The sequence below is a fragment of the Xylaria bambusicola genome (genome assembly GCF_022495145.1).
Source record: "Xylaria bambusicola strain CBS 139988 unplaced genomic scaffold F5B22scaffold_1, whole genome shotgun sequence".
Taxonomy (NCBI): Eukaryota; Fungi; Ascomycota; class Sordariomycetes; order Xylariales; family Xylariaceae; genus Xylaria; species Xylaria bambusicola.
This window is the reverse complement of record NW_025953554.1, coordinates 106,382-171,791: the sequence shown is the minus strand read 5'-3', so window position 1 is coordinate 171,791 and position 65,410 is coordinate 106,382. Positions and strand designations below refer to the sequence as shown.

General features: G+C 48.5%; 17 protein-coding genes across 17 annotated transcripts in view; 9 read left to right on the top strand and 8 right to left on the bottom strand.

Moving 5' to 3' along the window:
- The window catches only part of F5B22DRAFT_640737 (RNA polymerase Rpb6), a gene marked incomplete at both ends in the record, with an annotated part of 703 nt that extends 611 nt beyond the window's left edge, over positions 1-92 (top strand). Inside the window, one exon of the mRNA XM_047977886.1 lies at positions 56-92. Coding sequence (XP_047836149.1) covers positions 56-92 — 37 coding nt within the window. The remainder of the gene's footprint in view (positions 1-55) is intronic.
- A 2,246-nt stretch (positions 93-2,338) lies between these two features.
- F5B22DRAFT_2990 (uncharacterized protein) lies at positions 2,339-3,661 on the top strand. Its single transcript, XM_047970501.1, has 3 exons — positions 2,339-2,563; positions 2,655-2,803; positions 2,928-3,661. Exons 1-3 carry the CDS (start codon positions 2,468-2,470, stop codon positions 3,088-3,090), a joined length of 408 nt encoding a protein of 135 aa, XP_047836148.1. The 5' UTR covers positions 2,339-2,467; the 3' UTR covers positions 3,091-3,661.
- Positions 3,662-4,601: 940 nt separating this feature from the next.
- Positions 4,602-5,690, top strand: F5B22DRAFT_632359 (carbohydrate esterase family 1 protein; the record flags this gene model as incomplete). Its single annotated transcript, XM_047976685.1, has 2 exons — positions 4,602-5,411; positions 5,613-5,690. The coding sequence occupies 2 exons, from the start codon at positions 4,602-4,604 to the stop codon at positions 5,688-5,690; spliced, it is 888 nt and encodes a 295-aa protein (XP_047836147.1).
- A 266-nt stretch (positions 5,691-5,956) lies between these two features.
- Positions 5,957-9,634, bottom strand: F5B22DRAFT_2898 (docking domain of Afi1 for Arf3 in vesicle trafficking-domain-containing protein). Its single transcript, XM_047970394.1, has 3 exons — positions 8,153-9,634; positions 6,860-8,083; positions 5,957-6,801 (listed from the first exon to the last, which is right to left on the bottom strand). Exons 1-3 carry the CDS (start codon positions 9,047-9,049, stop codon positions 6,379-6,381), a joined length of 2,544 nt encoding a protein of 847 aa, XP_047836146.1. The 5' UTR covers positions 9,050-9,634; the 3' UTR covers positions 5,957-6,378.
- Positions 9,635-11,635: 2,001 nt separating this feature from the next.
- On the bottom strand, positions 11,636-12,926 carry F5B22DRAFT_582188 (uncharacterized protein). Its single transcript, XM_047973281.1, has 3 exons — positions 12,426-12,926; positions 12,208-12,328; positions 11,636-12,117 (listed from the first exon to the last, which is right to left on the bottom strand). Exons 1-3 carry the CDS (start codon positions 12,540-12,542, stop codon positions 11,849-11,851), a joined length of 507 nt encoding a protein of 168 aa, XP_047836145.1. The 5' UTR covers positions 12,543-12,926; the 3' UTR covers positions 11,636-11,848.
- Positions 12,927-13,800: 874 nt separating this feature from the next.
- On the bottom strand, positions 13,801-14,655 carry F5B22DRAFT_640732 (uncharacterized protein; the record flags this gene model as incomplete). The annotated part of the gene is made up of 1 exon (XM_047977885.1): positions 13,801-14,655. One exon carries the CDS (start codon positions 14,653-14,655, stop codon positions 13,801-13,803), a length of 855 nt encoding a protein of 284 aa, XP_047836144.1.
- Positions 14,656-21,918: 7,263 nt separating this feature from the next.
- On the top strand, positions 21,919-23,385 carry F5B22DRAFT_632357 (uncharacterized protein; the record flags this gene model as incomplete). Its single annotated transcript, XM_047976684.1, has 4 exons — positions 21,919-22,053; positions 22,218-22,434; positions 22,490-23,039; positions 23,076-23,385. 4 exons carry the CDS (start codon positions 21,919-21,921, stop codon positions 23,383-23,385), a joined length of 1,212 nt encoding a protein of 403 aa, XP_047836143.1.
- Positions 23,386-30,748: 7,363 nt separating this feature from the next.
- On the top strand, positions 30,749-33,614 carry F5B22DRAFT_582170 (uncharacterized protein). The gene is made up of 6 exons (XM_047973280.1): positions 30,749-31,360; positions 31,668-31,686; positions 31,798-31,953; positions 32,032-32,136; positions 32,194-32,251; positions 32,307-33,614. Exons 1-6 carry the CDS (start codon positions 31,343-31,345, stop codon positions 32,905-32,907), a joined length of 957 nt encoding a protein of 318 aa, XP_047836142.1. The 5' UTR covers positions 30,749-31,342; the 3' UTR covers positions 32,908-33,614.
- Positions 33,615-34,020: 406 nt separating this feature from the next.
- Positions 34,021-36,058, bottom strand: F5B22DRAFT_2456 (uncharacterized protein). The gene has a single exon (XM_047969962.1). The coding sequence runs from the start codon at positions 35,711-35,713 to the stop codon at positions 34,409-34,411; it is 1,305 nt and encodes a 434-aa protein (XP_047836141.1). The 5' UTR covers positions 35,714-36,058; the 3' UTR covers positions 34,021-34,408.
- Positions 36,059-37,599: 1,541 nt separating this feature from the next.
- F5B22DRAFT_632355 (prolyl 4-hydroxylase) lies at positions 37,600-39,131 on the top strand (the record flags this gene model as incomplete). Its single annotated transcript, XM_047976683.1, has 2 exons — positions 37,600-37,903; positions 37,966-39,131. 2 exons carry the CDS (start codon positions 37,600-37,602, stop codon positions 39,129-39,131), a joined length of 1,470 nt encoding a protein of 489 aa, XP_047836140.1.
- Positions 39,132-40,107: 976 nt separating this feature from the next.
- F5B22DRAFT_582157 (uncharacterized protein) lies at positions 40,108-44,845 on the top strand. The gene is made up of 5 exons (XM_047973279.1): positions 40,108-40,553; positions 40,628-40,864; positions 40,933-42,245; positions 42,323-44,023; positions 44,081-44,845. Exons 1-5 carry the CDS (start codon positions 40,393-40,395, stop codon positions 44,311-44,313), a joined length of 3,645 nt encoding a protein of 1,214 aa, XP_047836139.1. The 5' UTR covers positions 40,108-40,392; the 3' UTR covers positions 44,314-44,845.
- A 360-nt stretch (positions 44,846-45,205) lies between these two features.
- F5B22DRAFT_2430 (microsomal epoxide hydrolase) lies at positions 45,206-46,948 on the bottom strand. Its single transcript, XM_047969944.1, has 2 exons — positions 46,283-46,948; positions 45,206-46,189 (listed from the first exon to the last, which is right to left on the bottom strand). The coding sequence occupies exons 1-2, from the start codon at positions 46,815-46,817 to the stop codon at positions 45,483-45,485; spliced, it is 1,242 nt and encodes a 413-aa protein (XP_047836138.1). The 5' UTR covers positions 46,818-46,948; the 3' UTR covers positions 45,206-45,482.
- A 1,391-nt stretch (positions 46,949-48,339) lies between these two features.
- F5B22DRAFT_640725 (uncharacterized protein) lies at positions 48,340-50,630 on the top strand (the record flags this gene model as incomplete). Its single annotated transcript, XM_047977884.1, has 2 exons — positions 48,340-48,384; positions 48,480-50,630. 2 exons carry the CDS (start codon positions 48,340-48,342, stop codon positions 50,628-50,630), a joined length of 2,196 nt encoding a protein of 731 aa, XP_047836137.1.
- A 1,946-nt stretch (positions 50,631-52,576) lies between these two features.
- Positions 52,577-54,927, top strand: F5B22DRAFT_2419 (uncharacterized protein). The gene has a single exon (XM_047969943.1). The coding sequence runs from the start codon at positions 52,672-52,674 to the stop codon at positions 54,715-54,717; it is 2,046 nt and encodes a 681-aa protein (XP_047836136.1). The 5' UTR covers positions 52,577-52,671; the 3' UTR covers positions 54,718-54,927.
- Positions 54,928-55,622: 695 nt separating this feature from the next.
- F5B22DRAFT_640723 (uncharacterized protein) lies at positions 55,623-55,995 on the bottom strand (the record flags this gene model as incomplete). The annotated part of the gene is made up of 2 exons (XM_047977883.1): positions 55,623-55,735; positions 55,830-55,995. The coding sequence occupies 2 exons, from the start codon at positions 55,993-55,995 to the stop codon at positions 55,623-55,625; spliced, it is 279 nt and encodes a 92-aa protein (XP_047836135.1).
- Positions 55,996-57,742: 1,747 nt separating this feature from the next.
- On the bottom strand, positions 57,743-58,935 carry F5B22DRAFT_2378 (uncharacterized protein). Its single transcript, XM_047969909.1, has one exon. It carries the CDS (start codon positions 58,681-58,683, stop codon positions 57,778-57,780), a length of 906 nt encoding a protein of 301 aa, XP_047836134.1. The 5' UTR covers positions 58,684-58,935; the 3' UTR covers positions 57,743-57,777.
- Positions 58,936-60,698: 1,763 nt separating this feature from the next.
- Positions 60,699-64,809, bottom strand: F5B22DRAFT_2353 (uncharacterized protein). The gene is made up of 3 exons (XM_047969895.1): positions 64,432-64,809; positions 61,030-64,353; positions 60,699-60,966 (listed from the first exon to the last, which is right to left on the bottom strand). The coding sequence occupies exons 1-3, from the start codon at positions 64,460-64,462 to the stop codon at positions 60,932-60,934; spliced, it is 3,390 nt and encodes a 1,129-aa protein (XP_047836133.1). The 5' UTR covers positions 64,463-64,809; the 3' UTR covers positions 60,699-60,931.
- Positions 64,810-65,410: the final 601 nt, after the last annotated feature.

Here is a 65,410-nt window from a genome sequence, read left to right as displayed (position 1 = left end):
TCTACCCCGTCCCAGTCTTGTTGCGGTATCGCCGAAATGCTAACTAGAAACTCAGCTACGAGGACTGGACCTGCGAGGAACTTCTACAGTGATTCAAACAACAGTTGATAATTATTTACGTCAAATGATTTTGGGTATGGAGGGTAGCCCGCCGAGGAAAAAAACTACCCGCTCCCCTTTTTACTCCTCGATTACCGCGCAAGGTGTGTCTTGACAAGTACTTAAATAGGGAGACCAGGGAAAAGTGTATAAGCGAGGCGTTGGGGATTGTTTCTACAGTTTACACCAAGCCTAGCTCTTAGCCTTAATGCTAACGATTCCTTGGTAAGCGCATGCACTCCCATGGTACTCTGGGATCGTGAATTTGTATTTGTGTACAATCGCGAAGAGATACATCACCTCGGTGGGCATCTGCACAGCCCAAACCCCCCTCCCTCAGTAATAGGCGACGCCGATCAACCGGGACGGACATTGGTAACACTTCTTGCTGCGCACCCTGTTCGCTTCAGAAACGCTGGTGGCGGTTCTGCTCGAGATACAGTCAGCCTTGTGCCTGTTATTGTAGTATGGAGTTGACCGGAGACGATACAAAGGTGGTTCGACGAAAATGCCCTGGATTTTACCACGAAACAATACCCCTCGATGGATAAGTGAGAAGCCCGATAGAAGGCAGCCCAAACGACATAGATAATCAGAACTGAGCGCGGATAGATACTGCATGATACCAAATAGAAATCACTTTAAATGTCAAACAGCCGCATTATAGTAGCCTTGGATGGTCTGTCACGCAACGGCTGAATACTGTGTTTGCTCTTGCTGTATCTTCTAACCTGATAGATAGGTAGCTAAGTAGGTATCTAACTGAATCAATGGCAGTGAAGTATCACGAGAGCCCCGCCGCCTCCACGTCTCATATAAAATGCATGTTGCCCTAGTAAAGAGAACCGTCACAAGCAAATTAAGAGAGGTATTCAGGTAGCAGAGCCACATTGTTTGCCTGCTCGATCATCAATATCCGTAGGTCCCCCTCCTGGGTAGATTTGTACAAGGGTAGAAGAAAATGACGTAGGGCAGCGACAGGGTAGCAGCATGGATGACGGCCAATCAAAGGCAGCAATGGCTCGAGCAATACATTCGATCATTCCTGATGGCAAGCTGAGGTCGATACGAGATGTTACATAGCAGCAATGCTCATGTTCCGCTGCTACGTGCCGTTGCCTGCGAGATGCCGCCATCAACATTCAGTAAGAATTCCTCCCTTGCTATCTCCTCTTAAGCCTTGTGTGCCCAAATAGATACTTACCTTACCTCGGTATCTACATGTATCGCGCCAGCAAACTGGGCTGCTACCTACCTATGCTAAGTCCTTCATTAAGAAACATGATTAAACCCCCAGCAGTGGAGGGGATCGTAATGCAACAACATAACATAAAAAGATGAGTCTGGGCCTAGATAATTTACCGGTCGGTCCAGATGCCCCCAATTCACACAGCAATCAATTTGCGGCGTCGCCAAAGACAGAGAGAAGTCGGTGTTTCTTTCCGAATCCCTGGGTGCAGGTCACACGAGGGGTCCGGGATCACCCCGATTTACTCTGCACAATAAAGTAGTGGCAGGGAGCTGCCATGGCGACGATCTTCCCTCGATTATTCACCCAATTTCTATGTTGCCATGCCATTTACAGCCTTGTACACACCGCGATCCAATTCAAACAGGTAGATACCATGTCTGCGGCATATTCGGCAGCCAATCTAGTCTAGGATCGCTCTTGTGAGACCAGTGTAGCGAGATAAAATGGGCAATTTCGTCACCAATATCATCAACACCGCCAACACATAGCCTGACCCCTTTAATCCCTTGTATGGTGGTTCATCGGTACGAGCGGAAAGGAAGGGTAGTTTGCATGCAAGTGCAGCAAGGATGCCTTCCATCACCCGTCATCGTCATTGCCTGCCTGCCGTCTTGTCAGGCTGTACTTGTCGCCAGAGGAGGTAGCACGGATAAACATATGTTTATATCGCAAGTGAGAGAAAAGATAGGTAACTATAGTATATATATAGGTATATGTATCGACATGCGACACCCTCATTTTTCCACCAGTGTCCTCATCCCTATGATTGACTGGCCATTCCAACATCACCTCCCTACATCTCACCTCGTTTTTCACCATAGCGAGAACTACAATCGCACGTCCGTTTTCATGTCCTAAAAGAGCCATTCGCAACGATTTAAAAAAAAAGTTTAGCTGTGACGTATTTCCAAACAAAGAGACACATACACCCTCTCAGCCTTTGTACGCATCGACATCGACATCATCGACAACCATTACTACTACTACTGCTGCTACAACCCCTTCCTCTACGACTACTACAGCTTCGCCCAGTCCCGTGTGAGCGACTATAGCATACCATTCTTCTCAATTGTATATCTTGCAATCGTATCTATACACCCAACCAATCGACCAAAGATGCAATTGACCAGCGTCATCGCCACATTCCTCGTTGCCGCGACCTCGGTCTCAGCCCTGCCCAAGCCAGCGGTAGCTAAGCGGGCAGTCGGCGGTGTAAGTCTCTCTCCCAAATCGCAAACACAATTTCGTGCTCTTCGTCGCCCAAACCTTCCATCCAGCTAACTTTCGTCTCCGCAACAAACAGGTCCTGTTATGTCAGGGCGCTAATGCGACCGGCCTCTGCCACTACGAGGCCTACGCCCTAGATGAATGCCACGACGTGTCGGCGGACTTCTACCACAACACGCGGACATTCGCCCCCGACGGCGATGACTTCTACTGCTGGCCACGAGTGTAAGGAAACTCATATTCCCTTCTTTCTTTTCCCTCTATCTTCCCTCTCTCTCTCTCTCTTTCACGGTGGCGCTCGGACCGAATGAAATAAAACAACGACTAACATACCGTGCGCAAACAACAGGAGTAAATGCTCAGATATCTGCAAGTCGCCGACGGGATGCACATTTGGCGGCGCCTTTTACTTCGACAACCCGAATAAGTACGACCTGACCAAGATCTCGTGGGACGAGAGCCTCGCGTCCTTTGACTGCCACAAGAACATTACAGACTCGACGACGGCTTAGACAGCGGTTTTCGGTCTGATGAGTCGGATTCGAGCTGTGCCTGTTGCCTTCTTGTCTTCCGGAATGTACTCCTGAGCGGATGCTCTGCGACGTTATTGCATCCCATGGATAATCGTCGAGGATACATATCCTCTAGTCCTATGGCGCTTTTTCGTAATTGATATTGGGGCTGCTCAATTATACTTATAGTGATACGAAAAGCAGTGCATTGTGAAAGAAGAATACGGGACATGGACAGCATTGTGGTGTATCCTTCCTTTATCACCGCCCACCCTGTTCACCTAATCGCATCACTGGTTTCAATCGATATGAGGTGGCATACTACCTACCTACCTACCTTAGTATGAACAGCAGGCGTTTCGGGTTTGAAAGTGATTAGATAGATAGATACCTTAGCGCAAGCAATTTTTGGTCAGAAATCAATGAATAAAAAAGATACAAATCCCACCATTCTCACCATCTTACTCGTTATCATCTTGCTTGAGTTACCTAGGCACACATTAAGCGATTTCTCCCCAATTTCTCCTTCTACAGATATCGTCTCTTGAGATTTACCTACTCTTATCACCCGTCTTAACTTCTAAGTACATCCAGTATCATGATCCGACTGATGGGTTCAGGTTTGGATTTAACCCGGGATTCGGAGTTATCTTGGAATTTGGAGACGGCGCGTCCGCACCGCATTAAACGGCTATGACGCACCGGGTCCTCTTGGCCGGCGCCTCCAATGTGGGGTTGAACATGGAGGGGTAGGCGGGAAGAAGCTTCACCTACTTACATACTGCCGTACATTACATATAATATTTATTACACATACATTTACTTACTAGTCGATATATACCTCCATGGTAAAGTTGATAAAGGGCTAGATCGAAAACTGCCGGCCGAGTCGGAGGGTTGTTTACTGGGTGTGGACGCTATTATTGGATAGGTGTGAGATGGAGATGGGAGGTGGGGAGACGAGATAAACGAAGGGGTAGAATAGAGCTGAATGGCGCACGCCCCTTATCATGTAGGTTAGGTAGTAAGAGGAGAGGAGAGGAAGTTAGATGGATACCGTACTGGAATAAGTATATAGGTAGGTAGATATATCAGCCGATAGTGTCCCGATGTCCTCGATTCTTAAGTTATCATTTTGTTCCAGAGCCTCAATTCCTAGGGTCGTTGCTCGTAATACCTGCTTTCAAGTCGCAAGCGTCCGTCGTGTGTAAGTCATGTAGTTTTTATTATTTGTTCTACCATCTATTTATCCATTCCTGGTATTTGTCCAGCTCTCTCCCCCTCTTCCCAGTACCTACTATTCCTCCAACATCAAAAACAGATATACCGTACAATACATACATACATACATATATCTATCTGTCGAGGACTACCCTGTCTCGCCCTAATCGAAAGCAAACATCATCAATACCTATACTCACATCTCTTTCGAGCCAAACAGAATCACCACAACAACTTCATCCACCACCAACAATCAACCCCGCATCATCCAACCATCCGGATTCAACAAGATGGGTTTCGAAGTAAAAGCCACAATCGCCAACTTCGGCGGCCAACTCCTCAAGCTCTCGCACGATTCCAGCACGACGCAAACCCCCATGGCCGTCAGCGTATACCTCCCTCCCGCCGCCCTCTCCTCCACCAACAATACCAAAGTGCCCGTCCTCATCTACCTATCCGGCCTCACCTGCACGCCCGACAACTGCAGCGACAAGGGCTTCTTCCAGGCGCACGCGGCGAAACACGGGATCGCCGTCGTATGGCCGGATACCTCCCCGCGCGGGGCGAACATCGCGGGCGAGGACGACAGCTACGACTTCGGGAGCGCCGCGGGGTTCTACGTAGACGCCACGCAGGACCCGTGGAGCAAGAACTACAATATGTACAGCTACATCACGTCTGAGCTCCCGTCGGCGTTATTCTCCTCTTCCTCCGACAACCCTCTTGCAGGAAAGCTTGATAGCGAGAGGGTCAGCATCACGGGGCATTCCATGGGCGGCCACGGCGCGCTCACGCTGTATCTGAAGAACCCGGGGAAATACAGGAGCGTGTCCGCGTTCGCCCCGATCAGCAATCCCAGCGTGTGTCCGTGGGGCGAGAAGGCCTTCGCGGGATATCTGGGGAGCGACAAGGATGCGTGGAAGAAGCATGATGCGACGGAGTTGGTTGCGGGGGACGAGTGGAAGGGGAAGGATCTCAAGGCCTTGATTGATGTTGGCACGGGCGATAACTTTTATAAGCAGGGTCAATTGCTCCCTGAGAATTTCGAGAAGGCGGTTAAGGAGGCTGGTGTCAAGGGGGTCGAGGTGCGGTATCAGCAGGTTAGTAGTGCTTTCTTTTCTTTTTCTTTTTCCTTTTTTCCCTTTTCTCTTCCAGATTGTCTTTCTCTTTACTCTTTACTCTGCTCTCTTTCCTGCTTCTGGTCTTCTCTTTTTTTTCGTTAAAACACGTCGTGTTCTCATGATGTTCTATTACGGATGATAATCGGAGTACGTTCTACTAACAAGAGAACTCGAAATCAGAACTACGACCACTCGTACTACTTCATCTCGACGTTCGCCCAAGACCACGTGGAACACGCCGCCAAGTACCTCTTGTAAGTAAAACATACAGATGATTCAAATATATATAAAAAAAAACAATATCACAGATTCTTGTATGTATTTATGCGGTTTTCTTGTTCCAATACGGACAGCAGCAGTCAGACAAATTCTAAACACCGATCACTTCTCTAAGTTGTGCTCGGAGACATACGGAAAGAAGTAAAGCACACACACGCACGCACGTCACGAAGATCGAGTTTATCAAGTATGAATAAAAATCATGATGATCCTCAGAGTTTCTTTCCATTTTAGCCCATCCCGCTTCGACGTAAACGTCTATATATAATGTATATACCTAGCGTTATACTATATTCACTGCATTATCAAAAGTATAAACAACAACAGCCACCACCACAACTAAATGTGTGTATGCAAGTATTTGCTAAGATATTAGCCTGTTCTGTTGCGAGGAGGGGGATATCATCATGCCAGCAGCGCAAGAGCAATGAAGTTATAAAAAATAAAAAAAATAAAAATAAAAACAATACCAATAACAATAAACAGTAAACAATAATAACATGATTCTGAGCTTGCTTGTCCGTAGGTTTTGTGCAAATAAGTAAAACTTGCAAATATGCTTTGAACATGGAGCCATGACATGACTAAAAAAAAAATTATTCTTCTCTTCAAATCAATTCATTAATTCATTCATCTTCGTTGCGTTTCGTCGTTCGGCTTTTTTCTTTCAGCTTATTCTCTTCGCCAGGTCGGAAGTAATGATGCCCTCCTTCTCTAATTTAGCCCTCATCTCGGCCTCGGCTTCGCGCCGTATGCGGTGGAATGCGAGCTTCTGGTACCGGCTAAGGCCCTTCCACCAGTGCTGTCCGGCCTCATGCTCGGCGACGCGCTCCAGAAGCTCTGAGACTTTAATGCGGACGTCGCGATCTTTGTGGAAGAGCCCGAGCGCGACATAGAATAGGCCGGCATGTGATTCGGGTGCCACCGTAAGCAGTAGACATATTTCGTCGTATGACCAGACTGATTTGGCGAAGGAGAGATATAGCTCCCGACTCTGCGCTGAGTTGAGTCGCTGTGTGCGTAGACGATCATGCATATGGTGCAAGTCCAGCCCTTTTAAGGGTCGAATAGTATATAACTGGCCAAGATCCTATGCCATGGTTAGATATAAAAGAAATTTCTGGGACGTAGGACTGTTTAAACCATACCTGAATAAAACTATAATAGCTCCTCGTGTTTCTCCAACCCTCAATCCTGTAGACATTACCGGCAAGCTCTTTCTGCTTGGCGGATTCGTCTGCCCAGACAAATCCATGACCGCCAGTGATTTGTTCATGTTCCTCGCCACCTATATAAAGTGCACTGGCACCATACACGCTCTCTTCGAAAGCAGCAGCTATGCGAGTGAACCTTAGAACCCAGTCTCGCCATTTAGCCCGAATGACTCGTTCGCCAAGCCGTGCCTGTATGCTCTTGAGTATGTCGTTCATGAAGATCACATCCCCAGTCAGGTCGGTGGACGTATTAGAGCCGCTTAGCTGTTGGATAAAAGATGGGTGTTGTTGTTGAAAGTAGCCCAGGCCTTCAGTTATTGGTGCTGGATCAATCTTGCTGCTAATCTTCATCCGTCCACTAGGAAGGTCGCACAAAAGGTCCCACCATTCAGGATGCATCTCAAACGTAGGGTTTGTTACACCAGCTATGAAACCGGGAACCTTCAGCAGGTCATCGATCTTTGTCAGATCCGTGTAGGGAAAGGCGAAGCGAGTAAAGCCTCTCAGCAAGCCACCAGAAGCGAGAGCACAAGCGGCAAGTACCGCTTCCGCCACGTCACCCGAAGGCATATTGTGACCAAGAAAAATAATTCTCTTCTGCGTCAGCAGGGCATTGGCCAAAACCATGATGGGATGTGTGCTAGGCCCATTTGTCGTCAGATGGGGATGTAATGTAAAGGGCTGCATGGACTTGGCATGTGGCTCGGAGAAGTTTTGGATCAGCTTCACGAGAGAGAAGTCGCCCACCGTCTCTGGCATGGTGGCTGTTGGAATCTTGACGGGGATGGGTATGCCCTTGTACATAACCCTACTCTCGAATTCGTGTGTATCTCGTGGTACAGAGTAGGCGGTATGGCCCTCGAGGTACGCTTTTGTCCCGGCCCTGGAGATGCTTTGAGGCTTAGGCGGACTTCTACTAGCATCAAAGGGCTCACCAACGGAGTCGTTCCTATCCTCAGCAATTCGCTTTTGCACCATGCGCTCAAACTTTTCGACGAAAAGATCCTTATTGTCACTAGACTGCAACAGATACTTCTCTAACAAGCTGAGCCTCGGCATCAAGGAGAGATCCATGTCATTGACGGCATCGTAAAGCATGGATAAAGTTTCTGGAACTGGAGATTTGAAATATTCTTCGAGCGCCAGTAATAAAAGAGGCTGAAAAGGTTAGCATTGGTCAATCAGTAACTAAACGTATCCCTGTGGAGAGATGCGCTGTAGACGAACCTTGTATATATGGAGGAACGGATGTCGTGTACATATAGCCATGGCCTTGACCACAGCGCCTCGTTTCACCGTTTTGTCGTGTTTCGTGTAAACCAAGTTCAAGACATAGATCAGCGGCGGTCCCTCCCCTCCCTCTGGTTCTGAATCGGTCGACTCAGCGTCGCTCCCATCATCATCATCTTCGTTATTACCGTTCCCCCCTCGATGGGTGTCGTTTTCATCATCAGTATCATCCTCCTCAGTGATAATCCCGGCTTCTCTATCTCTCCGCCTCTTCCTTCTTCGACGCCGTGCTTCTTTCCGTTTTTGCTCCTGCTCCTCTTCTTCCTGATTCGAGTCTTTGTGTAAGAAGAAAATGGTCCAATCCTGGGTACGTGCATGGGCCTGATCGGGTAACATCAATTCGGCCAACATATGCTCATCGCCGGTAATAGCGACGGGGAACTGGTGCTCCATGACAGGGCCGCGGTCTATATCAAAGGACGCCACTAAAATATACTCGACATGGTTCTCAGAGGACTCTCGTGGGTATTGGGATCGCAACTTTCTCGGTGATTTGGACATGGGATGACTTGTAGCCAAAATGGAGAGCGATGAATCATCCGAGGCTACGGTTTGGCTCGCAAGAGATGATGTCTTGGAATTAGAGCTCGGGTGGGATGTGCGGTCTGGGTCGGTGGTATTCGGGTTAGGAGAGTGTAGAGGTCTCGAGGGAGGTGAGATGCCGGAAGCGGAGTTGGACCGCGAAGAAGGGAAGGATGAAAGGGATGTGCGCTGGTTCCCGCCAGCACTCCCGGACCCGACTCCGATACCAACGCCGGAGCCCGAACCATTGGAGTAGGACTGGTTGGTGGTTGTTCGCGATAGATACGGCAAGGCCGACTGCGTCGAGGCCATGTTCGACAGGCTGAGTCAATGTGGTTGGTGGAGGTAGGTATATATAGATATATACAGAGTAAGTAGGACAGGTCGTGACGGTTTCGGTCCAGTGAGTTCGTATTCCTCCCGATGGCCGTCGCACGACACTATGGTATCACCAGAACCGGCGAGCCAGCCTTTATTACGTCTGTGGTTGTCATCCAATGCGGTGCAATGGTTTTGCGAAGTTGTGATTTCCGCGCTCGGGTCTTTCAGGCAAGCAATTGGTCTAAGACGATCCGATCCGACCAGTCGGTAGGTGGGTAGAGCGTGCAGTGCACCCCCTTTTCGACGATAGGACCCCGTTGTCAGAGGGCATACGAGGATAGAAGAAGGGGAATTTCGGCTCGCGGATAGAATGGAGGCATGGCCTACTATAGGACGACAGCCATGGTGTTGGCAGTGGGCACTGGGCGGTGGTGACAGGATCCTCCCTTTACGACGTCGCAATGTTTCAAAGGGTCGGCGTTGTGGTAAGGGGGAGCGGTAGGTACCTAGGTACCACCAGTCTTTGGGGTCCAATGGCGGGAATTGTGCCAGGGTTCCCAGGATGGCTGGATTAGGTAGGGATACCTAAGTCCAGTCTCTGGCCCAGTCCTAATCAGCCGCGCGCGCAACAACCGACCAACTAGGTACAGGATCAGGTCTATCTATCTACCGTATCCCTTTTTTTTTTTTTCTTCATTACCCCTCAGAGCCCCTCTGTTTGGTCAGTTTAGGCGTCTTTTTGACTTTTCCAAGCTTGATCCCCTGTACAAACTTCTACATGGACTTCTACATACATACCTAACTTAGGTAGAAGGTTATTTTCGACAGTGCCGAGCCCCGCCATTCCCAACCGCCAATCGCTATTATTAGTAGGGGCCGTATTAGATAAGTGCTGGGTAAGTGCCTACAATGGGTTAACCTCACTGTAACACAGCGTCCATTCAAGCCAAAACCCACCTACTTACATGTGGGTATCTCGTCTATCGCTTACATTCGCTGTCTTGATTCCTCGAGCACAGACACAGCGGGGTCTGTCAAGTTCCCAAGAAACACACCCACCTACTTACTTAAGAACATATCCATGATATCCATGATATCCATGACATCTATGACATACATCCATCGATGGCAGCATGTACAGTAAAGTAAGTATGCAGTCGGTAAGATGCAATCCCCATGCAAATCCCCAAGGGGAAACCCCCGACACACTGCTGAAACCACATTCAGCCAGCAGCCTCATCATCCCGCCCGCCTCGGCCGCCCAGCCAGGCCCAGCACGAGCCCGTCTTGGAAAACGAGTGCGCCCCAACTGCGCCAGCCAAGCCTCGCCAAGATTCGCTTCAGCCTATGCCAACCAACTCGGTTTTCCCAATCCGGAAACATCCCACCTGCCACATCTTTCCAAAGGTTCTCTCCCAGCTGTCTGCCTCTCTTTTCCTTACACTGCATGCGCCTCGTTTTTTTCTTTTCATTGGGGAAACATTAACTGCCAGTACGAGGGTCAGTGGTACAGCATTGCACTCTGTAACCATTCCATGTGCCTGTGTAACCAAGAACTAATATATATTTAATATACGCCCCCCCCCGTATTGGTATGTGATGTTGACGAAGCGTCGAAGCCTACCTAAGTCATATAATTAGGATTGACATTACTTAAAAAGGTCTTCCTAAACTCAGCACACACAGAACATCTGCATCGTATTCCATGCGCTTAATAAATTGTTTTAAGCTAATCCTGAATTGCCCATAACCAACTGTCGCCATTACTGATGGTGAGGATGATATATCATTATACCATAATTTCTCTCACGTTGGCAAGGGCTGATTGCTCTCTCACCGGACCATCTGGAAGACCATCAGAACCTATGCATCACATTACTCACGTCCAAGGCTTCCAACACCAGATTCAACAAATTTGCGTATCTACTTTTCGCCACTATTTACATGGCCTGTCATTGACCCAAGACCACTACTAAAAGATAGAGATAAGACCTCGCGGGTACAGCTTGAACTTCTCAGTAAAATACCCAGAGATCTCTCTTTACTAGTTACAATAACTATCGGATTTCAGTAGAACAGGGAAAATAGAAAAAGACACCACTGTGTCTAGAGTAACCTGAGTAAATCACATATTAATACCACCACAAGGTAGCGCTATCGGTCTATTTCTCTCTCTCGTTCATTATTCCACCATTGCTTGCAGGATCATATATAGTGGTTGCAAGGTGTCAGGTTTAGATTCCCGACCTAACAATCATTTTTTTCTTCTTTTGGTAATTTTATGGTATAGTACTGCACTTCAATTCCGTGAGAGACATAATTCAAACCCTCATGCGTGGAAGAACGCAACATCATCATACATATTTATGTACCTACTTAAGGGTCTTGCTGAACTGTCGTTTGGCTTCTACTGTAAATTTACAGATATCTTCAAAGGAAATTTTGTCACTGTGACGGAGGAAAAACGACGGCCGTTAATCCAACGTGCGGAATTAACGGTTTATATAGTACGTCACAATCACCATAACCCAATAGAGAGAAAAAACGTTCAGTCAGCTAACACAGCTTAAAAAATGCTATCAATTCCCAGTATTCTTTCATTGTATCTATCACAAAGCTTGATTTATCCAGATCCTTGAAGACAGATATTAAGGGTATTTATTCGGCATGCACCATGGTATAATATCTATCATGACAGCAAAGTAGATGCAGTAAATCCTGTCCTACGGGGTATATCATCCAAATCAACATATAACTGCGTACGCTCTTCCATTTTCCGATGTCAACCATTTACACCAAGCGCCTCACCTCCTTCAATACCGCAACATCCGACTTCCACATAAGCGGCAACCAAGCCGGATATTTAAACACCCGCAATATCCACCGCGGCCGCACGATGACGTGCAGATGTAAATGGTGGATGGAGATGATGTCCGGGTAGTAAATGTTGCCTAGTAGCGGTCGCCGGCCCCGGTGGTACCCCGAGATGATGGCCGAGCTGGGTACGTCCGTGCAATGCTGGGCGATGAGATGGTTCTTCACGCGGTCCATTGCTTGTACTACATCAGGGTTAGGTGGTGTTTGGTATTAAAGAAATAAGGATAGAGGAGTGTGGTTTATACGGGGGAGAATAGGAATGGCGGACTTACGTGTGTCGAGGTGTTCGCCATTGAGTGCCTCGATGTCCCGTATCCCGTGCGTCTTCGGCATGATCAGCCAGTGCGATTCGCCTGCAAGCCGCCGGTTTTCTATGGCGAGGATATCGTCATCCTACAATATTACATGGTCAGCTTTGCCCGCTCTTGATCCGCATGATATATCACAGTGGGAATCTATCTCTATTAGGTACGGAGTGAGGAAAGCTTACTTCGTAAACGATCTTAGTCAGCTTCGACCGGTCACAGAACGTGCACGCGTGTTGCACTCGCTCGGTCCATTCTAGGTTCGCGAGGTAATTGAATATCCGCTTCATCGCTGACCACATAGTCTCCGATTTTGGCGAGAAATTGATTCTGTAAATTTCTGGCAAAGCTTTCTCAAGCTGCTTAGGTATCTCGTGGCTGCCTGCTGACAAGTGCAGTTTCACAACTCGACTTACGTAAGCGTGATCGAAGTCCTTGAGATCACGACTTTTCAGCAAATCTTGGTTCAAAAGCACGTTTTGAACGGGCAAATAGGGTAGATAGCACGAAGCCAGAATGTCGGTAATATTGGGTAACACTGAGATTTAGGAATGGGATTGTGAGGGTTTTATAGGCTGGGGTTTTGTACACTTGGCACAGCCGAGAGTGGCTGTGGCACATACGGAGGGAGATTGAACTTCTGCTGATGTTAGCGCGCTTGGTCGATTGTTGGTACATACGAAGGGATAAAAGAGCACATTGTTAGTACTGATAGCCATTGTTGGCTTTATGTAGCGCTTTGTGTTCTGTCCAACTTACCAATAGTAGGATAGGCCGAGGTTCTCAGGCCCTCTCAAATCATTGAGGAGCTGTATGATAAATCTCGAGGCGCTTCGTATTGTTTTCCACTGTCAGCAGGCGGCTATTGGAAGTTAGACTTCTATTGCTATCAAGGTCTCAGGGGCTAACAGGATTCAATCTAGACTATCTATATACACCATCTGGCTAACTAGGTCCTTAAACTTCTGTCATGTTCTCATGTATGGGAGTGTTAATGGCTCTTGTTATTGCACAAGCTCCATATATCCATAATAGTTAATCGTTAATTGCATTGGAGCGATATAGGAAGAATGGCAATAGCAACAAAAGTTGAAAGGGACTAAGTAGGTAAGAAAAGTGAATAGGAATTCAACCGGACATAATGTGATGTGAGAAGACACTGTCCAGACAGATGCCGGATCAATCTAGTAATTACTTGCACTGATATCTCCCCTAGTCTGGGATATGCTGACAGACAACATTATTTGCCTTGTTCAATAGCATATTAGAGAGAAGGTTACCAACTACTTAAGTCATATCACCAAGTGTACACAACCCACGTGAGCAAACATATCACAGTCTATCCGTAAATAACAATTATTGCTTTTCTAACTTCTATTATTCGTCTTCTCTACGATGGTTATTAGTCTGTCTATCTATGTATCAATTTATATGACTCGATATATTTCGTTTTATCATCTATAACTTTCACTTTTACAGACTGAAGAATCTGGGGGAGATACCATCCTTCGTAGCTGCTCTTTTGAGATGCGCAGTCTTGGGCTGGGCTGTTTTATTTAATTAGAGGACAGAATCTGTAGTGTTCACGTCATCTACATTGTCTGAGATTTCACTGGAAAATGGATCTAGATCAGAACCTTGATGAAGACGAGGGGATGAAACGGTGGACGTTTTCGAAGTGGAAGCGGAAGGAGGTGAACCACTCCGAGAAGAAGAGTGACCCCGTACCCTTGGAATCGGCGACAAACCACGCTCGATCCCGAGGCCCTTTTCCATGTTATCCATGTCTGAGTAACTATACAAACGAGGCCGGACATACTGTTTCCGTCTGTGCCGGTCTGGGGCTATGTATGCTGGTGGAGGCACGGCGATAGACTGTGGTGCAGAATCATTTGAAGGAAGTTGTGCTGGAGTTGAGACCGTTTGAACGGGAGCAGCGGAGAAATCAGGCTCAAGAGACATGGAGAAGAAAGGCCTGTGTAGCATCTCGTCTAAGCTTGCATACGTTACCCCCGTCTCACCTACTGCTCTGTCTCGGTGGGACGATATATCACCTGGAGATGGCGGAAATCCATCTCCAGGCGAGAACGATAACGACAAGGAAGAATAAATATTCTTCAGATCCCACTCTTCCTCTTCGTCATCATCGTATCTCTCCGTCTTCGTTGCGGCAGCTTCAAGCCTCTCAACCAAATTCATAGGAGTAAGAACGCGATTATCAGGGTCATATTCCCGAATCTCACCATCTTCAGAATATTCTGGGAATGCACACCCATCATCTTCATCGTCCTCATTATCAAGCCAACGCTCGATTTCATCGTATGAATCATAATTGATGAGAGCCCGTGCACGGCTTATGATCCAATCGTTAGTTGCATACACGGGAGGTGTAAGGGGCTTGTTGGGTGAAGACATTGTAAAGTCGTGATTGGGATAAAGGGGGGCTTTATCTGGAGATTTGCTAAAGCAATTCGCAAAACTTTGTTAGTACGTACTTGAAGGTGTTTTCTGGAACAATTTTCAATGGAAAATATTATATTGGCATATCCCATAAGTGGCCTTGAGTGAGAGGGGGGTTCAATTGCCCTACTTAAGTACTTCACCAAATCGTACCTAACAACGACCATGATCACAATCAAATACATGCTCGTTCATGCCGAGTGACAAGTATGATGTGCGTGAAAGAATGAGTTCAAGGGTGAAAGAACAATCTATTGTAAGAGACAAGAGTCCCTACAAAGAGCTACATCACTAGGGTTCCTGTAACAATGTAGTGTAGATTAGCTGGCCATGAACAATCTGATTGTTACAACAAAAGCAGTTACAAGATTGTCGAACGTAGCTCTCAAAACCTTCTCGAGAAACAGAGGGCTTTATTGGATGAAGGATCCTACAGATGCGCATATCACAACTAGCATAGAAGGATGGATATTTCGAATCAGATTAAAAATCATGGTAGGTGGTCTTTGGTGACTCACAAATAAGCCTGGCCATTGTAGCGATTTGGCTTTGAGTGACAGGTCATGCCCCTTGCAAGGGATGTCGACCCCAGGCTTCGTTATCGCATTGACTGCGAACAACATGCATAAAGGTGTGTGCCTAGTTGTCCACCTTGGTATCATCTCGGCGAATAAGAACTCATAGAGTGTAGATAATCATTCCACCTTTATCATTTCGGAGAAGAGCAACAGCACTCATAGAGGAAATATGCCATAAAGATATGGAATGGAATGGGATCAGCGATAAAGGGCTGATTAGGGTATGATGATGCAATGAGAGGGAAGCATGTATAGGTGCTGTTAGTGAGCAGCGTCTCAACCATGACGAGGTGCTTCGTCGTCTGACCAAAGATAAAGGCAGCGACAAAAGGTTCTGGCCTATAGGGTGCCAATTTACTCAGTTTATATCAGAAAGGCTGTATAAGATGCAGTAAGTCTCTCATTGTGGTACAAAGTCTAAGGGGGTCAGAGGTCTAAAGGTCTTCAAAGTTCTCTAGCTACCGGTATATATAATGTAGGTATCTGTATTGGCATATATAGCGGTACTGCTAAGTAGTTGAGTACCTGGTGCGTCGGTTTTTACTCACAATCTCTTTTTTCCTCTGTCACCAGACCCCTAACAGTTAAAAGTAGCCTGGTTGGAGGAGCCCTACAGTCGTCTATATAGGCATGAAAAGCATAGTGGTATGCCGTACCATACCACCCTCTAGGAGTGATCAGGAGTGTGACAGACCTTATTGCTGGTTCGCTGGTGTATTTGCGCGCTCGCATTCTTGAGTGGTCTCGTGACTCCTAGGTCTACCCTTGATCATTGGCGTGGTCGAAGGCGAAAAGGGTGAAGATATAAAATTGGAAGATATAGCAAGGCAAAAAGCATGTCTAATTAATGCGGACCAACCACAATGGCGCGTATCACAAAGTTGAGGCGAAGTTATCATGGAAGCTATAGCTCCAAATACGCCATCCATCCAGCCAGCCCTACCAGGCGGCGGGGACGAGCGGGATATTGGGCGTAAATCGGCGTCGTCGGTTACCTACTTCATAGGCAGAGAACCATCAGCTCAGACAACAACCCAGCCACTCCCCGAAGACTGCAAGGCTTGGCTGAGACAGGGCGAGGGTTCGTGGGAAGAGTTAGGGACACGCTAGAAGCATTCTAGAAGGTGATGATGGCATTCCGGTTACATGTACTTGGTAATGTCTGCTGTACGATTTACCCCAGACACGGCGCATTTATTGCCCGGATGTAGGTACCGTAGGCAGTGTAATCCTACTCAGTTACTTACTATATATACGTATGGTACTCTGTACAGAGAACACATTAGTTAGGTCCATGCATCCTCCTGCTCTGTGCATGAATAGCGCGTGAAGCCTACATAAGAAAAGCAATGTGATGTCCTGGGTAGATCCTGGGGTTGTGTGACCGGCGGCTCCAACATGGGCACTGCGTTAATCTACAGCCTACAGTAGGTACTGTTACAAAACCAAGTCTACTAGGTAGTAGCTACTACAACTTGAAGATTCCTTAACGTCTGAAGACGGGTATAGAAGACGACATGGGCGATGCGACGTGCCTCTTACATTACAGGTGAACTCGATCGAACAGTGAGTGAGTAAGTAAGTGAGTGATATGACGCGATACCTATAGCAATAGGTAGGTAGGTAGGTAGGTATTTCCAAGCAAAGTGCTCAAGAGAACTGCCAAGGCCAAGCCGACGAGCCTAACCATATAGGGATACCCCTCATTCCTCTTTCGGAAGCTACGCTACCGATGAAGACCAATGAGAGAGCTCCGCAAGGCCCTGTCGCCCGCTTATGCAGCTTATGCAGCTTATGCAGGCAGCTGCAAAGAGGAAAAAAAAAAGAGAGGAGCAGGGAGGGGGAAGCGATGGAGATGCGTCGTATTCTTCGCCTGGACTTCCCTAATCTTTCCCAGATCCGCAAACTTCTAGAAGCCCTAGCAGACCCTAGCACTATCCTGGCACTATTCTAGCACTATATACTATGTACTTACATACAACCTACTACTAATCCTAGCAGCATCCCTAGCTCCCTCTACAGAACCCCTACACTACCCGTCACCCTTCCGTCACCTGGCCTCCCGAGCACAAAGCCCAGCAGTGCTTTTCAGTGCTACCTGCTCCCCGATGGTCGGGATTGTCCCTGGCCAAAACTTAGAGTTATTAGGCATGTACTAGGTATGTACTTAGGTGTTGTGCGGTCCCTCCTACTGTACATATGTAGTATATATGTAGGGCAGGGCAGGTACCTTGCTGCATACCTACTGTACATAGGTACGGATAGGTACATCCCATGCCATCTGTGGCTGCGCGCAGGTGGTGTAGGTACTTCAGCATCTGTTTAGCTCAAGTGCTCTTCAATCTAGATTTGTATGTAAAGATACTTGCCAACCCCGATGGATCCAAGTATGTGTGTTTGTGCTCCTCGGAGATGCAAGATGCGAAGACGACCTCCTCAAAACTCTGACCTGGGGCGTATCCCTGGGATTTCATCTCGGCACTCAGGTCCTTGCAGGTTGCAGGCCGAACATGCGCAACTCCCATCGTCATCATCCCATTACACCATTACACTCCCATCAAATCATCGTACTACTGCTGGGTAGCGCAGGCTGAATGACCGTCGGAGGCGGCCGGGACAGCCAGCATCCTTGAGCAGATTCCTTCGTCCTCGAATTCGATGACCTACCCTCCCGAGCCTCCCTCTCTGCCCTCCCTACCCAGACCCTGCCTACCTACACGGTGAACCCTAGTAGGCATCGGGATATCCGTTTCAAATCAACAACCAACCGACAGTGTCCATCACAGATTTGGCTTGCCTACCAGACTCTGGCATGGACGTCCTCACGTACTACCTGAGCCTCGCCACCTACCTATTACTCGCGGTGTCCGGTCGTTTCAGATACCTTCGGACCGACCAGCCTCACCAATTGCTCTCTTAGCAGATATTGCGATTCATGCCGGAGAGAGCTTCGACGGTCTAGGGTGGAAAAATCAGCTCACGGGCTACCGTATGTGAACGGCAGCAAGAGTCAGGTCCGTTGTCGGCCCCCTGAGCCTGCAGACCATCTAGCGTCGTCTGCTAGTACCATGCACGACTTGCCTAGTGCACACCACACTGAGTATAGTCCCGGCATGCACCCTATTCCTCCTTGGTATTCAGCACTAAGTAGTGATGAGCATGTGGTGGGTTTTTCTCTGGTGGTCGTAGGCTTTCAGCGTTGCTTTGCATGGCAAAGACTCGAAATTCCCGACATCTCCAACATCGTGGGAGTTAGATTGGGTCAGGAACTGGTGGCCATACTCCATGGCGGCAAGCCACGATGTCGTATTGCGTTTTTTGTGTTAAGTCGGGGACACGACTCGGACCAATGCCAGTTACGGACGCAAAGTGTTTCGCGGGGGAAAAAAGCTGTGTATTACCATGTGAGCACGACTTACTACGTATTTCCCCGACGATGGGAACTCGCTCGGGAACTGCAGAGCCAAACGACCTGTCAACAAGAAGGCAGTTGTCTCCCTACTTGCTTGGTTTCCCTGCTCAACACTACTGGATAACTACTCAAATACCTCGGAAGTTGAGTACATAGTTCTTGTCTTGTTGAAGTTTATGACTACAGGTTGAGAGAATGCGTGACTGCCTACCCTGGGCCGAACAGATTACAGTGCCAATGAGTACGCTCTTGGACTTTACTTCTCTATAGTACATAGTAAGTACTATGCATTCTCGTGGCAGTATTACACACTCAGCAGTAGGAGAATCTTGAGGGGATGACGTCTAGCTCGAGGCATCAAGATGACGATGGCAGTGATCAGGTGTTCTACTTGCGGCTTGCCAAGGGGGTGGTGCATGACATTCGCCAAGGATCGATTCCATTGCCTAGCTGCCCCTCGTTGAAGTGTGTGTCGAGCTGACAGGCCAGCTGAGGAGAGGCTTCAAGACCTGACGCGCCCTCACTGTTGGGCTATATCAAATCTGGTGCATTACCAAGATATAGCTCGTATGAGAGATATATTGAGTTACCTCGTGACAAGCCGGGCAACCCGTTAACATGTTCGGCCATAGGTATGATTTCGTGGTTTCTATCAGTTTTGAAGCTGTGCTGTTCACTGCATTCGATATGGAGTGCACTCTCCTCCAGTCCATCTATTACGATAGATCGTATTGACAGCTTGATATAAGACTATTACATCTATGCCGTAGCACATCCCGAGGTTGTATGCAGCGTCTCTACGTCTCTAGCTTCCTAGCTTCGGTACACCATATGGAAGTATGTAGACATAACGAACGAACGAACGAACCAACCAACCAAACCAACACCCGATAAAGCTTCGCAGACAAAGGCTTACATACAACGTCATCTAACATTGTTTCTGAAACTGTTTCCTGAGCGGTGTGCCATGCCTCAAATGCACTTTGTTACCATTATACACCGGAGTTTTGGAGCGTACGCTGCCCAGTTTTAGACAGGCGCTGGACAGGGCCCAAGACGAGTGGAGCTTGGAATCTGTATAAGCATGTAGGTACCCAGGGGTAAGTAGGTACTGTGTACTTGGCCAAGCTCCCCGCAACAATGCCCTGTACCTACCTGTAGCCTGCAGTTCTTGCTGCAGGTATCCAACAGGTACCTAGGTACTGACTACGAGAGGCCCTCCCCTCAAATGTACGAGATATACAGATATACGACCCCAGGCGAAACTCATATTACATACTATGTATGTAGAGTGCGAATTTCGTATGTATTCTATGTCCTTGTAATTAGTGTAGGGCAGAAGAAACAACGGTGCGAGGCTAAGGTCAAACAGAAATCACGAAAGGTCCATCTTGGAGGAGCAGCGACAGTGCTGGTAACTTAGCAATGAGATACAGGGCCCAATGCCCGCGTCTCATACTTACTCTACATGTGTGTCCTATACCTATGTACTCAGTACTGTAGATGAGGGGCAAAAGTCGAGCAGGGTAGTGACTGATACTTCAGAGGTACTTATGGGAGCACTCAGAGACGGAGTGCAGACATTTTCCTGTCAGCGTTGAATTACCAGTACCAAACTGTAGGATACTTGCTGTGAAATATAAGTATAGCTTGGGTAACTTGAATACTGTTCGATGGGTCGAATACTTACCCAGTAAACGCAGCCGAAAGAGGGAGAGAAAAAAAAGAAGAGAGAGAGAGAGAGAGAAAGACAGAAAATAGAGAAGAGAGTGAGGAATACAAAGGACGCAAAACTAACGGGAAATTCATGCAACATCACTTCAATTTGCCATCTGCTTAGCTCTTGCCTCACTATCATCACCATCATTACTGTTAAAGGGCAGGCACAGCGAAACAATTCAAAGTGAGGCAGGCAGGGACAGCCGAAAGGAGCTAACGACCAACTGCACACACACGCAACACGCAACAGGCAAAGGTCGCCCACCTCGTCCACATCATCCACAATTAGGAAGAAAAAAAAATACTAACAAAGAAGAGACAAACCAACCAAGCCCGCATCCACCGGCTCTCGGGTTGGCTCGGCCAGTGACTTGGTTCGTTCGCGGGCGGGCTGACTGGCTTACTTGACTGACTGACTGACTTGACTGGCTTGACTGGACTGGACTTAGACCTGACCTTGACGGAGCTCGACGGAGCTCAACGCTTGGCCTGGCTTGCCTGGCTTGCCCGCCTGCCCGCCTGCCTGGGCCGCTGGCTGAGTGGCTCTCTCACCCGCTCCTCGCTCGCGCTCTCGCTATTTTATTTCAATTACATAAAACCTTGCTGCGCATTTCCTCACCTCTTACTTCACCCCAAACCTGCCATTGCCTGTGCCCCCCCTTTTTTCCTTATCACTCGTCGACACGCGGTCTTGCCCATTGAAGGTTGGAGAGATACACTGGATCGCCCTTATCTCTGCCACTGACAGCTTCTGTGTCCTGAGCCGTGTCTCTGTTGGTCTCTTTTGAGCCTCTTACATAACACAATCCAGGCCGTTGGACCCAGTTCCCCGGATTATGTAGAGTTTTAGCGCTCCTGCATCCGCACTCTTGCTTGCTTGCGTGCGTGCGTGCTTCACTTACAGCCAGCCAGGCCAGACCAGACGAGGACAGACAGCCAGAAATAGGGGAATACATACCGACAGACAGACAACGACAACGCCTGTGGTATCTGCGAGTACTGTCACCTACCTATCATTACCAGATATCACCAGCACCAGCACCAGCATCACCAACCACATACCACTAGTACCACTAGTACCACTGCTGCTATTACTATTATCCTTCATTGCTCTAATTAACTTTCGCCTTGAGTACTTCCTTGCTCGTTTTCTGGTCCCGTTGTTTTTCACCCCAAGAAATTGAAGCCCACTGTTGTCCGCTTCTACTACCCCTACTCCTGTCTATGCGACTGCCATACCTAGATACCTAGGTAGACAGACATATATACACACACCCGACGGCTCGAACGTGGGCACCAAGACACAGGGTGAAGAGCTATACTACTACACTGGGGGACGGGGGTGTCACCAAGTCGTTATTCGTCCCACCAGAAGCCAAACAGCAGGCATCCGTCTAACGTGCTGTGTCGACTTTAGTATCTGACACAAGTACTCATCCCTCTTCCAGTGAGAGGCGTTTGCCGCGTCGTCGGCGAGCGTCTCGTATCAGTTTTGTCATGTCAGACAAGATGTCCATCGATAAGCAAGAGCAATCTCAGGAACATTCAGATGACTCAGTAGCTTCTACCCCGGAAAATGGCGGAGAGCCCACACCTGCGCCTCAAGACACTCAACCAGTGAAGCGAAAAGGTGGCCGAAAACCTGTAGGTGAATTTTCATTATTTGGAGCTAAAGGGAGGGGGCTAGGATTGCTGAAGATCTGCGCACGATCTGTCAAAGTGTCGGCTACCAAGAGCAGCTGGATATAACACATGATAAAGACACGTGGTTTAGTTGGAGATGTGCCAATGCTAACGAACGAGAAAAGATATATGCTACCTCAGAAGAACGCAAGCAAAGGAACCGCCAAGCGCAAGCAGCCTTTAGAGAGCGGCGCACGGAATACATCAAACAGCTTGAGGACACTATACGGGTTCACGAGTCGAATCTGACTAACCTGCAAGCGGCCCATCGCAGCGCTGCGGAGGAATGTCTGATGTTACGGTACAAGAATTCTCTCTTAGAACGAATTCTTCTCGAAAAAGGCAGGGCACTATATCCGTCAAGTTAATCTACAGTCATTCGCTAACAACTTAGTAGGCATCGATGTTCAAGCTGAACTTCAGGCTAAAACCGGCAGTCCCAACCTTGGCCCGACACACATGCCTCAGAATATGATGCAACCACCACCTATACAACGGGCCATTCTCAACAGGCACCACAACTCACGTAGGTCAACGTCGAGTATTGCACCAAAACTCGAACCCGGTGTCACATCGGTGCCAGCTCAGGTCAACATCCAACCATCAGTAGCTTCGCCGAAGGCTCGGCCGACACCACCATCTCATGCAGCTTCACCAACCAACCCAACACCGTCATATAACGGTCACATTTCAACAGCCTCCCCTACGGCTGTGGCTCCGGATCATGGAACTATACGGACAACAATGCCTCCCCCGATGAAGCAACCCATGGCACCTATGTCCGGAATACTACCTAACCCCCGCCAACAGCTGATGCAGCAGCAACAACAACAACACCAACACCAACACCAGACCACTTCCGGGCCTAGACCGCCTTCGATATACCCAAGCTCATCATTTCAAAGCCATTTCCAGCAGCTCGGCAAGTTTGCCCGTTTCTTTGTTTTGTATGGAACTTTGTCGTCCTAGGATTAACTCGTGAGTACAGAACAGGAGTACGATGCGTCAACCGACATGATGGAAGAAGCCGAGTCGGAGGCACCGCCCCAAAACCCGTATGCGCCTGGTTATTCGGTTCCTCCTCCACCCAGTCTCTCTATGCAGACACAGACAAGTGCGCCATCTGGACAGCCGCCTGCAAATGCTACAGATCATGGTGGACAGACCCAAGGCCAGAATTATCCGAGCATGACTCAACTACTCGATCCTGCCTTAGACTGGGACCCTTTTGGCCTTAGCGCGTCCATGGCTTTTCCGACTCAGTTTTCCTTCGACACAAGCAACATGAGGTAATGCAACGCCAGATTGCAGATTGAGTGCCATAAGACGTGATTTTAATAATCTCTTTGGGAACGACGTCCACGAGTAATAGATTACGAAGCATTTGACTGGACATGTATCCCTATATTTCGTCGCTTTATTTTTTTACCAGGCAGGAGAGCAGTATTGCTTTCCATAACGATCATCCTCGGGGAATGAACGGTGAGATACTGATACCCCAATTGGCGGTTAGGCATGAAAAGCTAGACCGTTTATCTACGTTTTCGGCTCGGACTACAGCTCCAGGGCGTTCAGGATAAGGGCATATTGAAGATTCAATAATGAGACGACCAAACCGACCCTTCACCTACTAGCGGAGTTGGATTCACAGTTTTACGAGTTATTCATTGGTACGACTTTTCGAGCATCATCAAGGTGGGAAATTATTATGGTTTAGCAGTAAGAAAAAGCGGGAGGAAGGGGGGAAAAAATCTACGTTAAAGGAGTTTTGGGAAGAGAATCGAAAAAGAAAAAAGTTTTGTGTTGTTTCTTCTTCAGCAATTCACTTGCCGCGAGAACAAGCGCTTGCGAGAGAAAAAAAAAATTGCAGAATATGTATGTCTGCTTGTCACGTTATTTCAGCCACATACCCTTCTGTTTACCGGAAAGATGAACACTCGGCTGTTTTTAAGTCGAATTTCTACTCATATACTTCATGGAGATAAGTATGTGGTGGGTTAGGTTAGGTTGGGAATGGATGGGGGTCTATTTATTGGTTGTGGCTAGGCTTGGGCTGTGCTTCACTTTTACCACGTTACGTACTATTGATTGAATCTGCCATTGTGGAGAAATCTGGAAGGGAACCAGTACAGGACTTCCAACAACTTAAATTCCTTTTTTTCACTCTCTTTTCTACTTCTATATCAATCAGGTGGTTGTCTTGTCTACTTCTATTTTGGGTGGTGCTGTGCGGTGTTCTTCTATTTCTGGCGTTTGCGTTAGATGCTTATTCTATTACTTCTTCCTTCCTGGTGTGGGAGTGTAATGATTATGAGTATGTTGGTTTGAAAGCCGTCTTTTTCCCCTGTCTTCTATCTCTCCTACCTTTTTTATTGTTCTCACTCTCCCCCCCTCTCCCTCTCTTTTTTTTTTTTTTTGGAGGGAGTGCTTTGGGGTGGGTGCATTGTTTTTTATTCTTTCGACCAACCACCTACTTATGCTAGGTAGATGGTCTGCATGATTGACTGGGTTGATTGTTAGCCTGAGGGGTGAGAACTTGGGGAGGCAGGGGAGTTATTAGGTTTGCTGAAAACGAAAATTCGTCGGGTTTTATTCAGCGTAGGGAACTAGGTAGGTAGGTGGTTAGGTAGATATAAAATAACATTAACTAGTTAGTATATTTCTTGTGTAATAAGTAGTGTTGCATGGTGTGGTGTGGTATGGATATATATGGTATGTGAGTGAAGCGTGGAGAAAGGGGAAAGTCGTGGGGGAAGAATAGGTGTGATGTGTAGGTATGTATGTGTGTGTGTATGGAAGGTCCCCCAGGCAGAGCAGACAGAGCCCGATTCATGGCCGGGGTTCCGCCTCCGTCACGATGCCTCGTGCTCTTTCTTACCTAGGTTTTCATCCTATCCACTTCACTATACACTACCTACTACTTAGCTTCTGGAATCTGGATCTGGGGTTTGGGGCCTGGGGGACACTGGTTTGTGATTGCGTAACTTTTTGGAATGTGCTGTATCCATTTCGTTATTCCGCCTACCTACATACTTGTAAGGTTAGTTGGTTGGGCTGGGTTAGGTTAGGTTAGGTCATGTCAGGTCATGTCTGGTCAGGTGTTACACGCGCGGTAATTAGTCAAGTTGGAGATGTGTAAGTAAGGCTAGCTAGGCCTACTCTTTTTTCGGGTTTCCTTATTTGGGATTTGTTTTTGGGGGCTTTAGAACGGCCTGTCTTTGATGTGAGTTAAGGAGGTGAGTGAGTGATGGCGAGGAGGTCAGATGATAGATATAATTGCTTTATAAGGAATGCTGTTTACACGGAGTAAGTATGCTCTGCGGCTTTGGTCATGGGCTGCGAGCGAGGCCTGGGGTTATTTGGTATTAATTGATATAGATGGGTTGAGAAGAATGGTGTCGCGTACGAGTGAGTACCTATGAGGCTGTACGTAGTAGTGTATTGAAGTAAGTATGTTAACAGGTTGTATTAGTGTAAGATAGCCTGGCGAGGATATTGTCTCGGTAGGTACGGAATTCCTGCTTGCTTGCTTGCCCGCCTGCTTGTCTTCCTCCTTCGGCTGCTCCCGAGCTTGCAGTGAAAGCTCTGATGCTTGGTCAGTGTAAGTATGGTAGTAGACGTTACGTCGTCACATTCCTTTCGTCTGTACAGAAGGAGTTTTTGATCTTGCCGTTGTTTTGCAGTAGAGTATGTATGCACGAGGTAGGTAGGGGTTATGTTGATAGGTAGCTAGTTAGTCAGGCTGAGAGAAATCTCAGATTCCATATCCCGATGCAACGCAGTTTCCTCCCACCCACCATCTCCCGGGCTTATCTGATTTAGATGACTGGACTGATTGGTATATTGCGTTTATCATAAGTATATGTAAATTTCACAGGCTTCTTTCTGGTTGGTGTTCACATCTTGGATTGGTTCTCGGGCGTGGCTCCGAAGGAGCTGGGTTTGATTTGACCTAATCGCAATTTTCCATTACCGAATAAGAATTGAGTAATAGCGACAATTTATTTTATTCTATTTATTTATTATGGACGATCTCCAGAGGAGCAAAGAGATGAATTGCCACCTTCTTATGTTGATAAACTACAGTAGGGAAATGCTAGAAAACGAAATGTCCTGCTTGCGTTCAAGAGGATAACGAACGCTCGTGCTACTGCCGGAGGACGAGGATATACTATGCTGTTATCTTACCTTCTTAACTTACTACTACACCTGGCTAACTTATGTATACAGTAGGTACCGTAAGTGCCTGGGTGCCGTGATCCAGCGAGGAATACCTCGGGTGTAGGAAAGGACTTGACCAGCGCCATATCCAGCCAAATTCGCATAGCTCAGACACGTTGTCTGTCATTAAATCGTCCCCCTTTGTCTCGTGTGAATTCTGTCAAGTTGCTGTGCTCAGCTCACCTTGCTCTGCACCATTCACCGTCCAATCCTGCACTGGCGAGTTTTGAGTTCGGTATGAAAACCAGGGAAGAGTGAGCAGAGTGTCATGCAGCGTTCTTTCTACTCTCGGACGAATGCCGGGAAGTTGTGCAATGGAACAGAAGAGTTGACGTAGACGGCATGGTACTACACTCCTTGTTGACGTGGAGAGCGCGAAGAGCCCCTTGTCGGTCCATCCGTGGGAATTCCACATCCCTCCTTTGCCTCCCACGGTCCCTTCTCAGACAATCGACGGCTTGGTCGTGATAGCCCAATAGTTGTAACCGGCGTCGTTGCGAGTGGTTCGAGACTTCCCTTGGCTCGCTCGGCGCGGCTTGTGGAGGGTACACGTAGCGCGCATTGTAGTGTGATGATTTTGTTTGGGTCAGCAGATGGACCGTGGGCGGTACACTAGCCTGCGTGGGGAGTAGAAAGGGACCTTGGAGGATTCACGATGCTGCTCTCCTCATTTTCTCCAGAGCCAGTCGCGCGTAGTGAGAGTGCCGCTCATTGTACTATGTATTGGGGCGGGCCTGTTGCCATTCGCAGGGTGGTTGGGTTGAGTGGATGGGCCGGTGGTTCGAGGTATTTTCCCTTGTATCGCCCAGCGACGCGTCTAGAGGCGTAGCTTAGGTCGTAGGTTAGGTTGTATTTAGGTGTGCGGTGGCATGGCAGCGTTCGGATCCTGGGAACCGTTTCACGAAACACCGTTTTTCTCCACCTTGTCACTCGGTTTTTACTGTTTGTGCCTCCTCTTCCCAGTTTTTCCGTGGCTCTCCACTGAGTACAGTACTCGTACTCTTCTCCTCATCCTTCTGGCGTTGTTTTCCTTCCTTCCCTTTCGCACCAAAGCCCCGTTCTTGGCCCTGCAGTGCAGGTGGGCGGTCACCTGCTCAATCGAGATGTTCCGCATTCGGCGTGAGGAAATGAAATCGGATGGGCGAAAAAAAAGGAGAAAGTGGGCTGGACGCGCGGGATCCATCCTTTCCAGCCTAGATCAGACATCAGACCAGACGGAGCTACGCTAGATTGGCCATTGATCATACAATGTACCATGCATGAGTCGATCGAGCTGTACAGTAGTACCGTCACCTCCACATGTAAATGAGCTGTCGTGCCGTCAAGTTTTCATGACCGGCCGGATAGACAGGAGTCTAGTCTAGTAAAGGTCTGTGTATCGTAGTGACGTTTCTCGGCTTCTCGAGAAGCTACTATGGAGCGTCGATGAGATCCCTTGGCCATGTATCCCATGTAACTGATGCTGGCGGATCAAACCCCGAATGTCCGAACCCTGCCACTCACAGACAGCGATCGACTGTTAGCTGCCTAGGTATATAAATTAGTAGATGTAGTGTAGGATACCATAATGTGCCAACTTCCAGCGGTCGCCGACGGGCCATCAGGTGCTTGCTGTGCTAGGCGTGTGCTACGGCTGTACTTAGTACCTGGATCAGAAGGACCAGACGGACCAGACGGATGAGACGCCTGTTGGTGGTGTTCTGGTGGTGTTCTGGTGATGGTGGGTTCGCCGTCGTTGGCTGGTGGGTTCATGTATGCATGTAGGTGCCCCGACACCAACCGCACCACGCTACGGCACGCAACACCGGAACGTGTACCCGGTACATCTGCATGCTGTATCGTGAGCAGTGATGTACAGTAGTAGTTTCGGAGCAGCTTGGAAGCGGAGTGGCTGGTAGTGCACTGCACTGTGGCATCCCGCATATGACCAGTCTACTGGTAGGTAGCTTGTCCAAACGAGAGTGCTTGAATGCATCGTAGACCGATCGCCCGCGCGCCGGCGTCGGCGTTGGTGTCGTCTCTTGTTTGGCCTTTGCTCTTTTGTCTCAAAGCTCCTCCCATCACATGAGCCACCTTAGCAATAAGGACCGAATCGTCAAGCTCTTCGCATTGGTCTGGTGTTTGTTCACCACTTCGCTAGTCAAGACGGTGAGAGATCCGTTTCGCAGTGTCCAGCAGTAGCCTGTATAGCAGTAGGGAGAGAAGATGGATGATGGATGTATCAACTTCTACTAGCTACTCGATAGTAGGCCATGGTTGATGCATTGGACAGTTTGAGTCTGGTGACCATCCCCACTGGAGATTGGGTACGTGTTCTATTCAGAGCACCAGCGGGTATCGTGGTGAACCAATTGATCAGTCAATTAGGAACAAGATAATTCTCTATACCGCAGCACTTGCTATGGGAAAGAGAAGAGAGAGAGAAATAAGGCAGTTGACATTACAAAATATATATCAACGCTGTACCATTTCACTTGTAGCAACGGCCATAAAATGATATGGTCATTTCCAGACGGGAGAGCCAGCCTGGAGACAAGCAGTCTCGAACACAATAATAGCTATAGTATATAAAGAAGTAGATAGATATCTCTGCAGAGGATGATAGAGAGGCGCTCGGTTCGTATTTGTATCTGGGATTCCGGCCTGCCTGGGAGGGAGCTCCTTATCTCTGGTCCTGTGGTCCCGGGACGTGTCAACATAACATGTCATTTGGCTACGAGAGATAAGCAATAACCATTATCAACAAAAACCAAATCGAAATCCCTCGCGGCCCCGAGCACGACGTCACATCACCCCACGATTCAAATGTTATGTATTGATTACCTATGCCATGTCTTATCTTTTGCTTTCGAATTGTTTTATCGTTTGTCACCGTTGACGAGCTATCGTCACTTTCCCCTTTCGGTGCTGTCTTGAGCAGGGGGGTTTTTAAACCTCTCATTATCTAAGTATATCCGCATCTACTGTATTCGGCGTAATAGTTATACATGCAATTTATCGATTATGCCAATGTCCATGTCGACCTTGTATTGAGGCCCATTACTAATCTCAGGGATACTCATGCCCATCGACGGAGATAAGGGTATATATACGTCCCTGTTGTGCATCTCCAACATCATCCCGTGTATATTCGGCAGTTCCTGCAGAGAGATAACATCCCACGCGGATTGAGCCGCTGACCAATGCAGTTCCGCTATGATAATCTGCAGGTCATCAGTGTCTGTTCCTGCATGCCCGTCTGCCGTGACTGGCTAGGTATCGTGTACCCTCTTGCCGGATAGGAATATAGTCCCGCCGCCCCTGAATGCTTGATTCTACTCGTGGCTGATAGACTTGGTGATCTGAGTCTTGCAGCCAACATGGAAATATCTAGCCAACTAGGTAGTTGAGAGTAGTGGGCTTGTGAATGATCAAGGTTGCACTTACATCCACAAAAAACGCGCATCTGGCTATCGCATTATGGTAATAGAGTAAGCTATCCGTAAAGTATGGGTCCCAGCTTTCTATACATGGTCTCTCAAGTAGATATGTCAAGAAGCCTCCTTTAGTAACCGACCTACAAAGTCCCTACGTGACTGGTTTGAATTTATGGTATAAGGAGAGCGCTGTTGCTTGCACCTTCATGTAGAATTACTCTCAAGAAAAGTAGTACAGCTATTAACCTATCAAAGGCTTCATGATAGTTGCTGTCTTTCAATGAGGTATGTTTGATCACGAGCTGGTAAATGCTCTATATAAATAGCTAAGCCATATAGATAGTGAGACAATTGTTAACCAACCAACCAATTTGCCATGTTTGTTTTACAGCTACCGAAGTTGACAGGCAAATGTGATCTGTTGTGCAACACTGCCTTTTTAGATTGGTCCAATAGAAGCTAACTAACTAGGGAGTTGAACATGCTTCATTGAAGGATTGAATTCTATATGCGATGCAATCTACAGAATGTGAAGGTTGAGTTGACAAGATGTCATAATTGGTGACAAGCGATGCTTTGAGCGTCGGCTACACAGGCACTTACAGTACATACATAGGTAAGTATGTAGGTAGGTATTTATTTCATAACCCCAGATCCCACCGTAATTCAACTGCCGGTTGGCTGCTTACCTGCTGTAATACATAGAACTCTCAGTCATCTACTTTGTAGGTATCTTACTTAGAGGTTTATGTCACTCCATCTCAACTCTCTCTCTCGTTACAGATCTGGGGTCAAGATGTACGAAACAATAGAAACCGGCAAATTCCGAAAGTTGTCCTCCACCATCGTCATGGCTGCATTTCCGAGATGCAAAGCCCTAGCTGCCTATCTCCGAAAGCTTATCAGTGCATGGTCAACGGGAGATAGCTGAGTCAGCTGCGCACTAATGAACTCTGAAAATTGCGGTAGGCAAATCAAAACTCCAAATCGATAGCTGTGCTTTCCCCTCCTCTCACAGCCTGAAACCTGCCACAAAGGTGGAAAGCTAGGTATCTACAGGGGGGAGCTACAGTTAGGTACCACTGCACCAGCAATTAGCCTAGGTACTGTTACAGTAGGTACCTAACCCCACCTCGCGCCCTCGGTCTGTCTGCTGTCTGGCGCCTGCTCAGCAACTGCCAATACATTTTCCGATCCCGCCTAAGCGACAGACACCACAGTGAAAGATGGCGAAGACCACCCACCACCAGCGCCACACACAGCGGCGAAAGTGCGTGTGTAGCCAAAATTGGCAGTAGCCGTCATGGACTGGCATGGAAGAATTGGGCAGCTGGCTGAGAGCTTCCCTCGCTCGCTCGCACGCACACAGCAACAACCCACCCGGCTGCCTCTATCAACAACACCTCCTCCTCCTGCTCCTCCTGTCCCATCCCACCCGAGGCTCAGGGCAGATTTCCCCCCCTACGACGCACTTTTTTACTTAATTTTCCTCCTGGGATATGACCTGTTAGGCTGTATCCTCCTCTCCTCTGACATCTGCATCGCCAAAGCTCGCTTTGATTGAGGTTCATTAAGTTACGCCTTGCTGAAAGGCGATTAAAATTGGCGACATCATGTCGGTCGCCTCAAAGGTACGTGTGTGTGTTTTTGTATTTCGTGGGTTGTGTTTCTGTTGTGTTTCGAAACATCTCTATCTTATGGTTTGTAATCATGTGTATTCTACCCCCCAACTCTCCCACCTCGAGTAACTACTCGAGCTTGTGGGAGGTTGAAGAGAGGCTTTCAATGTCGCCGTAGACGTCGTCGTCGTCGTCATCGTCATCATCATCATACTCGCAGCCCACTATCGCTGTTATTATGCTGCTCGCCATACGACATGTTCAATTGGCATGATATGCACGCCATCAACTTCAGCTAACATTGTCATCTCTTCACTAGAACCTCTTCGCCCTCCTCGGTACGTTGCTCGATGCCGCCAATATACATAGATCCGGCTAGATGAAAAATCTTCTCTACCCTGGGCTTCCTTCAAACGAACACCTTCACTAACGACGATTCATCTCTCCAGGCAATGACGAGGAGGATGACAAACCGTCCGGCCCTGTGAAGACGGTCGAGAAGACCCTCCCGCGCACCACCAAGCGCAACGTCGAGCCTCAGGCCCCTACCAAGCCTACTGGCACTGCCAGCACTCGTCGTTCTGGACCCGGCGGTAACGAGGGAGGTAAGTTTTCAGCATACCCCAATCAGTCTCCTCTCTTGTGACCGTGATGTGGCTGACAGTCCTCGTTTACTCTATTAGCTTTCCGTGATCGCAACGCTGGCCACAGCGCCAACCAGCGCAAGCCCACTGATGAGGTTCCCCGAGGCAGTCAACGTGGTGGCCGTGGCGCCCGGGAACGAGGAGGTGAGCGTTATTAGGGTCCTCTGCATACAGTTCTTGGGCTCTAACAGTATGGATTAGGCCGTGGTGGTCGCTTCCCCCGTGATCGTGATGACAGGCATTCTAAGGGTCTGCCTACGTAAGATACATGCTCCCTACACCATCTGATGGTCATGATGTTAACACACGATCAGTGGCGGATCAGAGAAGCAGGCCGCCCAGTCCTGGGGTGCTGCTGAAGGCGGTGCTGAGGCTAAGGACGAGCAAGCCGGGGAAGAGATCGCCCAGACTGAGCTGAAGGAGGCTACCGCTGAAGATGCCGAAGAGGTTGCTACCCCTGCTGAGCCCGAGGACAAGAATGTTTCCTACGCCGACTACCTTGCTCAGCAGGCTGAGAAGAAGCTTGCTCTTGGCGACAACCTCGAAATCCGCAAGCCTAACGAGGGCAGCAAGGTCGATAAAAAGTGGGCCAGCGCCAAGCCCCTTGAGAAGGAAGAGGACGACTTCATCGCTGGAACCGGCGGCAAGGCTAAGCGCGAGCGTGAGCGCAAGGCCAAGCAGCTCGTCGAGATCGACAACCGCTTTGTCGAGTCTGAGCGTCCCCGTGGAGGACGTGGCGGTCGCGGAGGTGCCCGTGGAGGTGCCCGAGGTGATGGCCGTGGACGCGGTGAGGGCCGTGGTCGCGGAGGCCGAGGTGACTTCCGTGGCGAGTTCCGTGGAGGCCGTCCTGCCGGTCGCGAGAACGCCTCAATTAACACCAGCGACGAGAGTGCATTCCCTAGTCTGGGCGCTTAATCGCTAATTCATGATCGACGAGAGGTTCTATCGGATGTCTTCATGTAGTCCATAGTCATGTTCATACGGCAAAATTTTGCCATCCTCGCCTTATCGTCCATAAAAGCCCATCAGTCTGATTATTTGGACCGAAAACACCAAATTTCTGGGCACGAGATGTTTAGAAACTCATTCAATTTCGGGTAACAATTCCTGAATCCAAAAAAGTTACTTTCAGATTCAAAAACGGGTTGCAAATTGGTTGAATTGCTTTGCTTGACGTGAAATAAACTATGGTAGCCGTTGAAGTTGATATTGTTCGGTAGATTTACTCGTAGGATTACTAAGTCGCTCTCCATGAAAGTCTTTTTTAGAGCTATAGGCATCCATATGGCATGTAGAGGACACAGATTCTCCGTATCTCACTTCTTGACTGAGCAGCATCTGATATATGCGATGCAGCTACGTTTGCTACTGAATTTGATTCTTACAAGCCCCAAAAAGTCCTTTTACTTAGGGATTTGAAAGGATGAGGAGACTGGATACGATGGCGTAGTTGCTGCTATCTTAAGAAATTCATCACAGTCTTTGATGAATTGATATCGCGTTGCCGTTGTTGGATTCGGGCCGGAATTTCGATTGTGTGGCATGGGTAATAAATTTCTTGCTGTCACTGTTGTACCTCTTGCGTTCTCGGAATGAGAGTGTATTAAGTGTTCTGGATAAGGGCGCGCAGCGCTTAGAGTTTTGCATATTAATGCTTCTTGAAGCCGGTGCATCTCATTCAATTCATGGCTGTTTTAGCTTGAGGAGGTATTGATTGGCTTTACGTCGTACGCCCCCTTCCTTTTCTGTAATGAAGATAAATGGTGAAGACAGTGTGTATGGTGAGCACATGGAAATTCATTGATGTACGTGACGCTGCTTCGTACAATGATCTATCGGCTTTATATTATGGAGATCTTAAACAACCATTTTGCCGGAAGGGGAGGAATTCTTGATGTTGAGATGTGATCTCGTATAGTAGCTTCATGTTGATGTCTTCTATGTATCGTATCGTGCATAACTATTTTGGAGGGTAACTCAGAGTTAAATATTTTATAACTACGACCACCCTAGCAAGTAATTAAAGGTCTCATTAAGTAGATGATATAGAAAACGTCTGCTTTGGAATACTTGTTGCATTATAATTGCATCATCTAGTGTTGCTGTTTAACATTCCGCGATTCCAAGATTAAAAAACAGTTTAAGAGTGTGAGTAAAAACCGATGCACCGGGTACTCAAATACCTAATAGTACTGCTATACATGCCAGCAAAGAAGTTTGCATAAAAATGGAGGGCGTATATTCAACGTGACTATCTACTTTGACACGTGAAAGCCTGTGCATCACCAAGGGCTCGTAACACTTGTATAGTGCTATACTAAATGTGAGGGGGGTATCTGGTCCTATCGCTAACCATCGAAGAGAAATAAATATACAGAGTTAGCCCGCTGACACGCACAGGCAGCCCAAATAATAATCACCCTGACTGGTAATATTTATCCAGCGCGGGGTAGTTTGGGAGTTTCCATTTGCCGATTGCCCCGTCAATCCCAAACCGCTTATCAACTCTAAAGTATGCAGCCCACCCAGCGATCCAATTCAGAATCGCAATACCAAGTGCCGTCCGGGGCGCGAACATCGACTCGGTCCAGTTACTCTCTCCATGACCGGCAAGGGCCGCGGGCCGGAATACCTTCTCGTATTGCTTCGCGGCTTGGACAATAGCCGCGGTGGGCAAGGGCTTGTCGTCCTCGTATAAGCTCGCCAGCTCGCCGGCCAGGAGATACGGCCCGATCAGACCCCACGACGTCCCGTATCCGTTCGCCGTGCCACTGTGCGCTGCGTCCCCGAGGAGCACGACCCGCCCTTTCGACCACGAGCCGACGGGGAGCGAGACCTCCTCGAACGGCGTGCAGTATAGGTCATCTGCCTCGGGCGCGTGGAGCAGCGCCTCCATGAAACGCTTCGTTTGCCATGCGCCGCCTTCGTAGACGTCGGCTATTGCCTTTTTCAGGGCTGATAGTTCTCCCGATTGGAGTGCGGCGTCGATGGCTTCGTCTCGCTGCCCGATCATCATGTAGATCCGTAACAAATCGGGACAGTCCTTCCGCGTCATGAGGCCTCGTGCCATGCGCGGTCCGGGCAACCAGCACACCGTCAGTCTGTCTGAGTCGTCGGGTTGTGAGGGTATGCTGAAGTAAGCGATGTAGCCGCCTGTCCTGCGTCGCGGATCAGGGGCGTCGGGACCTAGCATGCTCTTTCGCGTCTTCGACCCTGTTCCGTCCGCAGCGAGCACGAGGTCGAAGTCCTCCTTGCGCCCGCCTGAGAGGGTCACGTGGACTTTGCCATCGTCCTTGCTCTCGTCGTCCTGGACGAAGCTCTCAAGCATCGTGTTGTACACGTGCTTCACGTTCGGACAATCGTCCGTGAGCTTGTACAATATCTTCACCAAGTCGGCCCGCATGATCTCGTACTCGGACGTCAGGCTCTGCCTCGCAGCGCCGTGCTTGGCGGCCGGAAAGAAAGCTTTCACGCGCCCCTGGACGTCGATGATCTGTGTGCCGGGCTCCCGACAGCTCGCGGCTCGCACGGCTGGCTCGATGCCCATTTTCTTTATCATGTCTACCCCCGCGACGCGGAGGTCGATTTGCTGGCCTGATGCGCGCATTTTCGAGGATCGCTCGATGAGTGTGATTTCGGCGCCCGGGATGCCCGATAGCCAGTATGCGGCGGCTGGGCCGGCGATGCCGCCCCCCACGATGAGGACTTTGAAGGAAGTCATGATCCACTTGGATAGATTTTTTTTCAATATTGGGAGTAGAATAAGGAATGTTCCGAGCCTTCTCAGTCTCTCCTAGTGAGATAAATTATAGAAAGAGTGAGGTTGACTAGTATATCATCTGCAACGTCTTCTACCAGCCTGTATTTGTATCAGTATGAGCGCCGTCCTGTCCTAGATTGCACTAGGGTACCAGAATCTCACCCTTTGTGGTCAAATTTTGTCCGATGGGACATATGTGCAATATCGGCTCTGAATTGCCATACGTAGGTTGCCTTGCCGCTATTGTACACCCTGTTATGCCACATAAAGCTTCAGCCCTCGGTGATTTCGGACGCAGATCAACGAGCGGCCCTCAAACTTAACCGAAGACTTGATTGATGTGTGACACATTCTGGTTCTTTTTTTTAAAAATTTGACGGCATATTCTTCTTGAACCAGGAAAAAGGCCCAACCGCCTATCTTCAAAGTCACATTCGAGTCCTTGTCACCCCTTTTCCCGTAAAAGTCCGAGGCCGAAGTGCGAAGTGCGGATAGGTTTCCCAGCTCATTGGTGGTCGACTCATATCTGACTCATATTGATTGCGTGTCCCTTGCTACCCCCTCGTCCAGACTCTATGATCTGCCACCCATGCCATTTCTAGGTCTTAAAGCATGAATGTCCTAGACGGTAAAAAAAGAACAAGACCGTGATGCTTTTTGACTATACGATGGTGAGTGCACCTGGACTAAGCCCGTTTCATTTCGCTTTTCTAGATTGTTGTCATGAAGGCGCTATGCACTACCCGTTTGGAAATGGGAGTGTAGCAATCTTCTCGTCGCCTGCACTGAATGACATAGCTTTGATAAGTCAGCTAGGTTTTTACCCCTCCTTCATTTGAGACATGTGATAGAGCTGAATTATGTGTATACCTGGAACATCAGCCCTATTCGAAAGAGGCTTCTAGCTCCGTCAAAACGTCACACCATGGATAGTGGCCATAAAGCTAAGCTTTTCGCAAGATAGCACTTGATAGGCCTTGTTGTTGCCTCATTCCAACACTGGACACATCTCGCTATTGGATGGAGTGAGATGATCAGATGGTCAAATTGCCCACTATCTCGTGGCGTTTAGACTAATGGTGTGAGAACGCATTCTCATATGACCATTACCTTGGATGAATTAAAGAATGAGCCTACTGGGAGCGTTGCCTGCTGGCGACTAATACATAAAGGCGAATGACTAGATTTGTTTCTTAGGAAGCGCCGAAGTCGAATTGAAGTTGTTGATATTAGATAAGCTTTATGCCAAGGGCCCGAGAAACCATTCCCCATTGCCAAATAGTTTACCCATCTCACCAAGATGTTAGAGATAAGACCCTAAGTGACGCACTGCTGAGAAGTGATTGGCTAACGCTCAACCAAACAATCGCCAAGACGGAACAACTGCGGAAGATTGAAGAAAGTGCCGGCCTTGACATGACAACGTGAGAGTTATCACGGAGAAGTATATATCTTAGACCCTCTATCTAGCAACGCGGGTCTCTCGATGGCCACGCTTGGCGGCATACTTGACTGATGGCACGATGACGTTGGCGTCTTGGGACGGAGAGGTGTGGTTCGGTCAAAATCAGAATGTCTACCGTGAGACGGAGTGGACCGAATATCTGGGGCCAACATTTAGCGCCCCGGACCCCAGCCAGCACGAACATGGACCATGCTGAGTAAGGTTAGAATTTTGGGAGGACTTGGCTGTTTAAGACTGGGAAAGTTTACCGTATTAGGGATGGCAACTCTGAGTCTAGAACCTCATGCCGCCTCAACACCACCATCCCACTTCCGCGCAGGTCTTTTATTGAGGCAGACGACGTCGGTTCTCATTGATTTGCGACGGAGAAGTCAACTGCAGGATGCCGACTAAGAGGAAGCGCCAGCGCAATGCGCAGTCCAATCTGCCGAACAAGAAGAGTGCCGTCAGCACGACTTTGCCACTGTCGCCCTCTCCAGATGCACCGTCCGCGACCAAAAGTGCAGACCAATTGGACTCCAAGAGTCTTGCAAGCGTTGTTTCCGAAGAAGAGATAGAGATCACGGTCGAGACCCTAGAGTCGCTCGCTCAACATCCCGCTCTAATCAAGTCCAAAGCTTGCCGGAACCTGCGTACTGCTGTGTATGGATTCAAGCAAGCATGTACTACTGGCATGAACACAGTTGGTAAGATTACTTCACCTAAGCCCCTCTTAAATGAGGTCTTTCAAAAGCTAACAGTGAAAAAGCCGAGACGAACCTCACCTCTCGTGTATCGGCGGCCCTTGTAGATGGCAAATACGTCGATGCTATCGTCCTGTTAGCCGAGATGCGAATACGGAACCAAGCGCCAAAACTAGGTGCCCTCTGCCGATGGGTACGAGATCTCGATGTTGTGAGTGGGCTGTCTAGTGAAGCGCCTGATATTCGGACCGATACACAGCTCGAATTACTCAGGGTGATGGATATGATACTGAGGGTTACTGGGCCGGTTGACGAGGTATCAAAGGTGCCAGCGCTTCTTAAAGGCCCCTTATCTATACAGCCAATCTGGGATAACGGTGATAAAACACCGCGGCAAGCTGTTCGGCAGGGTGTATTAGATAAGACCATCTTCAAGGCTTGCCCAGAGGGTATCAAGGATAGATTCAAGATCCTCGAGACAACAGCAGGCTCCGAGCGCAAGCCCCCAAACCTGCATCCTGCTGTTCTGTATCTCAGTAACGATAATGCTGTCGAACTGGCCGCAGACGGACCAACGGCGACACATCACAAACATCCGACTGTTCCTGGACTATCGCTCATGAAAGATGTCTTGACGCGCCAAGAATGCATGTCAATTGTCGCAGCAATGGAAACCATCGGCTTTTTGCCGGACTGTCCTCTCCGTGACGACGGGTCTGCTTCCAGCATTCTCGCGCACAATGTTTATTGGGTTGTAGATCAGGCTTTCCACGACGCTCTCTGGAAGCGGGTTTCTCCACATATCCCTGCATCCGTTGGTGGACGGAAAGCTCGCGGCATCAACCGACGCTTTAGAGTCTATCGTTACGTCCCCGGCGCCGAGTACCGGTGTCATTTTGACGGCGGCTGGCCACCGTCAGGCATCGATCCCAAAACCGGCGCCTACGTCTACGATGCTTCGCCCAAGGATGCCAAGCAGTCGAGCTTGTTTACGTTCTTGGTCTACTTGAACGATGAATTCGAGGGAGGCGAGACGACATTCTTCACTCCAAGTATCAGAGAAGGTGTTATGAATGCCCATCCTGTCCGGCCGACGATGGGAGCGGTCGCATTGTTCCCACATGGTGATGCAAAAGGTGCTTTGTTGCATGAAGGAACCGGCGTCAGGAATGGCGCGAAGTACATCATCCGAACTGATGTAGAGTTCGATGTTGAGCCTAGCCGAGCTTGATAAGGCGCATGGGAAAGAAGAGAAAACCAAATGTCCCTCGTTAAGGCAAAGCTCGTTCAAGAATCACCCTCTCTAGATATGAGAATATCTAAGTCACCTTCCCAAAGGATCCACGTCTATGAAAATTGCGCCTGCGAAAACCGGGATTATCCATGCTAGACTTATAGTCATACTTGACAAGACTATCATCACTCGTCGGCCTGAGGGCCTTCGGTTGATTGGAAGAAACCAACCTTCAATCTTTATCTCAAGCCAAGTCGACTTTTGTTGGTATTACACTTGGATATGAATCTAGATATTGGCGGTTTGGGTCGTCAAGGTTCCATACTAAAAACGGATATATATCATAGATGTATTGCGACTAGATTATATACATTCGTTATATCTATATCTACGGCCTTTGCCTGAGTGGCTCTCGTCTTCAATGTCGCAACACCTTTCTACAAAGCTGCCTTTAGTAAAAGATATCATGGTTAATATTGATAGAAGAAGAGCGCAATGCTTAGATACCTGATGCCATCACTATTTGGAACATGTAAACCTTGTGAGTCTAGACCTTAGTTGCGCTGTTTCAACTTCAGGCTAGAGACATGAGACTACAATTGAAAGAAAACTATAATTAAATAAGTTGCTGCGGGACTCTGAGCACCCTTGGTTCCGTGCCGTCAACGTCTGCTTGTTGGTATTGCTGATGGGAGTTATCTGGGCTTAAATGACAAGACTCGAACTGTGAATACGGGCGTAAGGTCCTGTCATGGTCCAGAAAAGCTGATACAGCAAGGCAGTTTTGTTGAAGCAGGCTGCCTTGGCAAGGTGTATGGCTCTGCAGTGCCGCAGTGACCAATCACGATTCAATGGGAACAGCCATTGCAGCAGTTCTGAAATTGTCACCGCCCATAAGCTGCTAGCTGAGGAAAAGGTAGGTATAAAGGCTTAGCCTGCTGAAGGGAGGGGGTGGCTTACGTTTGATGTCAGAGTGTTAATCAACCTGAGCCGTTACCAATCTGTCAAGCGTATTTGCCTCCAAGTTTTACCGCCTCTGATAGCCCTCTTTTCTCATGCAGCTGCATGGCGCAGTACTTCTCATTGACAGCGAGGAGCCGGGATCAATATTTGACTCCTCCTCATTCTATATCCCAGCGCCGCCAGCCCTGTTTCTTGTTTCCCTTGTGCGGTTTCTTTCACGTCTATAACGTCGGGTTTGCATCATGGTCTAGTTAAAGGAGTGCCGTTCCTCACAGCTCACATCAAGCCGGTGATCATGCCGGAACGCAATCTTCGCCTCCTGTCGCTTGACGGGGGCGGGGTTCGCGGGCTGTCCTCGCTTATCATCCTGCAGCAACTCATGTCCACTATCAACCGCGACCATCCTCCCAAGCCTTGTGACTATTTCGACCTGATCGGCGGCACCAGCACTGGAGGGTAGGTTTCACCCACAGTGTGATCTCATTTGGACTTGAATCTCAGTTATTGACCATGACCAAACTTCATTGTAGAATTATTGCGTTAATGCTAGGTCGCTTGCGCATGGGCGTTGACGAATGCATAGATGCTTATGTGGCGTTGTCGGATAATGTCTTTAAGAAGCGTAGACATCGGCTCACGCTTAAAGGCAAAATCCAAGGCCGTTTTGATAAGTTGGCTTTAGAAAAGGCTATAAAGTTGGTCTTGGTGGAGCATGGGTTCAACGAAGATGAACTACTTCGGGACAACTCTGATTCAGTTTGTAAAGTGTACACCTAGGCCCTAGTCCAATCAATTTGATGTACTTTTCAACTGACCATGGTACCCTCGACCCTAGTGCGGTCTACGCAACCTGTAAAGAGACTGGAGATGTTGTTTGCTTCAAGTCATACCAGGCTACGTCGGTCAACTCACACCTCTTCAATTCAACAAAGATCTGGGAAGCCTGTAGGGCCACATCCGCCGCTACCTCATTCTTTGATCCAATCACCATTGGGCCCTTTGGGGAAAGTTTCGTCGACGCAGCAGCTGTGGGTGTCAACAACCCAGTGTACTCTGTATGGAATGAAGCACAGGAGATTTGGGGTGCTGACCACCTCGCCGAAAATCTCAACTGTTTTATATCCATAGGAACTGGCATGCCGGGTCTTAAACCATTCAGGGACACCATTTTTCACATCAGCAAGACTCTTGCTGCAATTGCGACGGAAACTGAGAAGACTGCGGAAAGATTTCGATGTGATAAGTTCAAGTTGGCCGAGGATGGACTATACTATCGGTTCAGTGTGATGAAAGGTTTAGAGACTGTTGGGTTGCAAGAAGCGGTCAAAAAAGCTGAGATCGCTGCCGTTACTCTGCGATATATTCAGTCGCAAGAAGTCTTTCGGCAGTTCGGCGCCTGTGTTTTGAGAATGTCGAAAACGAGTCCAGTCGAGAGCAATACAAGCATATCCGCTCAAGTACCTCACGGGTTATTGCAGACTGACTTTCCGCCAAGAGCGGACGAGCCTACCACCATAGACCGACCGGCAGAGAGGTCTCAAGAATTTCAGGGAAGCCTTAGTCTTGCAGGCGTGCCAATAACGCAGAACTTCGTTCCTCGTTCGGCAGACACTGCAGAAATGGAGCAGGTTCTCCTGTCTGATCGGAGATTTTCTGAACAGACCGTATATGTCCTCCACGGCCTCGGAGGCATGGGGAAGACAACGCTTGCTGCTGACTTTGTTCGGAAACATCACACCAAGTTTTCTGCTGTATTCTGGCTAGACGGGAGAACCGAACAGAATTTGAAGCGCAGCATTGCGATGTGTGCGATTCGAATCCCAGACCAGGCCATATCAGAGCAGAGCCGCAAGGACTTATCGCATGGCGATGTTAGCGTCGATGTTGTTCTCACTAGAGTCATGAGTTGGCTTGAGCAATCAGGCAATTCATCGTGGCTGCTCATCTTCGATAATGTCAATAAAGACGCCCACAATCAAGATGAAGATGACTATGATTTATCTCGTTATTTCCCCGCTTCCCATGGATCGATATTGGTCACAACTAGGCTCTCACGCCTTGCGCAACTAGGCTCGTCCGGAAGACTGGACAAAGCGAAAGACGTGGAAGCTCGTTCCATTTTCGAAAAATGGTATGGAAGCGAGTTATGTGAGTTATCCGTTCCGGCCTACCTCTGCGCGTTATCGCATAAATAAAAAGTGAAAGCTCATTCGCAATGTACACAGGCGACGTAAACATCGATAGACTTCTTAGGGAGCTCGATGGGCTGCCACTGGCTGTGGCTCAAGCTGCTGCGTATCTTCGGGAGACAGATATGAAATTCGCAGATTACTTGCTATACTACAAAAAGCAATGGAAAGATTTGATGGAATACCAGGGGGCTTCGATACTCTACCATGCTAACCGGAATATAGCTACTACCTGGTTGATATCGCTTCGGACAATACAGGCGAAGAACCCGGATTCCATTAACTTGCTCCGTGTTTGGGCGTTTTTGGACAACAAGTCTATGTTCTATGGACTTCTCAGTGGAGCGGCCAAGGCCAGTAGCAACGTATTCCCAGAATGGCTTCGGGCCCTCGCAACGGACAAGCTCAAGTTCATCGAAGCTACCAGGCTGCTGTTGAGTCACTCCATGATCGAGATGATTCAAGGAGACTCTGTCTGCTATTCCGTACACCCAGTGGTCCATAGGTGTGCAGCTGAAGTTGATCTAACAAAACCCGAACAACTTGAGTTCCTTAAAACAGCGATCTCGCTAGTTGGGCTAGCTGTGCCCGAAACAAAGAACTCGGACTATTGGACGGTATCCCGGAAGCTACTTCCACATGCTACCTTCTGCTCACAGCTGCTTCTTTCGGCGCAAGACCGACTCGGTGAAAAGGTGGAGGCTTCCTATGGCCATCAGCCAACTGATGACCTTCAATCAACCGAGGGGAAGATTGAAATTTCCCCTATAGCCGAAGCAGCGCATCGCTTGGCAGACTTCCACCGAACTCATGGGAACTTGCTATTAGCTTATGATTTATACAAGTATACGCTTGAAAGCAAGAAGTCCACTGGTGGCCCGAAGCACTTGTCGACGCTGGACACTGTGAACAACCTGGGTGTGCTTTGCCAAGGTTTGGGAAAACTTGATGAAGCGGAATCTATGTGTGTTGAAGCGTTGCAAGGCAGAGAGGAGCTTCTAGGACCCGACCACATGGCCACACTTGGCTCCGCTAACAACCTCGCACTAGTATACCTCGACAAAGATAAACTCGAGCAGGCTGAGAATTTGTTCCGGCGCGCTTTCAAGACTCGAGTAGAAGTCCTTGGGCTGACTCATCTTTATACGCTCAGGGTTTGGGCGAACCTTGGCCTAGTCTACACGAAGAAAGGTGATTTCAACGAGGCAGAAGCCACGTTACAACAAGTTTTAAAGGGGTACGAGATGACGATCGGGCCCGACCATACCTACACGCTTCGCGTGGTCAACAGTCTGGGACACATTTTCGAAGACCAAGGAAGGTTGGCGGAGGCGGAAGAGATGTATATGCGAACGCTTGCTGGACGTCGGACGAATATTGGGCCTGATCATATCTTGACTCTGCATACCATTAATGATTTGGGCCACCTCTACCTGCGCCAAGGGAAGCTAGACAAAGCTGAAGAGAACTTAAAAGTTGTCATGGAAGCGAGGATCAGGGTTCTTGGTCCAGACAATGAGTCGACGACGGAGTCGGTAGTTGATTTAGTCATGTTTTACTTAGACCATAATCGACTGGAAGAGGCATTATGTCTTACTAAAAAGGCAAAGGCGCGTATGAAGAGGTTGAAAGAGCAATTAGAAGAATCAATAATCGCGCCCGACAGTCGAGTCGGGGAAGAGGAGAAAAAGAAAATGCTGTCATTACTTGGACACGAGGACACTACGGATAATGCAGGTATGTACACACAAATGCTTGGGTTTCTTGGTGGGTTATGGCTCAACTTGATTACAGTCAGTGATAGCATTTCTGCCTCGCAGGAACAAGAAGGCGGCTATTATAGGGAGTATTTACAATGTAAGTTACCCCGTTGGTGTTTACTCCACGTCATGTCCAAGCAGATCAGCCTCCGGCTTTTCGAGTTTGACTTCACTAACCCTCGTACGCGTCAGCTTTTTGCCGCCGTCGTGGGTGGCCAGATCCCGCTTACGAATGTTATAAAGACGCGAGTGGCTATTCATGTCTAGTTTTAGTGAACGGACGCGAGTACACAACAGACCTCACCTACGGCTCGCCTGCATTGGCAATGGAGAACGCGGCCATGAGAGCATTCATGATAGTGCGGAATTTTTCACTCAATGGTGCAATGCTCGCGCGGAATGGAATAATTCAGGGACTTCCAGCCATTAAGTACGGGAGAAGAAAGAAGCCTGGACAGTCACTCTTACATACACAATCTCCATATCGTGGTGCTCGACGTACTCGTCGAAGACGATTGGGGAGCCGAGGTAATCATTCTAGCTCTAGCTCGGAGGCTGCTTCGTCAGTCTCTAGTTTGGTTTCCAATAAGTCTGAAAATTCGATGGTGATGTTGTAGATTTGTAAGTTGGAAGGTTGGTGGGTTGGCTACTTACATAGCTGTACGTGACGTATAGATCTGTAGAGACCCCCCTACCCGAACACAGCAAATAATAATTTAATGACTTTATTACTTTAAATATTAGCTAAGTATATACTTTATAGTATAAAAATAGCCTTAATTTAATAATTTTATTTAAATATTGTAGAGTGAGGTTTATGTGAACATCTCCGCCCGATAGGGCAACCATAGTATGGGGGACTCCAGTTTTGGAGGCTTCCATACTAACACTTAAACATTTGTATGCAAGATTAAGAAACATTAGCCGTGAATGAAGAGATAGGCAGATGAGCATACATCGCACAATACTCAACACTTTAAGACAAAGACGAACTCTGCCACGACATTAAATCGCAGGTACTAATACTGTATACACAAGTCGCGAGTTGATGATTGCGAGAACTGAGGATACACAGCGCTATAGGCTTAAGGGGTAAATTAATGTCTGTTACTTTGGGTGCAAGAAGAGAAGGGAGACATTCACGGCGCTTGAAGACGAATCTGGTAAGGATATATCGAACTTGAATCTCGATAGTTTGTAGTTCGAGAGAAGTAAAATCTATATCATTACATCTCTTACGACAAAGTGGACGGGGTAGACTGGTCTAGCGAAGCATATGAGAATCGAGAGATGGGGTTGTATGCTCCATTGACGCCCAAAGTTCAATTCCTCGTTGGCCAGCCTTCATCTGTCATTTTCTTTCCTCACCACTACCCTTTAAAAGGGACCAAAACTGAAATGAGCCCCCCAGCCACTAACAACAGATGAAACGACATTCACTGCGAATATCCATTCGCCCCCTTAACACACCCAAACGCACCCCCTTTCTTCCCAAACATATCTCTCAAGTCCTTCACAAGCTCACCGGGCCTTTCCCATGCAGCGAAATGGCCCCCGTCCTCATGATCCCTCTCAAACACGACGTTGCCCAGCGTCCGGACCCACGTACTCGGTAGCACGACCAAGTCCATAGGAAAGTGGCTGTATCCGAGCTTGACACCAGGGGAATACGCCCGTAGCATATCGCGGGGCACGGCGCGCGGGTTCTCGGGGGTGCGGGTGGTATGATGTGTCTCGTAGTAGATGCGTGTAGATGCTGCCGGCCCCGCGACAGAGAACCAGTATATGCTTACCCAGGTGCATACTTCGTCGTCGGTCCAGGGGTAGTTGTCTGTCCAGTCGTGAAGTTTCTCGTAGATCCATGATAAACATGCCACTGGGCTGTCGACGAGGGCGTACCCTAGGGTTTGGGGTTTTGTGGATTGTTCGAGATTGTAGCCTCGGCCTTCTTTCGTGAACCATTCCGTGCGGGACTGACCCTCGCGCTCCCGCTTGCTGTAGGGCGTGAGCATGTGTTGGAGAGTGAGGACGGGGTTGGCGAGGAAGGAGGGCGGGTTCGCCGCGTCCATGCTTAGGTGTGTTGCTTTGCAGGTTTGGGGGTAGAGGTGCGCTAGGGCACGGGATATGTGTGTTCCCCAGTCTCCTGTGATATGTTAGAATATGATATAAACTTTACATGTGAGGAGGGAGAGTTGTATCTGTTTGGAGATACTCAGTAGGTATGTAGTTAACTTACCCCCCTGCGTGACGTATTCGTTATACCCCAATTTCAACATCAACTTATTCAACGTCTCAGCGTACTGCGCCAGCGCGAATCCCCTCTCCTTCGTCCCCTCAGAAAACGCGAAATTAGGCAGTGATGGGACGACCAAGTCGAACGCAGGGTGTTCCACCCCGTCACCTTCAGTCAAAGGCTTCATGATCTTCACGCCTTCCCAGAAATGTCCCGGCCATCCGTGGATCCAGAGCAACGGGATGGCGTTCTGCACTTTGCTCCGGATGTGCACGAAGTGAATGGCTAGCGGCTGGAACCCGTCGCATTGGATATCCGTGATGAAATGTGGGAGTGAGTTGAGTTCCGCCTCGGCGGTCTTCCAGGAGTAAGATGACTCCCAGTGTCTTGTTAGTCGCTTGATGTCGGCGAGGGGCGCGCCCATGTCCCATCCTGCGTTGTCGAGCTCGTCGGGGAATTTAGAGAGTGAGAGGCGCGTTTTTAGATCTTGGATTTGAGACTCGCTGATTGAGATCTTGTAGGGGCGTATGTTTGCCATTTTTTTTTTTTTTTAGATGTGATTGAGCAACTTGTGAATATTACTTATTTGAGCCTGAAGACCTTGAGGTGTGGATGAGAGAGCTGAGAGATACTGTCAATGCTTCTTCCAGCCTGATCGGGGTTTATATGTGTATGCTGTGTGATATAAGCGGTTCGGGTATCCTAGCTGATGGCCGTGTCGGCTCCGAAGGGATGATGTCGGTTTCTTGTGTCTGATTGCTATTGAAACCGCATTTCGAGTCAGGGTGAATTTTCACTTCTTATATATCTTGATTTTTGCTCTCTTTTCTGGTCGAATGACACCGGTGGCTGTAGGTTGCCATCTCCTCACCATGACGCTGTTGATTCCCTGCCGTTGTGGGGGAAGAGATGTCAAGGCCAATGGATTGATAGCACGATAGTCTTGTGTTACATTTACCCATACGCCCTATCGACGACATTTAAGCGCACGCCTGAAGCTCTTCACCATATCTTCTTTGAACTGCTGAATAATGTATATCTGCTGATTAATGAATGCGCCTTTGGTCTACCTACGTCTTGCTGGTAAGAGTTCGCCTTTCCGTTACAAGTATGTTGATCGCTGGGACTTTGGACACACCTGTTTGCGATCCTCGTCAAAATACCTACCTACCTACTTGAGTAGGTATCTACATACATACATAAAGTAACTGAATTCAAGTTTCCATTGCCACGGTTTAATGTATACAGACCTCCGAGTAACCTGTATGGGCTACTGTCTGTGATATCTATGGCACTCTGTGGTAGGCATCCAATCATGGAGCTTCGTTGTGTTGGAGCATTGTGCTATTGAATTTAATTGTGTGGTTTTGCTTCATTGAAGACTTTCAACAGTACATACTTCGTAGTCTCATGTACCTATTGAAGGACAGGTACCGGATAAGAAGGGAGGATGAATGGTGTTCATTAAGTGCAGGTGTTTACTTATGACGTTGTGCTGATGTGACGGCTCAGTGTTTGAAACTGCGGGGGCCGAAAATAGTGGCACCACTCACTTATGACAGCGGCCTATGACGGGACCTACAGGGGCCTGGACTCACTAAAGCTACCTACCTTAGGTAGCTGGAGCACAGGCCACTAGATAATCCACTGAAAGCTATTTACCGCTCTTGGTGGTTTGTTTTCTTTTCGAGCGTCACGTTGTCTCCCAAGGAACAACGCTCAGCTCTCCGCCCATTTTTGCCGGTCCTCCACGACCCTCAAATCCAGCCCTAGACCAACAATGCTGATGATATCGCTTCATTGAATTAACCATCTGACGTCGTGTGTGGGAAGTGTGTGTACCTCGTGACATCACATTCCACTCCCCCCATCTTATCTTCGCTATCATAGCGCCGTCCCTTCTTAAGTCTCACATCCCTTCCATTATCGCCCCATCTGTCCCGTCTCGACGAGACACCGCTTTATCGACTATCACTGTCTTTGGCCTTCGTCGTCGCCGGCCTTGCCTTTACCAACTATAGCTCTACACACACGAATACACTTCGACACCGCTGATCAAGATGGCTCGATGCCGCCGTTCGGCGCGCATTGCCTCGGCTTCTAAGGTAAGTAAACACTGCTAGATAAACAAACCTCGCGCGCGCCCACCTCTCACCGCATCTTCACCACATCTCCACCACTAACACTTAGCATCAAACAGAGAAGCAGAGACTCTCCTGCGCCACAACTGACCTCTGTTGCCGAATTCAATGAGCCAGATGAGCTCGGCAATGAGACCCCTACTCGCGTCACCCGCACCGGTGGCGACGGCCACAGCAAGAAGAAAAGGCGCTCTAGCAGTAGAACCATGTCTTCACCCATGCCTAACCCGGCCACGCCCTCGACCTCGATGCCGCTGAAGCTCGCCATGTCCGAGATGCACCCCAGCAAAGTCCATCCCACCATGGCTCCTCCTTCATCTGGTTTGAGAAATGGCTTCACCGACATCGACTACAGCCAGACTCCCACGCAAACCATGATCCAGAACACCCCTTCAAAGACGCCAGCAGCCCCAACATCCGACTTCACATTCCGATCTGTTCGGCCTGGTGCTGACCAGGAGCTTGGTCCGGAAGCCCGAGAAATGATAGCCTCTCTCCAACCAGAGACTGCCACGATCAAGGCTCAACTTGTTGCTGAACGTGCTCGCGAGCGGGCCGAACAGCGAGAAGCTGAGGGTCGCAGGATCGCAACCGCCAGGGGAAAATCCGGCCGGTTTAGTGCTGCTCACATGGCTGAATTCAAGAAGATGGACTCTATCGAAGGACATGCCTCATCATTCCGTGCTGCTCCAGGCCGGTTTACACCCGTCAAGGGATGCGCTTCTGCCACCAAGCCAACAACTCCCCTTAAACAGGGTATCAAACGCAGCCAATCCAAAGCTAATCTGGACGAGCCTGATTCGGCCCGCCCCAAGAGCACACCGCGTCCTCTACCCAGATACGTAGAGAAGGATCGTACTGCATCTCAGCACCCTTCAAAACGTATTCGGCAACGCATCGAGGATGATGCCTCTACCCTGCGTCCCGTATCTAGAGATGGAACCTCGATCCCGCGGCCCAAGAGCAGCGGCAACGATTCTCTGCGTAGTGGCATTCCCCGTTCACAGACGCTTGGCAGCCTAATGACTCCAACAAAGTCATCATTGGCCCGTCTCACCTCGTTAAAGACACCTACCGTCAGTCTTATCAGATCACCCAGTCAGCCAGACTTGGAGAAGGTCAATAGCTTTTCCGCGAAAGTCGGTACTTCCTTAATCAGGTCCCCTAGCAAGATTGACCTGGCATCACTGGCCCGATCACCTAGTAAGAAGGGTTTTGGAGGTTTGAAGATGTTCAGTACGGCAAATGATACAGGCGCCGAAAACAGCAAGATTCCTGCACAGGTCGAGACCCCTGGCCGGTTCGGCAAACTCAGATCTATTTTGAAACGCCAACCAAGTGGAGCGAAAACCAAGTCAGCCATTCCTGCACCCTCTACTTCCATCAAGACGCCCACCAGACCCAATGTAACGGATAAGATATTCCCTTCTGTCCCTCTCACAACCCCGGGGCGAAAGCATGGTCGCCATGTCGACTTCACACCGGATACAAAGCAAGCTGCGCTCGCCCAGGAATCTCCATCACCTATCAAGCCCAGTCTCCCACTATCCACGACGCTCTTGAAGATCGCGCCCCCCAGATTCGTTGCTGGCGGCAAAGGAGCTGTCAACAAACAACCTCAATCTACCGCGGGCGAGGTCAAGTACCCTGATCTCTCAGCTTACGGAGCTGATGACGAGGACAACAGACCCCAACCTCCTCTCCAGGAATCTTCTGTTCCAGGCACCTTTACTTTCCGAAGTGATCACACCATTTGCCTTGATAATACCCCGTCGTCGAAGGGATTCGGTTCAGCGGCTGGTCAGGCGAGCCTTCGTCAGGTTCGGAAATCGACGGCTCCTTCGATCCCTATGCCCGGCGCTTTTCCTTCCACCTCGCCAAATAAGGAGAATAGTGATCCCCTTATTATGAGACGTAGGAGTATTCCTCATGGAATGAGCAATAAGAAGCGCCATAGAGCCGATTCAGACGATGAGGATGAGGCAGACGAAGGAGACAAGAGAGGACGCAAGAAACTGCGGAAGAATACGCCTGAAGGGCATGCTCTGGTGGCTCCGAATTTGGGAGCTCAGAAAATGGTTGCCAAAGAATCACCTGTGAAGAAGGCTGTGGCCGGTAACGCGACGCCGAGTCCGCAGAAGAAGAAGAAAACGGGAGGGTTGAGTCTGAGTCGGTTGAATATGCTTGCGCAACCTAAGATTCGGAGATAGGTTCGGAGATGACTCTTTGAGTGAGCGAGAAAGAGAAATGAAGTCAGGAGGTTGTGGAATATGATGTTCAACTGGCATGATATTGCTAGCTATGTGGAACATGGTCCTTCGAGCCTATCAGTGCAAGGCCACGACTGCTACCCTCTTGCTTCCCTTGCTCTACTGTACTCCACGCTGTTGTGTAGTGTACTGGTAGGGTTAGAAGGGCTAAGTAAGATTTGTGATAGAACATGACTTGAATGTGTCATAATTCTATGTCTGTATAAATAGTTTAAAATGGAGTTTGGTTGGTAGGTGTGTTTGTTTGGGATATGGATGGTTGGTTGGGTGGATGGATGGGCATGGGGAGTTAGAGGACATGAAGGAAGGAGTTTCTTCAAGGTTGAAGGTTAGGGACATGGTTGGCGTTTGTGGGGATTACATTGATATGAATTACTTCGAGATGAATTCAATTGTAACTGTGAATATTCATTATATGCTTGACTCTCTGCGTGGAATATGATGAGAATGATGAGGATTATGGTGTGTTGGCGGATGTGATGAGAAGAAAATGTAATTATGTAATTATCATTCCTTGATTCTTCTGCTTGTATGAATATACCGGGCTCGTCCGTTATTTAGGATCAACTTGGAGATGGGAGGGAGGGGGGAATATATTGATTCTATTGATAATGATAATAGAGCACTTGCCTATTACATCTTTCTGCTGAAGAAGCCGAATTGGGGGGCACATTAGAATGCGATAACTCGGGGATTGGCGATATGGATTTGGTGTTTATTCAACAAAGCGACTGTTGGGTACTTAAGTCGTGCGTTATTAGTATACTATGCATTGAAGTTGAAGAGGCACGGATATCACAAGATGTAATGAAGACTACCTAGGTGCCTAGGTAGGTAGGTACATAGATATCGCGGTCGTTTGCCGACCGTTCTCCTCTCTTGCTATAGTGATGTGCGAGTGAGTATTGTAGTGAGAATGGTACTCAAGAACGCCTGGATAGGTAGGCATGCTTACGTAAACTAGATTAGGGTATTAAGGAGATTATTCGATGGCTGCCTACATACGTAATCAGTCGTCTCTTCCTTTTATATCCGCGGGACAGGTCGTGAATGCTTCGTGAGATGTCTAGTATGTTGTATCATGCTATCCTGATGCAGTGTGGAGGTGAGTATGGCTTCCTGGGTCTGAGGAGCTGGTGAAGATGATGGGGAAGAGCTCCTGGGATATTCATCTCTAGGTTGGTGAATAATGTCTTCGGTGAGGACGAACGAAGATGGCTAAGTAGGCGGTTCATGCTCTGGTGGAGTGTATCGAGTGTTATTACTGTCTGGTGTGTGTCTTGGACTTGCCTCTTTACTCATTTATCTACCTCTCTGCTTGCCTGTCGTCATGCCGTTGCTCAATATTAGCTACCTCTTCATCATCGGGGCAGGTACTTACCTAGATACTTCCCTAAGTCACTTACATTACCTTTATCCGGCGAAGTATACTCTCCCTTACCTCTATCTATATTGACGGCCCTTTTATCTATCCACCGAATTTCATTATCCTAATCAATCGGTCGATCTATCTATCTATCTAACTCCGCCGTTCCCTACGATATCAGAAACTGAAATCTCGTTTTTCCTTCTTGTCTATATATTCAAGACCATGCCCCGTCCTGATCATGGAGAAAGTAACAATGGCGATCATCAACATCCGAACCAAAATGGAAGTGGAGATGGAAAGCAGCTTTTCACATGCACCTTCTGCTGGCGTCTAACCCGCGACAAGCCCCACGTCCTTGGACAGTCGGCACGGCTAACCTGCGAGCAATGCTTTAAGGCCATACTAGATCTCGCTGTGTGTTAGGTGTGCGGTGAGATCGTGTTCCAGGGGGACGAGTGCGTTAGTCTTGGGTGGTGCTTTTGGCATCGCGCGTGCTATGGGTGTTTGTTTTGTGGGAATAAGAGAGTCGTTACGGCGCCTGCGATTGGGGAATTATTTGATCAAAAAAAAGAGAGCAGGGCAAGAGAAGTTGGAAATGAAGGAGAGGTGGTCATGGGGGGAACAATAAAAGGGGGAGGAGGGAAGGAGATTACGCAGATTCCGATGTGTCTGAATTGTGCTGTTGCTTGCGGAAACGAGGATGGGAATGCTTTGGTGGAGAGAGCCATGAGAAGGGTTGATCTCGTTGATGGTGGACTGAGTCGTGCTCTATGGTATGCTGCGACTACGTATAACAGCAAGAGCAAGAGTCGAGGTATAAGCCAAATCCGACGTCCTCGCGCCACGACTATGATTGCGAATAGACAGAGTCTGCTGGGCGGCGATAGCTCCATGGATATTGTGTCTTCTCCTCCTCCCGATATTCCTCATTCTCCAATTGTTACAGCTCCCCCTAGTCCCAATCGAGAGGGAACAGGAGACGAAGAAGACGAAGACACGTTGGCGAGACTACATTACCGCCGCTATAGAGCGAACCCACGCTTCGCGAAACTCGAGTGCGTAGTCCCTGTCGATGCAGCCCTGTATGTGTCTATCTTTGACCCCATGGGCTCCCCGGCCTTCAGACCGCGTCCGGCAAAACCACTGCCGAAATGGATGAGGCTGCTTCCTCGGACTCACGAGCTCGGGCGTAAGAATGATAAAGAAGGAGACTGTCTCGAGAAGAATTGCCCAGATCAGGATATGGAAGAGGTAGAGGAGTGTTATCCATCACCGCGCTCCGTTCTAGATGTCCATTTCCCGCCCGCTTCGACTTTCAGAGCGAGGCAATTAGTTGACAATGGGGTCCGTGAGACTCCTGAAAACCCGATGAACGATATTGTAAGAGAGAGTGCAGTAAATGAGAAAAGAGTGGGAATGACATATCCAGATGCGCGTCCACCTCTTCGGTTTGCATGTCTGACTCCTCCCCTAATGCCACCACCTCGATCGGGAGCGATATCGCCATCCCCGGGCCCAGCACCAATTTTAAAACCAGCGCCGCCTCGAAGAAGCTATGACAGAGAAGCAAACGAGTCGGTTAACTCGGATTTGTCAGAAGAGTTATCCCAATGTCAAAGCGAGGGTGCTGATGAGGAAATGCTCAATAATGACAGTAGAAGATATAGTTCTCCGCAATCAGAGTCGGGTTATATTGACATAAAGCCAGACCCAACTGCCTTACGTCCCACACAGACACCCCACAAGCGACCCTCTATCGTCTCTGACGAGCCCCTTCAACAGCCTTCTTCTAGACTTGGCGGCGTAGGGTTACGCAGCGCGTATGCGGGCATTTCAAAGGACAAAGAGACTTCTTCTATCATCGAGGCTGATAACACCGGTAAAACCACGCCACGCAGGAATTCAAAATCTTTGAATCCGATTCTACAAGATAATGAACAAGAAAGCGCAAGACGGAAGATAGGAGGGGATAAAGAGAAAGGAAAGCGCAAGACGGTCGTGTGGCATGACTCTGTCGAAGGCGGCGAGACCGAGAGCGAACGCTGCGATAGCGAAGAGAGTCACGATAGTTGTCTGGAGATGCTCGATCGAGGATGCGAAGGTCAAAAGAATGACAGTACCCAGGATATAAATACCCAGCACGACAAAAGCGATTGGGAAGCAGAAATAACGAATACAGCGGAAGAGAAGCTCTATCCTGAAAAGGCAGACACTTGTCTAGAATGTGCCCCGAATCGCTCCCCTTCCTCGCCCATGTCTAAGCCTACTTTGTCAAAGTATAGGCAAGATGCAGATGCAGATGATGATAAAGCGGGCGCGCTCTGGAGACGTGTTATCCGCGCCCAGACACCGACGGCGCAATCCAGTGAGTTTTTGGACTTGTATCGGTCTAGATATCTTACCCGTCGCAACGACCCTTACAAGACGGAGACAGAGACAGTGAGGGACAATGATCCTTGCAAGAAGGCGGAAACGGGGAAAGAAGAGATCAGGTTCGCTCATCCTAGTCTTGCGATGCCGGGGAGACGCCGGGAGAGGGAGATTGGTATTGGTCTTGGAAACTTGGGTGGTATACATGTCGGTGTGGGCGGTGGAAGTGGAAAGAGTGGTGTGATGGAGAAGATGTGTCCTACGTGTGGGAATACGACGAGGGAGTGATTCTTAAGATTGGGTTTATAGGGCATTATTCGGTTTATTGGGTAGAGTGAAGAAGTAAGGCGAAGAAGGCATGTTGTTGGTATTGGATGAGTAGGAGAGGGAGTATGAATATCTGGTAACTTTGCAGCAAGTATCGTTAGAGGTATTGTTAGATAGAATGGATGCGTACATCACTCACTCACTCACTCACTCACTTACTTACTTACTTACTTACTTACTTACTTACTTACTTACTTACTTACTTACTTACTTACTTACTTACTTACTTACTTACTTACTTACTTACTTCATGTCACATTACTTGGAGTAATTGGATCTCGCGTAGTTTCGTCGGACTTATCGATCTGAGCGCAAGGAATGCATGCAAATCAGATCACGCAGGGAAAATAGAGTCATAATCTAGCTATAATCTAGTGAAAAGAGCTCCTTATGACAGGGGGGTATGTATAGTGCAATCAGACTAGTCGTACACAAGAATTCTCAAAGATGAAAGCAAGTACCACTTGTGATAGAGTCGTGTATTCATGCCGTTTATAGTCGTAATGAAGTACAGCAGCATATATAGTACACGTAATATCCATCACGCGAAGCCAAATCAACGCTTACATTATATACTTCGTGGTATCATGTCCGCCCGTAATATTATCCTAATCCCACTACCAACGATTCCAAGCGAATTCCATCCGATACAACACCACCGTTACCGGAATAATAAAAAAAAGAAGGGACTGTAATTAGAAGGCCTTTCCTTCGCAGGTGGGCTGTGTGTGTTTCTCTCGGTAAAAGGAAACGCAGCGCTGTCCGTCGTCGTGGCAGCAACAAGAACCACCGACTCATTCAAACCACACAAGCCGATAAATAAGTCGAGTTCCTTTGCGAGTTTTCTTTGCTTTACTTTGATTTGCTTAATTCTTGATCGCCGTCGCCGTGCCCTTGCGATGCTGCTGCTGCTGCTGTTGCGAATACAGCATATAGCCCAAGACAACAGCTGCCACGGTCCCGAGGATGAAGAAATTGTCTGCGCCGGGAGTTGGTCATCTCTTCGTTTCGAAGCAGAAAGTTCAAAGTAAAAAGAGTATTTATATGTTGGGAGGGGCGGTTGGTAAACTCACGAATAGCGAAACCAAGCGTGCCCTCGACGAAATTCACAAAGCCCCTGAAGACGTCCACCACGGCGTTCAGCGCGAACTTGAAGGTCGACAAGATTGTCGCGAAGATGCCTTGGATCATCTCCACTATGGATTGGAAGAGGTGTGCGATCCCGGATGTTACGCCCATTTTTGCTATGTTTTGCTTTTACCGTGGATTCGGAGAAGGGTGTTTTATCGTCGAGTGTTCTATTTAGAGCGTGTTGTGATGATACTCGGAAGATGTTGCGCTGAGAATCTAGATTATTCGGAGATTTTAAGTTTATTGGGAATAGGTAAGCGAAATACTATGAATTAAATATATAGATAAATATATAAATAAGTGCAAGCAAGAAAGAGATCGTGATGTGATGTCTGCCCCTTTGCTTTGCGCCACACCACATACGCCACGCCACTGGGCAACATCTTTGATGACGGATAAGACATACGTCAGTCTGGGACAAGATCAAGGCAGCACATGTTTCCCCCGTGTAACCCACCAGCCCTGTCTATCCCATGTCCCGACAAAGAATAGCTGTGATGAGCGATGACGAGTGGGCATTATGGTGTGGTTCGAATGATGACGTCATCACTTGGGTTTGTCGAACTGGTTCGTTGGGAGATACAGCCCTACAGTTAGTTCCTTTAATTCGGGGGTCGGTTCTGGTAAACTACGATAGTGGCTGCTGGATTAGGCGATGGAAAGTTAGAGATCGGTATGTGATTGGTTGAAGGTATATTCTTCATACTAAGAGGAAGATCTCAGATTAACATGTCAAGTCTTAGCCCGTTCGGAAATATCGACATCACGTAGGAAGAAGAACATGGAAACATGTGTCTATAATATCTGGATTAGACTCTACCCAGGTATTGTGTTTGTAACCCTTTATGCGATTTGACTTGCTGATATGTGCGAATATACGCACACGACACGAAACGGGGTTTCGCCTCGTAATGCCGAACTAGACGTAAGAAATATAAAGTCGAGCGATCTACTGTAGGTATCTTATCATCTCATTCTATGCCCTTAGGAAATCCCCAGGATCTCGGAGAAATAAACAGTCCGGAGTGATGTACTTGAGTGGTAGCTGGGACATGTTGATCATGCGTAGCTGCAGGCCCAGCCTTAGTATTAGAATATATATTCAGTCACCTACCTACCTCGCCTACTCCTCAGGTAACCCACTACAGCGTTCCTAATATTTCGAGAATATTATATATCTACTTGGGTAGATAAGAATGTTCAAGAATATGAATAGAAGTGCTCACTTGCATATATGATCGCATTCTCTTTCGAGAAGTGATAAATAGGTTATATCGTCTGCGACCAGATTTCATCCGTCGTAGCTTAATGATACCGTTAGAAAGGCTGTATAAGAAACAGTAAGACTCTCATTGTGGCACAAGGTCAGAAGTCTGAAGGTATTCATTCAGACTTCTCTGGCTTATATGCAGTGTATCTCTTTGTTCTCCGTCTCCAGACCCCCGACAGATACCATCTATTCGTCGCCGATATATTATCATAAAAATAATATCTAAAAAAGGGTATTAAAGGTAGGTGGTAGGTAGGCATACATCGCCTTGCCCTACAGGATACCGAGCATAGCGATGCCTTTTCATTTCATGCCGCATAGGTAGTGAGTCAGTCACATCTATCCATCCATATTCGGATTTGCTTGACTTATAGGTTCGATAGATATTTATGTCATTGAGTGGTTTCACAGATCTATCTACTCACTGATTACTTGGGAAATATAGTACTAAGCTTAATTTCGGTTTCGTTGTGTTTTTATTCATTTGTTCACTTACTTCCTCACTCTCCTCCACCTTCCTCTACTTTCTTCACTTACTTACTTTTAATTAAATGCCATTTCTCAAATCGTAATCGCTATCATAATCATCATGATATTCGTGCTGTAAATCTGCTTGTTGACTACATATGCAATGCGAGAATCTCCTGAACCCGATGATGGACTGAATCGTTTCCAGCGTTAACATCTCTGGTCTTCTCTGTCTGCTTCCCACGCACTGCAGACTGCAGAGGTATATCTTCCACTCCCACTTCCTTTCCGTCGGATCCTCCTCGCTCTCCTCTAGCATCATCATCTTCGTCCTCATCTTCATCTTCACTATCATTCTCTTCATCCTGCACTCTTCTCCCACCATCATGCCCTTCCCCATCATCATCCTCATCCTCGTAAATTTCGCAACCCAGCCAACCCCCATCAAGCCGCATCCGCTCCAGACACTCCCTCGCTCTGCGCGCCGTCCACTCGGTCCGCGAGTGTGGCGAGGGTTGCACGGGACTACCGCTGACGAGATCTGTGGCGAGGGGCTCGGTAAATGTGACGTGTCTTTCGAAGATGATGTCGCATTCGCTTGCATCGTCGTCTTCGTCTTCTTCCTCCTCCCAGGAATATTCATCTTCTTCTTGTGCGCCGCCTTTGGTATGCTCTTCATCATGATAACTTTCGTTCCCACATTTCGTATTACAAGTAATACTTTTACCCTCTTGCGCGCTGCTATGGTCAACTTGCGACGACGCTTGTTTGCTATTAGAAACCCGCCTTCTAGTAGTAGTAGGTTTAGGTTTTTTCAGTATCCCGATGATGGGATAGCTCTCGTCGGGCGACGACGAGTCTGTCGTAGACGAGGAATCATGACTACATACTGAGTATGTCGATGTCAGGGATGAGGTGGATGAGCAGCGCGATAGCAGTGGTGCCGGTGCCGGTGGTGGGGCTGGCTGATGTGACTCATGTGAGGAGGGTATTATCCCCCCGTGATACCAATCCGAGGTGTCTGGCAGTATGCCCTGGGCGCAGATATCGGCCGCCATGGTGATTTCTGTTATGGATATGTTGATATATCGATATATCTGTAGTCGCTCGGGAATGATTGTTTGTCTGGTGTGCTGCGCTGCGATGCCGGACAAGCGCGCGGTTTCACGGGCGGTAGAGTGGCGTTTGGTTGTAAGCGCGAGGCCGGGAACTAACAATTTGGATCCAAAGATATCGATCGGTGAGGTCGTCGGTTGTGTAGTATGTGGATTTGGATCTTGGATGTTGCTTCTAAAGTAGATGAAAGGTGATTAGGTGCTGAGTAGCAGTGTCTTGATCTCTTTTGCTGGGGGCTCTGTTGGGTTTTGTTGCGTTCTGACGTAATTGCAAGGTCGTATGTAAGGGAGGGAGGGAGCAGTCAAGTTACTTTGGCGGGGTGAGCTTAATGTGAGTGAGAGAATGTGTGAGGCAGGTTCTGGGTAGCGAAACTTGAAAGTATGTACGAAGTAAGTAGGTATGCACCTCGGGAGAAGGTACCGGTTGTACAGATCTATTTCGATGTGATTACCGTAAGCCGCGCGATGCGATCAAGGTTCTACAAGGTCCAAGGTATTGGTATTCTAGGTGAAATAGGCAGACACGTAGGTAGGTAGGTAGGTAGGTAGAGAATCGTGGAATCAAAGATGACAAGACACAATCCCCGAGCACAAAGTACGCTCTGATCTCTCTATTGCCGAAAAAGGTAGGTGAACATGGAAATACCTCGCAAGTCCCGGATCGTTGGCGCTTGGAAGGGTCTGAGATGTACAGAGTAGTAGACTTTATTGTCTTAGGTCCTTGCATAGTAGACTCGGGAAAAGCATCGGGACGAACCTAAACAAACACATTAACACAAAATTACATGCAAACCAAAGCTTGAGATGTTCAGGCCTCAACGCTTCAAATGTTCGTCATTCACGGCCATCCCGAGAATGTGCTTGTTTGGGCAGACATTCGTTCTCGTTCTTTTGCAGGGCCCGAGTCGGACAGAGGCACCGTGACAGCGCATGCAAAGAAGCCAGCCGTTGGGTCTCCTTGTTCCGGTACCACCTACCTATGTACTCCGGTAGGCTTCTGCTAGGTAAGTAGGTACCTAACCCAAGTACAGCCCTAGGCAGTAGGTAGGCATTGAAGCCCCAACACAGCCCTATCATTCCGCCTGATACTGGTATTGGTGGTTGAACAGGAACAATAGCCACCTACCTAGGTAACTTTATAATAGGTAGGCACCTCAATGCGAATACATGTACCCATGCAGAGACTATGAACTTTCATTTTTATTCCATGTCAAGTTCTCAGCACTTTATTACCTCTTAAAGGAAATGCGATGACGATATTAATGTAAACCAAAATACCTCCAACACCTCCAACATACAGCACTGGGCAAGGTAAGGTAAGGTAAGGTAAGGTAGGGCTGAGTTCACTTATGCGATGGGACGCAAAATAGAAATCAAATAGGTAAGGCAGGGCAAGTAGAAACTACCTACCCAGGTAGGTAGAAAGATAGGTAGATGCCCAAGCATCACGCACGCCTCACCACTCTCCGCATCGCATCAGTAAATCTCAACCATACTTCCGCGCCAATCAGGCGTCTTTCACTCCATTATTCCTATTCTTTACTCTTACTCTTGTTCTTATTCAATTATATACAGAATCTTTTGCTTCGTTGGGTCTTGTTCCCTAAATCGCTCATACCATGCAGTAGGGGAAACAACAACTTGCTTTTTGCTTTGCTTTGCTCTCGAGCAACAAGCGCCTTCTCCTTAATTTCCCTCCACATATATGTGTTTGCTGTGTGGTAATGAATTAAGGTAGTTAGTCGCGAGACCTTTTTGTGTCGTGGATAACCGACCGAAAAACCTTTGCTGCTGCTGCTGCTAATAATCTAACACGAGAACCGGGGGGGAGGGATGGTTGGTATCACAGTTAATGACTTGAAAACAGATGTCCGCGGGACATCGAGGAAGAAAGAAAAAAAAGAATAAGAAAAAAAAACGAATTACATGCTGTCGAGCAGATAAGCAGATATGCCACCTCCATCAAATCCACCAGTTTTAGGGGGCTTGTTCCAGTTTCATGCTTCCGCCCCGTGTAAAGAAAAATGTTGTAAGGTGCATGGCATATTCGGATTATACAAATGAGAATGCAGTATGACCGCCATGAAGGACATGTAATGAGGAGAGGAAAAGGCGTGTTGGGGTATCTGTCATGATAAAGGTTGATGGTGTGGCCTGCGCCGTAGGAATGAAGTCGACGTCCGCTCAAACTTCAGGCCGCATAACCTTGGTGTGCCTCTTGAAGAGCTAAAGCATCATCTCGTTAGTTCTACACGCATTGATACGGTGGAGTGGCACGGAGACACTTACTGCGCAAGACATTTTGCTGGCCTGCACGATCGCCACAGGCAATTTGAAGGCTAGAGCCTTCCATAAAGTCCAACACGACGCTGTTGGGTAGTTCTTGGACTTCGACGTCAGGGATATAGGGTCGGCGGAAGTCGCCGAGATGGAAACGCTTCGTTCCCGCAATGTCTTTGCCCTTGGTGGCGCCGCCTTGCACTGTACTAAGGAAGATGAAGCCCTGCGCGTCGAGACACATGCTACGACGCTTCCATAGGAGGTTGTCGGGGAATTGTACGTTGACATCGCCCAGGAAAGCAACAATCGTCGGCGACGCTACTTGCTGGCTGGCGATGATAGATGCCTTCTCGAGCTGGTCCGCATCCTCTTCCTTCACCGTTGGTGAGATGGCCGCGCTGCCGCTCTTGCGGGCTCCACCAAACGAATTAGACAATCGCCGCATGAAGCGCGAGGTGCGATTCTTGCTTTTCTTATCACTCAACGACTTGTCATCGTCAGCTGAGCCGCTGTCACTGACACGAGACGAAGACCTCGTCGTCATAGACATGAATGCATTGTCTACCTCTTGCGTGAAGGACGATCGGCGGCTCGAGGTTGATAGGCGTCGAGCAAAGCTAGGCGAGGTTATCGGTGATTGCGGACTAGGGAATTTAGGGGTTGTAACTGTGGGAGGTGTGGTAGTTAACTGCTCAGTCGACTTGTTGCCTAACGGAGCGTGCTCCTTGATGAAATTCTTCATGAGACTCATTGACGACCGCCGCCTCGCCTGCTTATCAGCAGCTTCAGGTATCGGCTTTGGTTCGTTTAGCTCTGAAATGCTCGTCTTTGGACGCTCCGCAATGGGATTCCGTTCCAATAAAGGTTGGGGAGTAACAGACTGGGCCCTGTGGATGTCTACCAACAAGGTGGATTGCCTCAGTTCCGCAGGGGCGACATCACTAGGCTTTCTAGTGGCTAGGTTGGCGAATGGAGACCCTGCCCCTCTTATGATACGGGCGGTGACCTGGATAGATTCAGGACGTCCTCGGGGCGCGTTCTGTCCCTCAAACATGTTTAGTTTACTGGCTACTGAGCCTGACCTCTCGCGGGTCGTGCTAGGCGCATCCGGCGTCGTTTCTCGCGAACGCTCTGGCGTCGGTGGTTGGCGTGTGAGCGAACTTGCACGATCCATGACCGAGGGCGATTTCGATGGCTCCCTTGTGCTCTGTTTCCGAACGGTAAAGAAAGTCGAAGACGGCGTCACCGGCCTGGGTCGGTCTTCATTTGAGTTACCAGACAATGCCTCCAAGGCCTTGATGCGCTGCGAGATGCTTGATCCCACATTGCCCTTCTTTGACTGTATGCTTGCGTTGGATGGATTACGAGTAAGATTATTCAAATATGCGGCACCACCTGAAGAAACGCTTCTGGGACCGTTGCCCTGGGATATGTCCACGGGCATGAGAAGTGAGCCACGCATTGGGTTAGATGCGGCACGCGGCAGAGGCGCGTTCTTTCTCGTTGGACTACTTGAATTGGGGAAGACTGGAGTAATTGGAGATTTAGAGACGAGCATCGACTTTGCTTCTTGCACAGTAGCAGTCTGCAACTCGTCCATCAACGCATCATCATCCAATGGGTCAGGAGGTTCAGTTGAAGATGCCCTTTTGGCCGGCAGGTCAGTGTTAATCGGTTCAACTGAGGCCTTGGGTCTGATAGGGTTTGGTGGGGAAGCCAATGAGATCTCCGGCCTTTTTCTCAGTGGTAAGTCTTGTTTGGGCGAAGAGTCGTCAGCCACAGAAGGAGCGGCGGCCGTCTTGTCGAGAATCGATGGAGTAAGCTCTGTAGGAACATCAATGTCTTTCCTAGAGAACTTCGATTTCAGGCTCGGAGTTGTTGGTGATATTGATGCTGCCAAAGATTGAGGCTCCTTAGAAAACAATGCAGACTGTTCGTCAGACTGAGTGGTGGATTTGGGTTTGTCGACTCCAGAAGGTAATCCGCTTCCATGCGATCCACCAGGATGTTGGCTGTCACCCGAGGTTGTTCTCAAGTCAACAGTAGAAGCAAATTCATCAGGTTCGATCGACCTCCTAATCATGGCTGCTGTGGATTGTGAAATGTTTATTCCGCTCCCTGGAATTTCAACAAATTCCTCGGCATCTGCTATAACTTGACCATTTGAGACATTGTGCGCTGGTGTTTCAGTTTGTGACGTAATAGCCTGGTGTGCAAAGTTGTTTTTCTGCATGTCTGAGAATTCTGGTTCCTGGGAGGCTTGAATCGTCTCATCAGTCGAGTCGGATATCGAGGATGCTTTCGTGGAATCACCAATGCCTGTGGATGAAGCAGCACCGGGTGAGGAAGGGTGAGAATCTAAAACAGTATCCAACGAATGTGTTTCAGGCTTCGTAGAAACTGACTTCTCGGAGTCAGTGTTTGGTGCTGCGCCAACACTACTTTGTGCGGGCCTCTTTTTGCTAAGATTTAATAGCTCTACCTTGGCGTCCTGCATCTTCTTTTCCCGGAGTTTCATAGCCTTCATTAATCGAGTCTTTTCAGGGGTCATCTTGTTTTCCCGCGCGGGCGCCATTGAGTTCGTTGACTTAATAGAGGCTCCGGAACTGGTGGCAGGTCGTGGGGGAAGTTGATCATCAGTAGACAGTGACAGCATCCCAGGTACTGGTGTAGTTGTCTGCGTTGCAAAATCTGCTTGTTCGCTGTGCTCCTGCGACTTGCCCTTCTTCGATGCTTTGAAGAACTTGAACCCCGCTGGAAGCGCGGCAATGGGGCGGAAATTTTCTGCAGTCAAGGGTCTCTTGTGGGCATCTAAAGAGGGTCGTGGGCCAAGTTTGACTTTCCTCCCTTGCATATAGGAAGCAGAGCTATATACCTCCAGCCGAGCTGACTGTGTAGATAGGCGGCGATTGAACTCGGACTTGGTAGGCGACAATGGCGCTGGCGCTCCAGTGAAATCCGGAACGTTCTTGGTTGAAGCAAATGTCGTTGCTGAGGGGTCCTCGATTTGGAGGGGGTCCAGGACGACCGGAGGTTCCACCGTTGTAGGAGAGACGGGCCTCTCCGAGTATATGGACGACGACGGGCGAGCCTCTTCTTTTACAACCGACTGTCGTTTTCTTTCTCTTTCTTCCTCTTCCTCTTCCTCCGCAATCTCGTTCAACCTTCGCCGACGCAACGAACTATTCGAAGAGGACTGGGATCCCGAAGCAGCATGAAGAGAACAAGCTGCCGAAAGCTTGCTATCCCTCAAGTCGTGAGCATCGGTGATTTCGAAGGTGGTATTATGACTGAATTGGTCGCAGACTGCATTAAAGTGGACGGCCGCGCGAGCTAAAAGCAAGCAAACACGCGCTCTGTTAGTCTATCAAGCCACCTCGAAAAAAAAGCAAAAACACGTGTGTCCTATACCTTGTACAAGCCTCGAACAGCTCTCGGGCATATATTTTACAATTACACTCCTCCGCCTATATCTCAGGAACCCATACAGTGGGGAAGGCTCTGTATATTCTGCAATGGCATTACGTATGTCGGAGATACCACCACTACCAGTACCTAGAATGTCTACTTCATCGCGACTCGCGTACTTGAGAAGAAACCTACGCGCAAAGGCAGTACGTCAGCGTTTTTCAAGTCATCAAGGCAGCGCACGAGTTGTCATAGTACGGGCCACGGCTAAAGAGGCTCAAGCGACTGTGCCGGGAATACCTCTTTCGCCTCGGCATCCACTAGGTAGGTGTATACCCGGTAAAAGGAAGTGGCACGGGAAGCAGAGAATGGGACAAGGGAAGCGCGGGACGAAGCCTTACCATCCACCGGGTTCGCCATTTGCAGCCTCGTGGGCTTCTTTCACCTTGACGTCTTCAAGGCCATTCAATGACATCGTGGGACGCAATGGAGGCCCACGCGGACGGCGGGGGGAGCGGTTTAAAGTTGGTCACGCCAGGACGGTTGATTCGCTCGATGGGAATTAGAGGGACAGATGGGATTGGAAGCTTTGGATGATCCAGGCAAGTTCGGAGGCTTCTACGAGATGCTAGGCGAGTTGACAGGGTGGAATGCGATCTGGAGGCAGAGGCAATTCAGGGGTCCGAGGCTAATTGGAGACATTGGGGCCGACAGCATGGGAGTGGTATACGAATCCAGTCGGCACGGCGCAGGAGAAAACGGCCGGCGACGCAAATCGGGGATGTTGAATCAGCGATGAATGCAAAGGAGATGCCGAGTCGACATCAACATTCGGCGCTCGGTGGCAATGCACGGCAACGCATCAATCAGTCCATGATCCAATGCGTAATGAATGTGTGTGTACGTGTATAGGAATTATCACTGATGAAGGTGGTGTAAGTCGATAGTCAAGTCGAAGGATTGGCGCTGAAACAAAAAAGGC

Coding starts and splice junctions, on each gene's coding strand:
- F5B22DRAFT_2990 (XM_047970501.1), top strand. CDS start 2,468: ATGCAATTGACCAGCGTCATCGCCACATTCCTCGTTGCCGCGACCTCG. Junction 2,564..2,654: donor CTAAGCGGGCAGTCGGCGGT/GTAAGTCTCTCT, acceptor CGCAACAAACAG/GTCCTGTTATGTCAGGGCGC. Junction 2,804..2,927: donor TTCTACTGCTGGCCACGAGT/GTAAGGAAACTC, acceptor CGCAAACAACAG/GAGTAAATGCTCAGATATCT.
- F5B22DRAFT_2898 (XM_047970394.1), bottom strand. CDS start 9,049: ATGGCCTCGACGCAGTCGGCCTTGCCGTATCTATCGCGAACAACCACC. Junction 8,084..8,152: donor CGTTCCTCCATATATACAAG/GTTCGTCTACAG, acceptor TAACCTTTTCAG/CCTCTTTTATTACTGGCGCT. Junction 6,802..6,859: donor GCTATTATAGTTTTATTCAG/GTATGGTTTAAA, acceptor ACCATGGCATAG/GATCTTGGCCAGTTATATAC.
- F5B22DRAFT_582188 (XM_047973281.1), bottom strand. CDS start 12,542: ATGTGGTCAGCGATGAAGCGGATATTCAATTACCTCGCGAACCTAGAA. Junction 12,329..12,425: donor TGACTAAGATCGTTTACGAA/GTAAGCTTTCCT, acceptor GTAATATTGTAG/GATGACGATATCCTCGCCAT. Junction 12,118..12,207: donor TGGCGAACACCTCGACACAC/GTAAGTCCGCCA, acceptor ACCCTGATGTAG/TACAAGCAATGGACCGCGTG.
- F5B22DRAFT_582170 (XM_047973280.1), top strand. Junction 31,954..32,031: donor ACCCGGCGGTAACGAGGGAG/GTAAGTTTTCAG, acceptor TTACTCTATTAG/CTTTCCGTGATCGCAACGCT. Junction 32,137..32,193: donor TGGCGCCCGGGAACGAGGAG/GTGAGCGTTATT, acceptor AGTATGGATTAG/GCCGTGGTGGTCGCTTCCCC.
- F5B22DRAFT_2456 (XM_047969962.1), bottom strand. CDS start 35,713: ATGACTTCCTTCAAAGTCCTCATCGTGGGGGGCGGCATCGCCGGCCCA.
- F5B22DRAFT_582157 (XM_047973279.1), top strand. CDS start 40,393: ATGCCGGAACGCAATCTTCGCCTCCTGTCGCTTGACGGGGGCGGGGTT. Junction 40,554..40,627: donor GGCGGCACCAGCACTGGAGG/GTAGGTTTCACC, acceptor ACTTCATTGTAG/AATTATTGCGTTAATGCTAG. Junction 44,024..44,080: donor GGACACTACGGATAATGCAG/GTATGTACACAC, acceptor ACTTGATTACAG/TCAGTGATAGCATTTCTGCC.
- F5B22DRAFT_2430 (XM_047969944.1), bottom strand. CDS start 46,817: ATGGCAAACATACGCCCCTACAAGATCTCAATCAGCGAGTCTCAAATC. Junction 46,190..46,282: donor CGAATACGTCACGCAGGGGG/GTAAGTTAACTA, acceptor AACATATCACAG/GAGACTGGGGAACACACATA.
- F5B22DRAFT_2419 (XM_047969943.1), top strand. CDS start 52,672: ATGGGGGGAACAATAAAAGGGGGAGGAGGGAAGGAGATTACGCAGATT.
- F5B22DRAFT_2378 (XM_047969909.1), bottom strand. CDS start 58,683: ATGGCGGCCGATATCTGCGCCCAGGGCATACTGCCAGACACCTCGGAT.
- F5B22DRAFT_2353 (XM_047969895.1), bottom strand. CDS start 64,462: ATGCCCGAGAGCTGTTCGAGGCTTGTACAAG. Junction 64,354..64,431: donor CTGTTCGAGGCTTGTACAAG/GTATAGGACACA, acceptor GCTTGCTTTTAG/CTCGCGCGGCCGTCCACTTT. Junction 60,967..61,029: donor CCAGCAAAATGTCTTGCGCA/GTAAGTGTCTCC, acceptor ATGATGCTTTAG/CTCTTCAAGAGGCACACCAA.